Genomic DNA, 72089 nt, shown 5'->3' on the forward strand with positions numbered 1-72089 from the left:
TCTGACCTCTGATCATGCACGTCGCTCTTCTCTGGACTCTCTCAAGCTTCTCCACATTCTTTTTGAATGGTAGAGCTCAAAACTGGACGCAGTACTCCAGCTGCGGCCTCATCAAGGTCGAGTACAAGGGGAGAATGACGTCTCAGGATTTGCCTGAGAAGCATCTATGGATGCAAGCCAGTGTTTTTGTTGCTTTACTAGCCGCAGCATCACATTGCTCATGTTCATTGCTCATGTTCATCTTGTGGTCAATGATGACCCCCAAGTCTCTTTCTTCCATAGTGCTAGGCAGCGTAGCACTGCTGAGCCTATAAGGATGCTACAGGTTTTTCCTCCCAAGGTGGAAGGACTTATCTAAAACTTTGCCTCAGAACCCGCTGGGTTGCTTCTGTGGGACACTAGTGCCCACAGATTTTTCATATTGATTGTGACCTTGAAGAAGGACATTTTTTTGCCTGAAATTTTGTCTAATATCTTTTCCACTGGACATTTGGTCCAATAAAAGATGTCACCAGAAAAAAATCTTTTTGCTTCCATCAAAAACAACATCCAGCTACTAGTACTTTCATATTTTGATGGGTATAAGGATGACCATTCAAAAAGGAAAAACCTGTTTGTTTTTTTTAAAGAATGCATAAAGCATTACATAAAAATGTCATGGACTTTTCAAAGCCACATTTGCTCAAAATAGTCCCTAATTTAATCAGGATGCATGAGGGTTTCCTCTCTTTCTTCACCTTTGCTAATAAGGTCCTTTTTGTTTACTTGCTTGTGGTTTTGCTCTGTAAATATATTAGGCAAATTAAAGGGCATCAGTAAGGCATGGATGAAACATATTTTCAGTCTGCTCAGTGTTTATATTCTTTGCATGTTCGACCATTGCTGATCACATCTGAAAGAAGGGGTAATATTATTATTAAATCTGTTAATTAGGTAGTCAACTTCAAAAGGTCAGCATTTGCCCACATCAGATATAGGTTACCTCTGTTCTAGGGATATGGGGGAAATAAGATATCCCCAATACCATTGTCAGCAGATGGTGCCCTTTAATGGTGCTGCTAAAATTGGTATTTGTGACTGGGAAGATTTTCATCAGTACTCACTATATTACATGCTGCAATAGCTGTCAATAGTTGCATGTCTAGTACATCTGTTGCAATACCACAGCTCCCCCAGATTGGATATAAAGTATATACCAAAGGTATACAAAATGGTTTGTGTGTCAAAGACAGATCGAGTGAAATAATATTGCAAAAGAAGAGTATCAGATGCTGTTAAGATGTTTTTGCACTGTAGGAACTTACTTTGAATACCCCAGAATAATTGGTATTCTGGTGATCCAATGGCTATAGCACTTGAAAGATAGGCTCATTTAGCACATTTTAATATGGACTCCTTCATCTGGCATTGCAAGTACAGTGGAATTCATAATAAACATCCCATCCAGAGCAGAAGAGCAGGAGGTGGATCATGAACATTTAGTGCATACTCACATAATAGCTACTATATAGCTGTGCCATGTGATGTACATGTAGTACTTGCCCTTAAAGTCTTTCCAATTGCTTTAGATAATAAAGCCTACACAGTTAGCTGAGCAGACTAGTTGCAGGATTCAAGTATACCGTTGCCTCCAGTGAGTAGCGAGAATTAAGAAGGCATGCTACTGTTATGACGGCAACTTTAAGTTGCCTTAGCCACATTAAGTACAAAATAAGGGTAAGTGTTCTTAATGGCACCACAGTATATATGTACCAGACACTTGAATAGTTAATTTGTGGTTCTGTATAAAAAATGAAAATAAACATCTCTGCGTTGGCTATTTGCCCTTGGGGGCGCGGGGACCCTTGGGCAATTGCAAATCAAGACTGGCTTATATGTCTTATGAGGAAATAATTTGAGACTGATATATTTCCTTGTACCTAGTGTTTTAGGCTGCAACTTGCAAGTTAACCCTCTACTGATTCATACCATGCCCATACTAACTTCTGCTTTAGGAGCTAGCACACATACAGATTGGGCATTGTTTTGGCCCAACACTAGTATTTCTCAGCTCATTGCTGCCTTTAGCCATATACACATCTTAGATTTCTCATTGACCATCTTTTGAATTGCCACTTTAAATGCAGGGCCTAGGAATTCTATCCCAGGCATAGGAGACTCTTACAATCTTTCATTTGTGACCTTGGGGGGGAAAAATCACTTAAAAACTGCGGACAACCCCCCAATTTCCAAAATTCCAGACTAGATTTTTCATTCTGAACCCTACCCGTCACTATTCTGCACCAGTATGAAGTGCAGATCACTGCATTTGTCAAAGATACAGGAAAGAATCAAAGCTGAAAACTTTAATATTATATAATTGAATGAATTGCCATCAACAACCGGTTGTTTCAGGGGAACTAACATCTTTCTTATTGCTAAATGTGTTATTGATTCATGGTGATTTTTTTTTTTTGCCTTTGGAAAGTGCAGAACCCTTAAATAATTTGAGTTTTCCCTTATTCCTCAGAATTGCAGTGTATGACTGATAACTGCCTTTAGAATTCCTAATAGCTAAATTACAATTATTATGCAAAGACCTACAATAGACAGTTATATGGATTGTTAAATGACTTCGCCTTTTTTGCAAACCATAATCATTTTCCTTTATTAGCTGAAGGATTTCATAATTTAAGGAAGATGAGAACCTATAAGTCACACTTTCAAATAAGGAGCATGGATATTGCAAACATTAAATTCTCCCATAAAAATGTTAAGGCATCATTAAACTAGGATCAGATTAATACAATTCAGTCAACTCTAGATAGATATCTCCTGTAATAGGCTGAAACAATACCTAGTGATATAGGATGTATAAGATTTTACTACAACCAATTTATAAACCTATAAAACATACAGGTATCACTCAAAGCCATTATTAACTGTGCATGCCATGTATTAAATCAAGTGAGTTTGGTAAGAAAAAAAAATCCCTCCTGCTTACTGTCTCTCTCATTCTATTGTTAGCTGTCATTATCACACCTTCCTTACACTTTCACTCAGATGAGAGATTCCTTCTGGTGTAGGTCGACCTGAGAATCTGTGCCTCAATTATCCATCTGTTTAGGTGGCTCAAAGATTTAAAAATTGGTTTTCTGGACTTATGTTTCCTCTTACTCACACAAGTATAAATCTAAATTAGTTTCAGTCAGTTCAGTGAAGTCACTGTGGATTTATTCTGGTTTATCAGTGAGAAGGATTTGACTCCAGTTTACTCAAGCATTCAAAGTTTAGGTATGCATTTTCCCTTGGGTTCTTGCTCTGAAATGGAAGCCATCATCAGCAATGCCTCAATCTGAAGATGATCTGTATTACGTCTCATTGACAGGTCTTGAGATGATTTAAGAGTTCAACCCTTGAGCCACAGATCCATCCACAGAGGTTGAAAGTCTTTCTGCAGGGCACTCAGGCTGGGATTCCTCTCCTTTTCCTTCATCTGCTATCTCTTCTGTGCTTCAAGGGCAAGAGGTTTTTACCAGGGCTGTGCAAAACACACACCATTTCATTTTTACTTCTGTTTCAGTGGGACAGTGTTTCATTTCGAGTTTCATTTTGTTTCGAAGTGCTGTTCCATTTCATTTCATTGCAACTGTTTCACTGTTTCAACGCTGTTTTGACATTTTGCCCATAGGCTATAATGGAGAAGCACAAAACTGCCTATAACTTTGTCATTTCATGCTTGATTTGAATGACATTTATAGGGATGGTAGTTCCTTCTGAGGCTATGAAGCCTGCCAAGTTTCAAGGAGTTAGGTGCAGGGGTTTCTGGGAAACTGCACCTCAAGTTGCTGACAAGCAAAACTCATGTCACACGTGTGTGTTAAGGCAAAGCAGGGTAAAAACTGCAGGAATTGTGGGCCCTGCCAAGGCTACAAAGCATGCCGAGTTTCAAGGGAATAGGTGTGGGGGTTTCTGATAAACTGCACATTAGGCTGCTGACTACCAAAACTTGTGACCTGTGTGACTGTGTGTGTTTTCCTTCCCTTCCCCAGAGCACTGGGATTCGAAAGGACCTGAGGAAAGGATGACAGTCATTGGCCAAAAAAATTTTGAAACATTTCAACTGCCCTTATTTTATTTTGAGGTGTGTGAAGCACCTTTGGGCGTGCTTGCCACTCAAGGACTTTCACAGGTTCTGAGGGGAGCCTGCTTTGGCAGAGCAGCAGGGGAAACCTCCTCCAGGAACTATTTTAAGAGGGGAGGTGTGTGGCAGAGCACTGTTGGTGCCTGCCACTTTAAGAGCTGAGCCAAGCAGCCAGCAGGTGGTTGATTGCAGTGGCCATTTTAGATCTCTGACCGCCTATATAAACAGAGCAGTTCACTACTGGCAGCCTAGATAGAAACATTGTCTGGCTGCATGCAACATCCTGGAGGTAAGGGCAGGAGTTGTAGGGGAAGGCTTGGAGGCTCCTGGTCATGGGTATGACCTAAAAACTGCACCCTGCCAGGGGTGGGTGGCCTGGTGGGGCTCTCAGTGGTGTGGGGGCCTCCAGGAAATGCCAGGCCATTTACCACCCTGGTGAAAGGTGGGTTGGGGTTCCTTAATTCCTAGCCCCCACAATACTGTGGGTATAAGGGGCCAGGTACAGCTATAGCCACCTGAGCCCAGAGAGGGTATAAAACCCAGAAGGGGCCAGGCATGGCTGTGGCCCACCTCACATCCATAGAGAAGGGTGATGGTGATGACTGCATCTCTCTGGCATGTAGCCAGCATGGGTTGTGTGTTTGCTTCATCTTCCTGCTGCCCCTGAGGTCTCTGGGATTTACAGTCCACAATCACAGCAGCAGGACTCTGTGGTGTTGCTCATAACTTCCTCTTCCTGATTCCAGGTACTTCTGGAATCTATAATATACAGTCATAGCCAACAGCAAGCTTTTGGCACAGCAGAGTAGCTCTGTTTGGAGGAAGGGGTGTTTAACACCCCTTCCTGACCCTAAACTGCAGCTGGGGTTTGCCTGAAGGCCCCAACCCTTTTCTGCTGGAGCAGATAGCACAGTCAGCCATTTTGAAATTGGCTTATGCACACTGAACTTCTGCTCTGGTACAGGTTGAAACCAGTTTCTGATCACTTAAACCAGTTTATATGCAACTTCTGTTCCTAGCTCTGGAGCCCATGTATAAAGGTCCATCACTTCTACACTGAAGGCTGCAGTATTCTGTAGAGACACCCCAGCTAACAAGAGACAAGGATATTTAGGCCAAACAGAATTTGCTATTGTCATAGCAAGCATGCTTTAAGTACCTAAACTAGCTAAAATATCTCTGCATTACACAGCAATCGTCAATGCAGGCATGCCCTAGCTTTCCTGTATCTCAATTTTCCTACCTGCAAAAGTATGGACAATTGCTCTGTTATGCCTTACAGGGGTATTATAAGGGTAAATGCATTTAAAATTGTGATGGGCTCTTATACTACCTTAGCAAGTACTTTAGAAGGCCCATTTAAGTCATCTGGAGGGATAGATAAATAATATCACTTCAGCAAAACATTTGTATACATTTCCATTGTCAGAAATAACAAGTACACTTTTTTTTTCTGACTGTTGATATTAGGAAGAATATTTCATTTGTTCTCATTGATGAGCTGAATAAAATATATGCAGATTTTCCTTAACATCTGACAGGATAGGATTTTGTCTTTACATTGAAATCCATTTTTTGGTGTTTAAATGTAAGTAGAAACAAAACGCTAGAAATCTGCATTGAAGCTATAAGCAATGGACCACAAGAGGGTGCTGTTGCAAACAGTGAAGCTGACACTTCTCTCCTCATTAAGCAGCCTATTATCTTTAAAAGGCACTCAGCTAAAGGATATAAAACTTTAAGAAGATCACAGCATCTTTAAAGTATCTCATGGGAGGCAATTCACCTAAAGGTTTATCAAATGCATTTGCACAAAATTGTGAAGGACATTTTAAAATTTGACCTAATAAAAATGAACTATTAATTTGATTTAAACAGTACAGAACCCATTTTTTAAAGCTTCACTGTTTAGATATCTGCTTTAATATTATTTTTAAGAAAGACTATGAACAATATGGAATTATGTGATGCTGTTTCTTTTCTGAATAGAAACGGCATTATCTACTTGCCTCATTTATAGCGCACACTTCCCTCTATCTGATTGCAGGCTTTTACAGAAACTTCTCTCAAAGTTCAGAAACATCAAATAGATATCTGCGCTCTGAACAATCTTTAGGAAATAAATTTAGCTTTAAATGGCTCCTCAGTCATGTCAAAATATAGGGATATGTCTCAAGTCAGATATTAATTATCTAACCATAGGGACTTGATTTACTTTGTAAGGCAATTAGCAGTAGACAAAAACTTGCTGTCTCTCTTTCTAGGGAGAATAATGTCTGTTTAAAAATAACTTCTTACCCAGAATAGCTTTAGTGTGTCGCATAATATCAATCCTGGAAGAAATCCTCATGAATTTATAACACTGGCCCTTAAATTCATCTTGGAGGTAAAAAGTATAATGTCAAGTTTTGAAACCATATGAGTCCACAGTCAGATTCATAAAGACATACTTAGGCTCCTAAACAAATGGCTTGCACTTTTTAAGCTAATAGTGCAGCTTCCAAATGACAGCAGATAGATGCCCCTTTTCACTTCCTCCCATTGGAAGTTCAGTTGCAGAAGGCAAGAGAGAGAAGTCTGTCATTTCATGTTTATAATGGGGTTTACTTTTCAATCGCCAGAAGGTTTGCCAGTTATTCTAGAAAAATGGAATAGCGTTTCTGTATTGCTTGCTGAAACAGGTATGAGAAGTCTTCTTTTAAATGCACAAATAGGTCAGACTTCCTGTGCCTTTTAGCTTTGTCATGTTGTCTAGTTTGCTTGAGTTCCCAAATGCTTGTCTGTATTATGGGGCTGCTGATGCTACAGCTTTGCCAGCAGAGCTATGGTAGCAGAGCCCCCTCGTGGTGCTGCAATTAATGGCAGGGAAGATTTACTGTCAGCTGTACAAAGGCTGAATGACAGAAGTCCTTCCCACAGAAGACATCTTCTGTTGACATAGTAAGTACAGCAGCAAGGGTAGTGCAAGCACTACACCAACACCTGGCACCCAATTAAATAAAAGTAATGTTATGTAGTAGCGCCTGGAGTGGCACTTTGCATCTGACCTGGACCAGGTACCAAAGTGTTCTGAACAAAGCTGTATCCAGATGTGAGAGTAGTTTGCTAGCACAGCTGTACTGGCTTTTCACACCTCTAGCCAGCACAACAAAGCTGGCAAAAATGTATATTTTGGGCCAAGTTTTAAAGGATCAAAGAGGAACCTAACTAGTATAGAATTGGACTTGAGAATGTCAGTAGAAAGCAATATTCTAGTTGGATGATTTTTAACCTTTTGCTTAAAGATTTTTTTTTTTAATTTATTTTTTTTTTCTCCTAAGAGTTCTGCTTAGTCATCTAAATTCCATGTTTATATCTTATCTCTAATGAAAAATGATTAACAAATATTGTAATAGTGTGCCAAGTTGGTATCCATCTTGCTGAATAAATCAGTAGTTTCAGGAATGCAAATGGAAAAAAGCTGTATTTTTTTGTTTGTTTTTTTTTAAAAAAAAGAAAAAGGAGGGTATGGCTTGAGAGAGAGGAGGTGATAGAAGTTGCCCACATGTTCATCAGCTTTGGGTATGGTCACTTGGGGCCAGCCAGGAGCCTATACCTGCTGACTACCTATCTTGAAAATCCTTAAGTGCGGTGGCCATGGTACCACATAGCCTAATTCTGGCAACTCTTCTGAGCCTATTAACTCCTGGCCCTCATCTCCTAACCTGCCCCCTCTTCCCCCAGAAGCTTGCTTGGAACTTGGGCAGTCACTACAGGCTGCCAGCACAGATCAGCCAGCAGCAGCATCTGTTTCTGACTTCCCTCCCTTCTGTACACCACTTTCAAGATTTCCACTGCCTATACTTTAGAGTCAAGCACTGAAGAGGAGAGGCAGAGAAAGGGCAGGCTCTTTCCTAGAAGGAAATCTTAAAAAAGAATGGGAAGCATGATGAGCAGTGGCCTCCACATGAGATATAAACAAGCTCGTGTGCCCTTGGTTTGTTGAAAGTAAACCCTAAAAAGGAATTTATCAGCATTTCATTGTTTACCATTCATCTTCAATTAAGAAGGAAGCATCTATCACAAACTAGAAATCATATACAGTATGTAGCTGTATGCTCCATTTAGGGCCTTTCTATATTACTTAGTCTCTCCTCCTGGTAGTGGAGACTACATGGGTTTGCATGGTGCAGGTTTATTGTGGTACGCAAAAGCTGCAGAGATTTTTAATCTCTAGAGACTCTGTCTGTTTTAAAAAAAATAAAATAAAAAAATTGCAGATCATCTTCCTTGCCTAACTGTTTGGTTAAACTTGGATGCATCATTCTGGCCTTCCATTGTCTGCACTTAAATGCTGTGGTTGCCATTTCTTGGTTTATATATACCTGTTTTGTATCTTCTGTTTTTCTTCTTCATGGGTGTAGGGAAGTGATTATCACCCTCTGGCCCATGGGACAAATCCAGCTCAGACCTGTGTCATGCAGCCTGCAAGACTCCCCATGGGTCCTGAAACTTGGTAGCAGGGCCTCTATAGCAGCATTAGTTACCATGAGGCCCCATGGTCCAGATAATATGGCCTTGTATGCTAGATCAGGCCAGCACATGGAGTCACTTTGCATCCAGATCTGAGCACACAAGGATTAGGCTGGTGCACAGCGTTAAACCTACAGACCCACCCCCTTCACTCTCCACACTACTTGTCCAGCCTGCAGAGCCACAAGATTATGCACCACTAGTATAGGATACTGTACTGACTGTACTGACAATGTACTTCATTGTCTGCACCCCTGCAGTTCAAATTTCTCAAGTTTCTTTGCAATTTGGTCCTGCCTATTGACACAAAACTAGTATTTGAGGTACACCAGAGAAGAGTCATCCTGTGTATTCTCAACTCCTTCAGTTCTCAGCAGTTTGCAAATGTGGTTGTGTCTGCACTTAAAGAAGTGGAATGCTCAGGCCAGAATTGAAGCAGCTTGTGTCTAGAAGAATATGCATGATTCTTTAGCATATGTAGGAAAAACAGGTAGAGGCTCTCTTTAGCCGGACTATATAAAACACTTGCGTAAACTGCAAAGCAAACAAAAGAAGAAATTTATTAAGAAGCCACTGGGAAGGGAGCACATTCATACCATGCCTCAGTACTTCTCAGAAAAAGCAAAAAGAAAATTATCCAGAAAAATACTAAGGTAAAGTGTCTAGCTTTTGGATTATCTAGATCAAATTTGAAACTGCAGGCTGCAGGAGCAGGAAGCATCACTTTTTATCGCATCGAGTATTAAAAAATTCCTTACACTTTTTCCAAAAGTGCAAACACATGTATTGTGCAACATCCAAGGTCATCTTAATACCAGAACAGTAAATACAAATACAGTTTTAAACTCTGTAAATTCCAGAGTTAGCAAGCCATAGACACACAAATGAACAAAAAATTAGTCCACTAGTAATCTGGGAATGTCTTGAGTGCATCATTTAGTGTAATTGAATATATTTGTGCTTTTAAAATTAAGCTTCACTAATTCTAATAGCATGCCCTTAAGTACATTACCCTGGATATGTTAGGATAGAGGCTGTGTAGGTGTAAATTAGTGCAGTGCCTGCCAACATTTTGATAAATATATTCTATGGTTTGTAATGTTAGAAAGAAAACTTCATCCATATAAAATGAATTGTTTTGGTCAGAGTATACTCTTCAGTACATGAAAATGTGTGTGTAATTTTTCTTTTTTTTTTTTCTTTACATTTCCTCCTTAAAATAAGGGAATTAGTTATGCAGCTTTGCTAATTCTACCTTTTTGGATTCTCCCTAACAGTCAATGTTGGTCTGTTTTTCAGTTCCGGAGACTTCAATGAGAGCAAAGTTAAGCCATGACATAGTTTTTTGAAAACTGTACCCCACTGTCTTATGGAATCTATGTGGAAGAGAGTCAGTTACCTTCATACTACTTTTATTTTTTCCTTCTCTGTATTTGTACAATACAAAACTTTTTTCAGCTTGGCTACCTATAGCCATATTTTGATACTTGAGCACATAATAAGGTTTGTCAGTTGCTTCACTAGTTAAACCCAGTTGTTTAACATTCAACATCTGACAAGTGTTGGTAAGATATCCCTGTAATATGATCTGAGCATCTCAAAATGCTTATGAAGGCATTTTATTACTATAGTGATGGGTGGGATTTAGAACCGTCGTGTGAGATTTTTGGGGGAAAAAAACCCCCAAAAAAACACCTCTTTGTACATTAGGAGCACAAATCTCATTGAAAATATGACCTTCAATCTAAGTCAAAACCTCAGTGGTACTTGGTTTTCCTTATCCATAGAACTATGAAGATTCTATCTCTAAATAAGTGTATCCTGGCAAATTTTTATATACTTTTTTTGGAGAAGAGGGAACAGGGGAAACTTAGGAGAAAATGATAGCATGCAGAAGACCAGCATGAGGGTTGAGGTGATGCAGCAACAAGTTTCCTCCTATCACATTCTAGCAGTAATACTGGAATAAGATAAATAACTTGATCCCATTTATCTGCTTCCCTATTCCTAGTACCTTTACAGGCTGAAAAAGGCTTGAAAGTCAGGCATTGGGACACAGACAGTAAAACATGTTTAGGTGTTTCAATACTTTTGGAGGCAGGTTTCTTCCCCTAATTACAATACAGTATTGGATAATAGCAATATTTTGTATCTGTTTTATATTACAGATACCCAGCAATTCTGAAGTTCAACTACTATTCAGCAGGGCACTGGAAGTCTGAATTTATTAGGGAAAAAGTATTATTTATGTTACACCAGCACCCTGTTACCAGACTTGCCCAGCACTTTGGGGTGTGCTCATTTATTAGAAGTACACTTCTAGGGTCTCTTGTAACTTTTATCAATGTGCTGCTTGTATTTCTTATGTTTCTATACAGAGCTATATTTCTTCCTTATGCAAGTCTTCACCCCCAATGGTGCTATCTTGCAGGACTCGGTGTCAATGAGGCTGGGTTTCCCCAACCACCAAATCAGTCAAATGCATATGCAGATTAACATGACATGCCTGACACGGCCAGATTGATCAGCATGTACAAGCTAACACCTTCATATGCCAGGAATCAGTTTATCTGGGCAACAATAAAATGCAGTCAGATACAAGTGAACAGACTACCTCTGAATCAGGCTGGGTGTCCAGCTGACACCCTCATGGGCCAGCATTCAGTTCATTGGGGCATGTCTGAACCAAACTGGGTCAATCAGCTGATTCCCTTATGTGTGTCAAACTCAGCACATCCCAATCTTTTGCCCTAACTGTCCTAGTAGTGGTAGCCTCTTGATAAGTGGACCCCACAGTATTTATGGGCTTCACAGGGAACTTTGGCTTAGGTAAAAGAAGTGTTGCTGCAGAGCAAATGGGGAAGTAGAGAAAGAAAAATACATCTGGTTACCACCAGTTTGATTATAAAAGTTATTTATTGCCAAGTATATGGATAATATCCATGCAAGGAAAAACAAACAGAGACTATCACAATATTACCCTGGTTCACTTGAGTATTTAGGGAATAAATAAAATTCAAGTTCAGAAAGCTATGCGGAGAGAGAGAGATCTGGGATCTCACCACTTCAAAGCACTTGGACGTTTTGTTGACAGGCAAAGTTCCTAGCATGATCATTGAAGGTTAAGCAGGTGATGGAAAGAGACTGTCTGTTTATCCCAGCTTCTCAAGAACAACAGCGGATGGTGTCAGAGAGATTTCTCCCTCTTGAAGCACGCTGTTTGCTGCTTTTACAGCTTTCTTATACCCTTAGTCCAGTCTCTTCAAAGCATTCTTTTAATTATGTAAATCAAGAGGGTCCCAAGCCATAATGGACAGGGAAAATCCTGTTATATAAACAGTTCCAATTTAAATGAATTAACCCCTTGTCACTGAAAAAGGTATCTGGTTTGGAACATCTCATGAAACTGATTAATAACCAGGAAAAACATGAAGTTTTAAGGCATAACCGGACACCTAGGAGCCAGCTTGAAATTATTATGAATATAGAAGATATACTTGAAGGGATACCACATTGTTTCTTCTCAGGTGGCCTAGCTATGCTTGCACTGTGAAGTTAGCATCAGTGTTTTGTACTTTACTTGTTGTGAATAAGCCTCAACTTAGCATGACTTTCAGATCTTCCTGTAGTCTTTTAACAGTTAAGGGGATTACTTGAAGTGTTCATAAACTTTGTGGGGAGAACTTCCACCAGTCATCCTAGGGAAAGTATGACAGCACTTGTGGTCAGAGGTCCAACAGACTGGATACTGTGATGAACCCTAAACCATTGTTCAAATGTTGCCCATACCCCCTCTGACTCAGTCTCTTGCCTCAGCGTTCCCTAACCCAGCAACCAAGTTTTAGTCAATCACGTTTAAACAGGCCTTCTATACTAGGACCAGGAAAAATATGCCCTGAGATGCCTATTAAACTTTTCTTCTGCTTAGTTCTGGGTAGATTAGGGGTGTGGGGGTGGTGGTGGGGGGGGATAGAAAAAGTCCTTTGTAAGTTCAGCAAGCTGGGTGCCAGGGCTCCCTCAGGAATGCAGAGCTGACAGGTAATAACCCAGAAGCTCCAGCCAAAATGAAGGCACTGATGTTGATAAGCACTACATAAATATAAAGTAAGAGAAGCCCCTCCTGCCAAGAGCCCATAATTTATATAGATGAGACAAAGTATTGGAAGCAGTAGCTCAGAGGTGAAGTTACTGTACTAATGCCACAGCACATCAGTAGGAGAGCTGGAAATAAAACCCAGGCCTTGAGTCCTACAGTAGTACCCTGTTCACTGGATTACATTGCTTCTTATCTTTGGAGTCTACTATCATGTATCATCCCTTCATATAGGGACCTTTTAAATGCATTGGATGAATCAAAGCACTGTGTCTGGTCTACTGTTGCAGTGCTTCAGTGTGTTCTTGTAGCCTGGTTCTCATAAGACTGTCTCATATGGCTATCTATTACACAGACTTCCTCCTTTTCCCAAACATACTGTTGATCAGTTTGGCCATTGACTTTGACCCACTCAAGCATCTCTTCTCTTTGACTTTGAAGTTTGTGGTAATGTTTCTCAGGGCTTTTGTGAACATTGTTGTCACCTCCTGATAATGCTCTGCTGCAGACAGTTCACAGAACTGGCATTTGTTTTCCATTGCCAGCTTTTGTCCTTCGTTCCAGCCAACTTCTCTCATATGACATAGATCCTGTTTATTACCAACGAGGAACACAGGTGACTCTACCACTCTGAAATCAAGGTTAGAGAAAAGCCTTCAAAAATACTGTGTTGTGTCTGGTTTTGTCTATTATTCATGCAAATAAAACACAGATAGACCATAAAACTCTCTCTTAACTTTATGTTATTCCCCAGAATGACAATTAGATTCTCAAAGTACTTTACAATCAGTTATGGCTCCCAACATCTCTAATAGGGAAATAAATTCTCAGTATTATAGTTGCTTTTTTTAGTCAGTCTGAAAAGAAAATTTAAGTAAATAGTTCATATATTGAAAGAAAGAAAATAAACTTGCTCTAGCTCCTGAGTCTGTGTAAGAGAATACATTGTTAACTCCTGGGTTGCCTGTATATGTGATAGGCCAGGATTTTATTCTATGCCTCCTAAATTGAAACAATGGGTTTTTAATTGAAAACCACCATTTCAATTTTTCCGTTTATATTATGGTGAGGGGTCCAATCCTTTTTTTTTTTTTTGGCGGAGCCAGAGCCTGCCAGCTGCCGAGGGGGATGAGCTGCCACTGGGCTGAGTGGCCCCCCCGAGTTGTGGGATGCCCCAGTCCTTCCCTACATGGCAGCAGCACCCCCCCTAGGGCCAACTGGGTGGGTTGCTAGCAGGCTGGGTGCTGCCCCAACTCAGAGGCAGCACCTGGTCCAATCCAACTCTTCCCCAACACCGAGCTGGGGCAGCACCTGGACTGCTAGCAGCCCACCTGAATGGCCCCAGGGGATGCCAAGACTGTGGAGGGAAGGACTCGAGGTGGGGGGAGGGAGCACAGCTCAGGGGCCACTCAATCCACTGACAGCTCAAACCCTGGCCACAGGAGAGGAGAGCAGGCTTCTCCAAAAATTTAAGGGTCAGGCACCTCACTGCTTCTGCCTTCAGCAGGCTCCTGCAGCTGGCAGGACACCTGGAGTTGCCTGGGAATGGGCTGGCTTACCTCTGGGGCAGTGCAAAAAGGCAGCAGGAGGGTGGCTGGGTTTGTTGGCAGCCAGAGAAGGCAGCAGGGATGGTGCCTGGGGTGCTAGAAGCCTGGGCAGGATGCTTGCTAGCCAGATGCTGCCCCAGCTCACAGATGCCTGATTCAGTGCTTTTCCAAGTCTGTCTGGGCTTCCAGAACCCCATACACCATTCCTGCTACCTTCTCTGGCTGCCAGCACACTCAGCTTGCCCCTGGGGCAGTGCAGGGAGGTGGCAGGAGGGCAGAGCTGGGTGTGCTGGTGGCGAGGGACAGTGGCAGGGACAGTGCTGAGGGTGCAGGAAGCCCAGACAGGCTCAGGGAAGCATTGGATTAGGTAGCTCCGAGTTAAGGCAGCACCTAGCCAGCTAGCAACCCGCCTGGGCTTCCAGCGCCCCTGGACTGTCTCTGCCACTTTCTCTAGCTGCCCTCCTGCCACCTTCCTACACTGCCCCAGGGGTAAGCCAGCCCATTCCTGGGTGGCTTCAGGTGTCCTGCCAGCTGAAGGAATCTGCTAAAGGCAGAAGCAGTGAGAAGCCTGATCCTTTTTTTCTGCAGAACCTGCCCACCTCTCCAGCAGCCAGGAACAAGCTGACAACTGCATCATTGCAACTTGCAACATTGTAAACTAAACTGCATTGGGATGTAGTTTCATTTCCAATGTTGCAAACTCATTTTAAACCCCCCACATTCTTGCACATGTACAGTGTGACACCATTAAGCCACAGTGACATTTTCATCATGTGTACATAGTAATAGCATCACGTGTACAAGTGCACCTGGTTGTCAAATGTAACTAAATTAAAAAAAACAAGCCTAACATCACAATGTCCGTGTATTACTGGAAAATCCAGGAATCTCAGTTCCAAGTCTCTTGCTAAAACGATTCAATCATGAGAAATCTAGTATAAGAAACTACAGCAGGCAGTGTTGACAAGTCACATTTTATTTATACAAGATACTCCTCAGGTTGTGTTTTCCTGGGTCAATTGTACATGCATTGTATGCTAAATATTGGAAATATCACAAGAGACACCTTTCTTAATTAATTAATTAATTCCTACCACATGCTAGTAATCTAGTTAAAACCATTTGCTGTAGGAAGCAAATTGAGTTGGTGTTACTTCCATGAACATAGGCTAAGATGAATTTCTAATGCCAGATTCTCCCCAGTTGTGTTATACTAGCATTTTCTTACTAGATCAGTAGGTACTTGTTACAGCAATGACACTAGTAATAAGAGAAACTAAGTTTCAGCATCTAATCTTGGTCGATGAAGTATTTTTATTTTGTTTTGTTTTACTTTTAAATGATATCTAGTATAAAAGTATGGTTCACATGTGAAACAAGAATGAAAAACTTGAATTGCCTTGGATTTGAGTGAAGTGGAATGGATTTCGTTTGGCTGCTGAATTGATTATTGCTGGGGTGTTTCTATCATGCAGACTTTAATATTAATTGTTGCTAGGATGCCTGAAGCTTGCAGGCAGACTTATCTTTTTGTGGGTTAAAATGAGACATAACAGTCACAATCACAATGCCACTTACTTTTTAAAGGCTCCTACAGGAGACTCTCGTATCCTGTACAGCAATGCCTTTGCAAATGCAAATGAAGTTCTGTCACTGATGTCATAAACTATGACAAATCCATCAGCCCAGTGCAGTTCATTGGTGAGGGACAACTTTCCTTTTCGGGGCTGAAAGGTAAGAAAGTGCATATGGTAATGGCAAGACACAGTTATTGTTGTCAGATTCTCTCTGTGAATATACATTTAAAAATAGATCTGTAAAGTGAAAGTCTTTTACTTTAACAAACCTATGTGCTGTTACAGATTATAATGTACAAGGCTCTGGGGCTCCCAAAAGCTCACAAGAGTTTCTGCAGTACAACTAATATATGAATGTCACTGCAGATGACTTTCCTAATGAATATATTAACAGTGTTCCAGTGAACTCTGAACACTTCTGGAGGTTCAATCATTAGAAAAGTTTTATGGCTCAACTCTGCTCCACTGACTGTAGAGGAGTCACTCTAAATCTACATCAAAGTGAGTGAGAGTGATATTTTGGCCATAAGTATTTGTTTAGATTTTACAAATATGTTTTCTAGTCATCTTAATATAGTGAATTTGCCAACTGTTGTTTGATAAGCTCCTTGTTCCCACCCCATTTCCTCTATATACTTTCTTGGTAGTGTCCAAGTCCATAAGTATTCATCCAAGAGTATAAAGAGGAAAGTCTGTCAAGCTGTAGCTGGCTCTGTCAAGACTGACACAGATGCCCAAATATTAGTGAGGGGGACTTAAGCCTCTTTAGCCCTTTTCTACTGGAAAACTGCTGCTGGATCTGATTTATAGAAATCAGCTGTAAAAACACATCTGTGCTAATGTGGATGGCAAAACTGAGCTAAATAAACAATTTATTTTCAGTATTATTTAAAAAATACCCCCAAAATTCCAAAGCATTGTCTGGCACCAATCAGCCAAATCATACAACCTGAGAGGGGTTTTAGCTGAATGTCTCCTATGCCATTTTCAAGCACAAGAAGAGGTCCAGTTATTCCCAAACTCAGATCTCAGACAGTCATTTGCTATACTATAGAGCAACATTTTTCTTTCTGGAGTAAAAAATTAAAACGTAGAAAAGAAAATAGTTTAATAAATCTTTTATTTTCTTACCCTAACTTTCTCCCTTAACTTCCCTAAAGCCTTGGAAAATAGATTTGCCCTTCAGTAGATAAGAATGTACATTTGGGAGGAGGGGAGAGGCGGGCAGCAAGGGACAGTTAGTTAATTAATGCAGGGTAGTGAGTACAGTATAGTGGGAGTGAAAGCCAGGGTAGAAAGGAAAACCTAAATGGAGAAAAGGTAAAGTGAATTCAAAACAAGAAGGCATCAAAGGAAGTCAACACACCACCAATGTGATATTTAAGTAGAAAAGACTGGTGCCAATTGTGCTGAAGATAATAAAAAGAAGCTATTTGTGACATAGGTGGGAGGAAGTCCTCAGATGATTTAACAAAATAAATAAGGCCTTCTTCTGTTTGAGCAAAATAGAATGGCCTTTTCACAAGTGCTGAAAGTGCTCTACAGGAAGAGAGCAGCAACATACCCGATAGCCAGGGCATGTCTCTCATATATCAGGATGATATTTGAGAGTGCTGCCCTGAAAACACCCCCCCCTGCCATCCTCCCACTTGCCCCCCTCCCTATGTACCCAATGCTGAAAGAAAGGAAAAGTAACCACTTTTTCCCCTATGTCCCAAATAGCTCTTAGGCTTAGGTGTGCTCATGAAAGCGTCATCAGGCATGCCCAGTACATCCCTAATAGTGACCAAGTTACATTTCCTTTGGCCTGTAGTATGTGTCAGACTGGGAGAAAGTGGGCAAGGTATGTTTCCTTGGTGCTGCTCCCTATAATGACCTGTCACAGTATAGGTATAAGGTTAAAAAGGATAGTGTTGTTGCTTTCCACATTGAATAGTTTAAAGATGTCAATCTATGAAGGAACAGAGTAGATGTCATACACAGAAGATATATTTGGCTCCAGATCTTTAGGCCTTAGCCCTCTTACAACTGCATGCACCTGTAAGCTGTGCAGTCCCAATTTTGTTACTGAAGCAATTAAATGGAAATAATACAACTGTACACCCATACTCAGGGTAATATAAAACTGACCTTTTTTCCAATTGATTATAGAAATGCTGTGTTTCTCAAATCTAGTAAGACAAGCTGGTTCATTGTTCTGTGGTTCCAACAGTTCAGCAAAATCATTGTCAATGCTGAAGCTAGTGGAAGCCACAATGTACATAATTCTCTAGGTTCCTGATATATTCATCACTGTTATTTATAGAAAATTCGGTTGACCTATGTCTAACTGAAATGGTAATCAGAGAGGCTCTGACTACTGTAGATTTGCCTTTACTACAACCTTTCACCAGGGTGACTTCACCAATACAATTTTTGGGCAAGTTTCCCTTCTTTGGCAAAGTTTAATTTAGTTCTGTGTGCAGCTCAGATCTTAAAGGATCAAAAAAGTTTCTCACCAAAAGATGTCCAAGTGAATGAGTTTCTGCTAGTTCTGTTCAAGTTGGGAAGGCACCCACTTTTAGAAAAATGTTACCAAACTTGGCATATGAGGGAGCCAAGATATAAGGGACTCCACAATGCTCAGAGGAGCAGAAGTTCCCCAAACCATGATGTCCACCTGAATCATGGGCAACAGTTGCATTTCTAGATGTACGTGGACTCAGGGAGCCACAGGACACTGAGGCTATTTGTTTAGAGGTCCCATGTCTACTTGCGAGTGGCAAGTTGCTTTTCTCCAGCTCCTGAACAACAGGAAGCCAACGGAGACAAGTTACTGTGGCTTCTTCTGGTTCCCACTGACCTGAGAAAGAAGGCATGCACCTCCACAGCAGCAGCAGAAAAGGTAATGTCAAGCTTTACTAATATCTAGTTTGCACATATATTAATATTCACTTAGATTCCATATGGGATTTGAGAAGGGTAGGAGGAAATGGACCTCTCTACCCCTCTCTTTCTTCTGTGTTGTCTGACTACAGATTCTTGACTCTAGCCCACATACCCTTGATGATATCATTCTGGGTCTGTATAATAAACAGCGTATTTAGGACAGGGCAAGTCCACAGAGGCACATAATACAGCTGGGACTGAGTTGGCTCGTTTGTGAAGGTGTGTATACCACCCCATCACCATATATTATTTTTAGATATTTGTATTAACCATAAACAGAGAAAAGAATAAAGTGACTACAAATACCCAACTCAGAGGTGTTTTATTCAGTCAGAATAAAGCCCAGTAAAGGGGATGCCTGCATTACTAGTATCCTCAGATCTGATCTGCACTAATAAGGCATCAATTATCAGAAACCGCCTATTGACTATTTCAATTTGAAAAATAAACAATATATTAACCCTTCAGTAGAGACTTGGGGACACTATACAAACTCCTGTAATCCATTTTGCTCCTCTATAGTTAAAAAAAACAAAAAAAAACAAAAAAAAAAACACACAAACTACTTCATATTGAATTTTACTTTATAATTTGCCAGTTTGAGTTCCCATTCATATAATATGCCAAAATACTAACATGCTGACAAGAAAATACAATGGAGGGTGCATTCTCTTAAGCTGGATAGTGCTCTGAACAGTGTGTTCTGGGAGCTACATATCCATTATTAGAGGAATTTCTGCATCCCATTTCCATTACTAATGGTAAATTACATTTTCTCAGCCACTCCACTCCTCAAGAAATAACTGTTAAGAATCACTTGGCTCTGTTATGTTTACCTGTGAACAAGGGTCATAAATTTCCAGATGTGTTTGTCTCCCATCCAGACACAGGTGTTTAGTATAGATGCATTCTACAAAACACATGGCATAAAATGAGCATCAGCGTGATCAAGCATGGCAAAAACCAGGGTTGAAACCATTGTGGTATCAGTGGAGAACCATAAGATTTGCAATACTGGTGTAACCCGCAGGTCCAACAAACCACTGGTAGCACTTGAATTTTTATTGAGAAGTAAACCCACACCATTGTTATGCACCTAGTGAATTATCCAATCTTTAATGGTGTCCCTCAGCTAATGGCTGGCCAGGCTCCATTCCACTGTGGTACTCCAGTCAGTATTCTGATGTGCAAGAATGTTTGCACAATGTAGTACTTGTCTTTTGGAATAGGAAGCAGGAAAGAGGATGCCCGGCTAGTGTTTCTGAATTATACATATTATGGAATTTTCCAAAGTCCTTTCATAACTACTCTAAATTTTTTAGGGGATCTGACATCATAACTGCCGATTTGATGGGAGCAGGTGCTGACTGTGAGTGAAGGGAAGAGGAAAAGAACATTTGAAAAATTAAATGTTAATGTTCCCTTTATCTTTGCTGTTTCAGATTGTACATCACATATGAGAAACCATATACAAAGTTTATATATATTTTAATCCAGGTTAATTATATGTAGTATTACACATTGTGTTGATATGAGCTTCTGTCACACAAACCATATCGCTTTGTACTTATAAAGTCAAGTATTGTACCAGTCTGTGCTTCGGTGCTTATCTCACAGATACCATATTTTCTCACATATAATACACCCCAGAATAATATATTCATGTTGTTTTTTCAAAGACATAATGAAGACAGAAAGAACTTTCCTTGTAGTAACTGAGTAGCAGTAGCAAGAGAGCTAAGCCTGCTCATTGTTCTGCTCCCTGTGGACCACACACAGACTACTTTTGCTTTAACCTGGCTGAACCTTAAGCAACAGAAACTGCTATTACCGTATTTCTTCTCATATATTGTGCACTCAAGTTCCCAGCAGCTGGGTTTTCGGAGAAAAGGTGTGTTATATGCAAAAAAAATGATACTTACTATTAGGTGCAATGCTTACACCCTGAGCTTTGTATTTGTACAGTAGTTAGTACTCGATCTAGTGCTGAACCAGTGGTACCAGCAATGTTAAAAGCATGAAAAATTACAAGGCTAGAAGGAGCCTAGGTGAGACTAAGGGTACCTATTCACAAGCAGGGAGGCTGCTCTGATGCCCTAATTCCAGTGCATCAGAGCAGGCTCAATTAATCAAGTCTGCTGGACCGTGACAACTACTGTACTCCAGCAGCCTCCTGCATCTTGTATATCACATCCCCATGCTTCAAAATGGTGGCAGGGGTGCTTTATATAGAACTCGTTCAACAAGTTTTAGATGAAGTGCCCCCCGCCTCTGTTTTGAAGAGCAGGGGTGCTAATACAAGAGATGCTCCAAGTGTTTTAATTAAAGTGGCTCTTGGAGCTGCTCTAATAAAAGCATCCCCCACCACCACCAACGCACACATTCCAGAGAATGTGTGTAAATTACCTAAGTCTCCATGGCCAAATTAGTCCTCAGGAAGAGCTGCAGCCTCACATGCCATGTCTTAAGTAGTTTACATTTCACCACTTCAAGACCCTTGGCTTAGTATTTAGGTTGGCAAACTACAAAAATCAAACCTGTACCGCTATCAAAACTTTAATTAATTAAAAAACGTAATAGGAACACAAAAGTTTCAAAACTTATCCTCTTTTTGATTCCAATAAAATATTGTGGGCCGTTTTGTTGATTTAGTATTGTGATCCCATTAGTTGCCCTAAAAGGGGGCCAACAATTATTTTCAAGCAGTATTTGCACAGGGCAAGCTTCTGCTTACAAATACACAAGGCTTTTAAAATGTAAATGTCCCCTGAAGAACATTCTATAGTTCCTTTGCAAAAAAAAAATATGATCTGGTTTTAGAAGACTGTACGCTCTGCAATCTGTGCTTGCACAGTGTGCAAGTCCTCGTCCATCACCGGAGTGCTACTGTAATAGCAAAAAGTCAGTGGAACTGGGTAAGTATTCGTTCATTGTGTCTCTCAAAATCTCCCTCCTAATGCATGCTGTTTTCTCAAAGTCTTCAATAAGAACTTTGGAGAAGACAAGTCACTTAAGGCCACTTATTCATTTTCCTTTAGAGTGCTCTTTGGAACAAGAGGTCTGCTAATAGGGTCTACAAAAAAAATGGCAGTGGATAGGAAGACTTTGTCTCATCCAATGAAAAGTTAAGATCAAAAACAGAGAAATTCAATCCATGTCAGGATGACACAGACATTTCAAAGCTCTTTCAGGAAAAGCAGAGGCAGACCTCACAAAAGCCCAGTAATTAGGAGTACTTCTTAAGATGGAATTGACCCAGCTTCAACTCCTTGTATTGTCCATTAGTGCTGTACAAAACAGCACTGTTCCATTTTGCCTTGAGTTTCAAGGTTTCAAAGGAACAGTGTTTTGTATTGAATTTCATTTCGATTTGAAACAGCTGTTCTGTTTTGTTTCATCAAAACAGTGAGGCTATTTCAACTCTTTCAGTGTTTTGCTATATCCTGGCTGGACTAGCTCCCTATCCCCAGTGCTGGATCAGATGGGGGCAGGGAGTCAGCCCAGCTGGATCAGGCTTACTTCCATCCCCAGCACTACGGTCAAAAAGTTTCGACTTTCGAAATGTTTTGACTAGCCTCGTTTTGTTTCAAGGCTGTTTTGAAGCCCTTTGTTTTGTTTTGATTTTGCTGTTTGGACCTCGAAATGAGTCGAAACTGCATTGAAATGAAATGGCCAGTGAAATTTTGCACAGCCCTACTGTCTATTTCCTTACATTATAGAAGAGCATCCTGATGATCACGCTATTCTGTACTCTAGCATGGGTGTTTCTCTGGTTTAACCAGGAACTATGTCCTAATGAAAGTACCATCAACATTAGCGAGCTTCAAAAACATTGGGTTCAATTAATCAATGTTTTCTGATGAAAGATTATATTGAAAGCTCCAGACGGAAGCCATAGAGAACGCAGAACCAAATGACTTGAAGAAAGTAAATTGTCTTTCTGTGACTGAAGCGTACAGCAACCTATCCAGCACTTTTGATCAAGTTAACTTTATTTATCTCTGTCTTTTTTTAACTCTTTATTTCATTGCTACATTAGTTGGCCTACCTGTTCTATACATGTTTTACAAAACTGTAAATATTGTCTTCTACTCTTTGCTCTTGTGTTTCTATCTAAAACCAACAAAAAAAGACTTGACAAATTTAAACCATTATTTTTAAAAGTGTTGAACCTCATTTTCCATTTTCAAGACACTTTTTGGTCTGGTAAAGAGGCTTTTACTAATACTTCAAGAAAGTATTTCCTCATCCTCTGTTGCTCTGTTCAACACACTTAGAATTACGGAAAATTAGAGTTAGAAGGGACCTCAGGAGGTCTCTAGTCCAACCCCGTGCTCAAAGCAGGACCATCCCCAACTAGATCATCCCAACCAAGGGTTTATCTAGTCAGGTCTTAAAAGTCTCCAAGAATGGAGATTCCACCACATCTCTGGGTAACCTGTTACAGTGTTTTACTACCCTCCTCCTGAGAGAGTTCTTCTTAATATCCAACCTAAACTTCCCATGCTGCACCTTGAGACCATTGCTACTTGTCCTGTCATCTGCCACCACCTTAATTTGTAGAACAGAACCATTCCATTAGTAGGAAACACTCTTCTAGCAAACTCCTGGCCTATTTCTTCACAAGTCACAGCAAATTCAAAGTCATTCTGTGGGCTTCTGTGCCTTGGTCAAGGGTTGGAGGGGAGACTAGTGCCAGAGCATGGAAAGAAACCAGAGGCAAGGGTTGAAGGTGAGCTTACCAGAATTGGAAGCGTATTCCCCAATGAAGCGCCGGGTGAGGAACCTCACGGTCAGAGCTGTAATATAACAGACCCCAGCTTTAAATTGGAGCACACATCTAGGTGCCTGACCTCCACCCTCCTTGGAATCACAGGGAAGTAGGGCTGGGAGGAACCTCCCCAGGTCTTTCAGCCCAGCCCCCTGCTTCAGGCAGGAGCATCCCTGACTAAAACAGCCCAACTAAGTGCCTGACTTCTTGATTATTGGTTTGTAGCCATGTTGGTCTAAGGACATACGTTCTTTGGGTAAACACAATTTCTTTTATTAGACCAACTAAATAGTTGGAAAAACTGTTCTTTGCAAGCTTTGGGGCACAAACACCCTTCTTCAGGCATTGGAGAGAGTCTGCTGTTGGTTTGGGTGCTCTCCTGCCTGCGGAAAGCTTGTAAAGAAGTTTTCCAACTACTGGAGTCGGTCTAATAAACAATGATCAAATTTACCCAAGAACCTTATCTGCCCATGTCCTTAGACCAATGTGACTACAACCTACACTCCTGCCTGCCGGCCATCTGAGACCCCCAGGTAGCCCGTCTCCAGTTTACTGGCTGGATTATTTCACCAGGTCAGCATCTCTGTGTCCCCTCCTCCCCCACTGTCTACCACCTCAACAACCCGTGGCTGAGTACTTAGGCTGGCAAACTAGAAAAATCAACCCTTCGCCCCTATCAAAATGTATGGGGTATTTTATTTATAAAAATTTAATAGGAACAGACAAGGTTTGAAAAGCATCTTCTGTTTGACTCAGTAAAAAGTCGTGGGCACTCTTGTTGATTTAGTATCGTAAATCCCATTAGCCGCCCAACCAGCGGGACAACAGTTGTTTGCATTTGTGTTTTCACAGACCTGCATTTTTGCTTGTGGGCTTCTAGGAGCGCAGCCAGCCCCACAGCAACTCTCTCCAAAGCCTGAGGAAGGCTGCTTGCGCCTGAACTCCGGCAAAGACCAACCCCTCCCCCGGTTATTTAGGTAACAAAACATACCATATTTCCCCGAAGAGCCTGCTCTGACTCCCTGGTCTCACTTGGAGAGAGGGCTGGAAGCCCAAGCGGGCGCGGAGCCTCTGCCAGGACCCCGGCGGCCCCGCCGCGCCCGCGCCCCCTTACCCGACTTCCCGGCTCCCTCGCTGCCCAGCACCGCCAGCTTCACCTCGCTCATCCCCGCCAGCCCGCCCGAGCCTCTCGCTCCCCGCGCCGCGCCGCCGCTTTGTAGGCGGGAGGAGGCAGCCGGCTCCGCTCCCGCTCCCGCTCCCGCCCCCGCCCCGCCACAGCCTCGGGGCGGAGCCGCGGCCCCGGCGGGCCCCCTTCTCGCTCTTTCCTCCTTTAAACAGAAGCAGCCGATTTCCGGAAGTCTCTTTCAGAAGTACTCCGATCTTTTTTTAAAGACATCTGACATCGTCACTGCGGATCTGATGGGAGAAGGTGGCAGCCGCGTCGGTCTGGAGGCGCAAGGAATCACCGCCCTCTTTTATCCGACCGATTAGATAGTTGCAAATCTTTTTAAAATCTTCTTAAAAATCTTTTATTAAAGCAACTAGACCACCTTCTTTTTTATTAGACCAGTTCGATAGTTGCAAACAAAAAAAAAATTTTTTTTATGTTATTAAACCTAGACTGACTTTTTAATAGCCTAACTTGATATTCGCAAAGAAGTTTTTTAACCTTGTTAAAATCTTTCATTAGACCTAAACCAACTTTTTTTAATCTTTTATTAGACCAACTAGACCAACCTTTAAAAAAAATTTGATTAGCCCAACTAGGTACTTGCAGACAAGTTTTTAAACCTTTTCAATCTTTTATTAGACCCAAACCAACATTTTTTATCTTTTATTAGACCAACTAGATATTTGCAAACAAATTATTTTAATTTTGTTATCTCTTATTTAAACCAGCTAGACCAGCTTTTTATCCTTTATTAGACCAACTAGATATTCGCAAACAGATTATTTTAATTTTTAAAAATGTTTTAGACCAAATAGACCAACTTTTTAGTATCTTTTATTAGCCCAGCCAGATATTGGCAAACACATTTTTTAGCCTTTTAAAACTTTTATTAGATCAACTAGACCAACTTTTAAAATCTTTTAGTAGACAAACTAGATATTTGCAAACAAGTTTTTTAACCTTTTTAAATCTTTTAGTGGACCAACACTTTTGATCTTTTATTAGACCACCTAGATGTTGTAAGCACATTGTTTTAATTATTTGCATTATTTTAATTTGTTTGCAAATATCTAGTTGGTCTAATAAAAGATACCACCTCTTCCATGAGTTTTGATTCCTATGAGTTTAGGGAAGAGGAAAAGTACATTTGGAAAATTAAATGCTGAGACTCCCTTTATCTTTGCTGTTTCAGATTGGACAACATATATGAGTAACCATGGACAAAGGGTATTTATGTTTTTAATCTAAGTTAAGTATACATATATTATTACATTGCGTGTTGATATGAGCTGCTGTCATCCAAGCCGTATTGCTTTGTCCTTATAAAGTCAAGTATTGTACCAGTCTGTGCTTGAGTGCTTATCTCCCCGTGACAAGGCACACCAACCCACCTCTCCCCCACCCCAACTTCAAAACACATGTCAGCTGCTAACTCTGCCTGCAGCTTGGGATCAGAGGAGAGCAAGGCTGCACAGGACCTCAGCAGGTCCTCTAGCAGGAGCATCCCTGACTAAAGCAGCTGACTTCTTGATCTTACTTTGAGAGAGGTAGGTGGGGAGGCGGCAGTCTGTAAACATGTATTAGGAGCTGAGACAGACAACATGGCCTTGTTTGCATTTCCTGGAAGCCTCCCCAACCCCCCCTAAAACTCCACAAAATGGAACAGATAGTGTGAGCCTTTTAAAGCCAAATGAAAACTTCAGTCATCCTGAAACTTTTTTCCTTTCCATGATTTATACGGCAGTTGTTTCTCAGGTAGACCAAGACTTCAGATTTAGGTGAGGACTTTTTTCACATGTGCTTAAATTGGGAATAGGATGAACTAAGTACCTTTGACTCAGAAGTATTTTGAAAGTGGTTTATGTGTACTGAGTTCCAATTGTGTTACAGATTTAAACCAGTTTCTGGTGACTTATACTGGTTTATTTATAATTTCTGTCCCTAGCCTCTGTGAGTGTGTGTGTATAATATATATGTATGTGTGTATATTTGTGTATCCATTTGTGTATATGTATTAGTGGGGGGAGCAACCACAAATTACCCCTGCACCCTTCCCAAGTGCCACTCCAATCAATTTCCCTTGCCTCATTTGCTGTTCTGCTTTGTGTTCTCTGTCCTTTCCCCAGTCTACTGCAGGCCACACACAAAGGCTGCTCATGTCACTTGTGGCACGTGTGCCACGGGTTGGCCATCCCTATATTATATATATGATATATCGAGATCATAACTCCAGTGTCTTTCATCCAAAGTCTTCAAAGCATGTTACAGTTACTACGTTACCAATCTCGCAAACAGCACCTGCCCTTTATGGATGTAAATGGTGTTGTTGGATACTGTGGGGCTACTCAATTGCATTAAGTGATTTGGCTGCCTAAGTCATAAAGCTAGATCCTCAAAAGCTCTCTTCAGTTCCTTCCTCAGCAGCAGATACTTACAGGTGGTAAATTTTCCAAGCCCCTAACTGTGCTGCTGGGCATATCAGAACTGCCTCAGTCTTGATGCCACTAGCAGTCAGGTTTCTACCCTGTTCCTAATCCTGGTTGGGATTTATACCTAGGGAGTTCCTCCCCTCCATGCCCCATCTTTTCTAGGAATGTAGCTACCAGATATGGCTGCAAACAGATGATAGGTCCCTCCATCCCTTGACTCAATGCCCTAGTATTTTACCACGGTGGGATGTGAGCACGTGCTTTTTAAGTCCTTGTGCATGAGAGAATTTAAACCAATATTTCCTAATTCTCTAGAGTGTGCTTCAGCATTAAGCTATAGAGTTTTCTGGAATGAGGCTCTGAATTTCTTCTGTTCCACATTGTTTTAAAATGCTCAAATATTCTTTTTTTTTTCTCTGCTACCACCTTGTCTCTTCTAGCAATAACCTGCTCCTTTTCCCCCTTTACCTGTCCTTTGTATTCTAATTCCTGCTTTTCTTTAGGAGCATCTGATGAAGTAACTTGCTGCTCATGAAAGCTTATCCATCTCTAAGTTAGTTGGTTTATACGGTGTATATCTGCTCTGCCTTCTGACTAACATCAGACTAACACTGTTAACTACCTTTCTATAGTCCAATACCGCACATTTGACAGTGCAAGTGAAAAAGATGAAGATGAAATTGGCACATCAACAGTCATGGCCTAACTTAAGTAATTAAGCAGCAAAAATAGCAAAAGGTAAATTAGGCTCCAAACCTGTAATGTAAAGTGAATTTGCAGTGTCTAGATTGTAATATCTGCAGAGCCAGGTTTCTATTTTAATAATATATTCAGTGGCTAGCATAGTTTATGAGGCTTCCAAGTGATACTGCAGTTCAAGTATTAAGAAAATCATAGACATGTAACTCACACTACAGGATACAGGACTTAAAATACTTTCTACTTGAGTATTTAAACTTTTAATTATATCAAGGAGAAGGACTTTTAAATGTTAATCTTTCCTCATAAGTGTCTTATAAGGATATACATCCACTACTGTTTTTGCAGATGTGTGAATCATATGGAAGATAATTTCATTGAAAAATAATTATGATTTAAGTCTTCCCTGAGAAGTAAACATTCAAATTAATAGTAAAAATTTAGCAAAGTATAGAACTAGGTCAATATATTGGTGGTACTTACATGAAAACACAATCTGAACAGTTTACAACTTGTCTGTTTTAGTAGCTTGTGGAATGTTAATTCTGACTTATTTTTAGTTCAAGTATTTATAGCACAGACATAAAATATATCTTTAACTACAATCACTGGGAAGCTAACTTATGTTCCTCCTTTAAAATGTTAAGTCATATGCATAAAGGAAGTAATATGCTTTCCTTTGCTGTCCTTTGCTCTGGTTGGTCATTGTTGGGGTTATCCATCAGGATGCAGATGTTCTAGGTTGCAGACTTCATTGGAGACAGTGTTTCATTCGGTGAAATGAGACAGAATGTTAGGGCACCTTTTCTATCCCCCTTCCCTGAACAGGGTGAGCAGAGTTTATCCTAAATAAGCCTCCTCCATCATCATCATTGTAGATGTCAAATTGCACACTAAATTCCAAGTGTATTTTCATCCACAAGATAAACCCAGGGACTGTACATAGGAATTAATAGCATTGAAAACATTCTGACCTGTTGTGGTATTTCTGAGTTCTTTGTGACAAAAGATAGCTGTATTATTTTTTGTAGTCAAAAACTGAGTGAAAACTTAGAGCTAACATTTTCCAAGGTGTGCCTCAAGTCTAAAAAGGTTGAGATCCACTGCCATAGGACTTGCTATTGAAGGAAGATGCTTGTTTATATTTTCTTGTAACATGAGAATGCTGATACACATCAGTAACCACATGCTACTTTGTGGGAAGGAAACCTTATTCCGATGGCAAAGAAAGCCAAGCCAACAGGATGTTTCTATTCTGCTGCAGCCTTCATTATGAAGTATTCCTTCTCCATCTGGCTGCTCCATCACTGAGAACTTTTATTTTGGTTTTTGGATATCTGTTAGTCTGGAAACCTTGCCCTTGACCTTTCCACCATGGATGTATTCTACCAGGAATACAAAATGCCAGAGTTGGCATTGCTCTTGACATCATTAGTAGCGCACAAGCTGTTCCACTACATCAGGGTTGCGATCCTTGGGAGGGAGAACTGATATAAGGTAAACTTTGAATGTGATTCAGGATTGAAAGACAAGAAAGTATAATTCAAAACTTAACCCAAGATAGGGGTTGAGTATTATTTTTGGAAACTAAGGACAAGAAAAACACAGTGAAAACAAGGCAGACAAGGTTTTTTGGGTAGATGTGGTATCTTTTATTAGACCAACTAAACAGTTGAAAAAATATTCTTTGCAAGCTTTCAGGCACAACCACCCTTCTTCAGGCATAGGGAGAGTCTGTTGGTGTTTTTGTGCTCTCCTGGGTAGAACAGAAGCCAATATGATAAAAGCAGATCTGAGAAAATGCAAATGTGTGGTAGTGAAATTCAGAGGGAATAGGAGACAATAGGTATCAGGCAGGTAGGTTAAGGGGGAGGGGGAACATTGAGCTAGTGATAGAATATAGCTGGAACAATGCAGACAGGTTACCTGGGGTTATTGGGTGACAGGCAGTTTATAATGTGCCATAAATCCAATGTCTATATTTAGTTCATAATTCTTTGTATCCAGTAGGATTTTGAAGTGAATTTTGCAGGCTTGTCTACAAAAGGTGTGTTGTAAATTCCCTTTGAAGATTAGAACTGAGAGATTGGTGAGAGAGTGGATGTCTTTTGAGAAGCGCGCACCCACAGGTAATTGAGCATTTTTGTCTTTGATAGATTTTTGGTGTCCATTCATTGTGGTATGCAGTTGTTGTTTGGTTTCTCCCACATATTTTCCATCAGGGCATTTAGTGCATTGGATGAGATATATTACATTTCTGGAGGTGCAGGTGTAAGATCCAGGAATGGTGATGGTTCTGTTGTGGGGTGTAGTAATTGTAGGAGTAATGGAGAGGTGTTGGCAGGTTTTACATTTCTTGTCATGGCATGGTCTGGATCCATTAGATGTGTTTTGGGTCATAGGAAGTTTGCTTCTGGTGATGTGGTTAGTAAGATTCGATACTTGTTTAAAGGCCAGGATGGGTGGTTCTGGGAAGATCTCTTTTAAGAATTGGGTCGTCTTCTTGTATGGATTGCATTTGTTTGTGGATTTTCCATATAGGTTCCAGGGAAGGATGGTATGTCATAACTAATGGTGTACAGCTTCAGTACAAAAAGAAAATTCCCATGAATTACACATGAAATACCATCCTTTCCAGGATGGTACTTAGTAGGGTGTGTGAAGCGGGCCCTATTCGATTGGGATTGGGATTCGGATTCTGCCTGAATCAGGGACAGTGATTTAATTTGTTGATTTGGATCACTGCCCCGATTCTATTTGGCTGAATCTGAATCTGAATCTGAAGATTCAATGCTGAATCAGAGAATCAGTGATTTGGATACAGACACAGCTTTAAAAGTTTTTTCTACGTACCTTGGGGTAGCAGGCATGGCTTGTGATTGCTGCAATGCTGTGCTGCATGCAGCATCCTACAGCAGTGGGGGAGGGGAGGGGAGGGCTCCTCCATATGGTCGGCAGCGAACCAGGGAGCAAACCGGAAGTAGTTCCTGTCCAGGTCAAGTGCCCACCACATGGAGAAAGTGAACTGAGAAAGGTCACCTGTCACATAGCAATATCAAGCTGGGCCTGAGGTCCGAGCTATCAAACAGGCTGGGTTCCCACTAAACCACGTTATTGAACTGGGGCCACTGAACTGAACTAGAAGACTGACTGGAGCCAAGAGCCCAACTGGACATTAACTGGCAACACCTGTGAGGCATATGCATAGTTAGAAAGGAGGCTGGAGACCATGAAATGGACCCGTAAGGTCCAGTGTTGCTAGTATACTAATCAATGGCAGACCAGCAGGTGCTTAATGAGTCTTGGGTAGTTTTCCAAGTGAACCAATTCCAGCAAGGCATGGCAGGAAAGGGAATGGAGGGGAGACCAGGGATCTCAAGCAGGGCAGGAGTTGCACAGGTACCACGTGGGGCCCATTACAGCTCCTGGGCATAGACTTGTCACAGTAATGCTAACTGCGGATATTCACACAAAGGACGTGTATGTAATAAATGAGACTCCTGCCCTTTAAACCTCGTCAACTGAGAGAGCTGAAGTAGATTCTTAACTACTAAGAATTCCAACTCCAACAAAGATATGCTTGAGAAAGATGGCTTATTTTATCTCTCTCCACCTTTCCTTTATTTCCCTGAAATATTTCTGCAAATACTTGTCAGTGCTCTCGCTGTGTATATTGAACTTTGTAATCTGTCACTCTAAAGGGACACTGTTATCATTAATACCATATTGAAGTTGCTACTTACTACTAATTTATGGATAGTCACGAAAAATTACATCACGCAAGTATTTTACTCGTGTGAATAAAGTTATTTTTGCTCTTAAGATTATACACAATCTATTCCAAGAAAACCATTATTTAAATAACTTCCAAAACTATGTTTTCTTTTCTTTCTAAAATAGTGTTTACAACTCTCCCAAACATAGAGTGGTCCAAAAAAAATCTCACCAAAGAGAAACCTTACTTCTTGCATATGCCCATGACCATCATGGGTACAATAACACTCCAGTCCTACTCTGTTTGCTTTTCACCATTTATACCCCTCTTTAATTACTGTGCATTTCACACCATTTAGACTATAGTATAGTCAGTTTCGTGCTTAGCTCTCATTCAGCAACAGACTACAATAATCCATGTGTTTCCAGTACTACAGAAGAATGCTTTTAAAAAAATATTGAACTGCATTAATTATCTTCTTAAATACACACCAATTTTGGTTAAAATAGTAACATTTATTAAAAAAGTTCTAATTTTAAAAATGCTACTTCTATACGTTGATCTTTTTAAAGGGGTCGAACACCCTACTTTCTACACTCCACAGATCAGACTATGAAAGGGAAAGTTGAAATTAAGTTAAAATCAGAGTGTAAGGAGAGATGCAGTCATCATTCTAAGATGCCACAGCCCCTGGCAGATGCTTCTGAAATCAGCACTGCTGGTTTAATTTCATTCTAAATCATCTCTATGTGTACTTAAGCCCATGCTCTGGGGTTGGGGGGCCAGGGGAGGTAGGGCAGGGATCCTTTAATTAGAGTGGCTCTGAGAGCCACTCCAATTACAGTGCTCAGAGCATCATGTGTATCAGCATCCCCACACTGAAAAATGGTGGTGGGGGTACTTCAGCTAAAGCTCGTTGAATGAGCTTTAGTTAAAGCACCCCTGCTGCCATTTTTCAGCACAGGAATGCTGATACATGTGACCCTGGAGTCTGCTAGAGTGTGGTAATTAATTAATTCATTAATTAAGTCTGCTCTGATGCATTGTAATTGCAGCAGTTCGGAGCTGCCTTACACATGTATAGCCGCCCTATGTCTATGCACACACAAACAAAAATAACTAAATTGGTTAACATTTTTATTTTTTATTTCTGAGTGTCTTATTTTCATTGTAATCAAGTCAATTTGTTACCAATTTAACCTCAGTCAAGGTAGGATATTTATAGTCTGAAATAAATTTTCACTTACAACCTGCATGCATATATTCAAATGCTCTAGGAGAATTCTCCCAGGTTTGTTTTCCTAGTAGAAAAACTTACCCAAAAATCCCTGTAAAGACATTTGAGATGAGGAACAGGGAACTTCTGCTGCTGACATTGGCCTACCAGGAGGCCCTAGAGCACAAAGTATTGCAGTTCAGGTAAGGGGCATGTGGTCTGAAGGGTCAGTGAAGGGGGTGCAGAAGGATCTGCAAGAACAGTGATGGAGGGACAGAGTTTTCTGGGTCACTGAAGTGGGGAGGGGCATCTTCCTGATCTGACGGGGGTGGGAGGATTTGCCAGATCAGGGATGGGGACAAAGGCAGTCTGCTGGGTCAGTAACGGACAGCGGGGAGGTTGCTGGGTCAGCAACAAGGAGAGCATGTGATTCTGGGCCTGCCCCATGCCCAGTCTTCCAGCCCTGAATTCCCTATGCCATGTCCAGCCCAGCTACAGATGGGCAGGGAACTGTGCTTCCCAACACTAAGTTCTGAAGTCCTATCAGGGCATGCTGGTGTCAAATGAGTCCAATTATAAGGAACTGGTTGGCCAGTTCCACGCTGGCTTGAGTGGACTCCAGGCTGATTGGGTCCAAAACATGGTGAGGTTCTGCTGGAGGCAGAACATGCCCCCTACATGCTTTGGTGCTGTGCTTTTCAAGCCAGAAACACTCAAGGGGCATGTTCTGCTTCATGCTTGTTTGGGCTGACACTGTCTCTCTTGATCTGTGGGGAAAGAAGGGGACAGGGAGCTAAGCAAATTGAGATTCAAAATGACAGTCATTCAGCTTTCTAAAAGAGATTTTTCCCAGGCACCATTTCACCTGTGTTGTTCCTGAGGTTTTTTTCTTCCAGAACAGCCATTTTTTACCTGGGAGAAAAGTCGTGAACCTGGAGTTTCTCTTGGGAGAGCAGGAACTCTCCCAGGAGAAACTAAACATCTGTTTATAGGCATAAACTGAAATTTCTAAAGATAAACATTGAAACACGTTTAGTTATTTTAGTTCCTATTCTAAGATAAACCCTCAGATTCTTAACTGATGTTTTCTAAATCTTTAATCCTATTAATAATAATGTTGTTTGTATACACTTTGAATTTATCTAAGCTTGGGCAATGGAAATCAATTACAGTTTTGTTTTAATGTGGTCAGCATTACTTTCAGGTTCCCACTGGGTTTCTTTTTTTTTCCTCTTGTTTTTGTTGTCATTGGCATTGTAGAGATTGCAAGCACTTAAGTGCTGTAGTTATTGACTTGGAAGTAATTGTTTCCACTGAAATTAAACCAGAAGTCATGGAAATATTTTTCTTGGTTTGAGATTGTGTTAGAGCTGGTCTGAGTTATATTTGAGTTAGTGTTTTAAGAGTGCCTGCTATTTAGTTCTACAAAGGAGACATTTTCATTTAAATTTACTATTCCACACTGAACTGAAAAATGTGTTTGTTTTGTTTTATTTTATTTTTTGTAGCACAGGAGATCTTGAATCTTTCTAAAGCAGACATGAAAAGTGAAGAACGCAGCATGTTCCCAGAGAGCTTTTACATCTTTAGGGCAGTGTGTAGATGTATTACCAAGACATATTTTGGAAGCCTTATTTTATTTGGAAAGGTTCTCACAGAATCTCAAGAGGAATTTAAAAATGACTTCATTCTCATACATGTAGTGAGGATGAAAAAGGTTAATCAAAAGTAAGTCTAGAATCATGGGTCTCCGGGATAGAAATTAGCCCCAGGTGTAGACTGAGCAGAGTGTAGAGACAGTAATGGAGCTTATCACTACGGGGGGGGGGGCGGAGAATGCTGTAGGATTTAACATCTGAGTCTTGCAATTGTTAGAGATGCTCCATGTGCTCACAGCTGTTGCCCCTGCTGCTGAAAGAAACTGGAAAGGAAGAATAATAGAACATGTGCAACAGCAGGCGTTGGTACATAGTAAATATTCAGTTGTAGCCAATTATTTGTATCATTACATAATTGTTAATGAGTTCAGGTTGTATATGATGCTTAAATTAGCATATAGGAAAATGTAAAGTTACAGGAGTAACTATCTGAAAGTGAACAGGGCCATTAGATAAAACAAGGAGACCCCAGCCTTTGGGCAGGGAGAAACCTCCTGCTTTCTATCTCAGCTCAATCACGTGATAAATCAAAGGAGCCAAACAGAAGACTAGATACAGCCACTGAGCTGGGTTTTCTTTCATGGGTAAATGAAAAGGGCAAAGAAGTATCAGTCAGTCTAAACATGTTGCATTGAGAGCAATTTTCTTTGGCAGGATATTATAGGCTATGTGCTGTGTCTCCTGTTCTGAAACTGCACAGGTATTAATGACTTCTTAAAAAAATCTGTGGTTTTCTGTTTTTTTATTCGGGGCTAATTTGTCTTTAAGAACCATGAATTTGTTTATTGCCTCATGATGAAATGTCTTTAACAAACAAAACTGTGTTCCTGGATAGTTTGACATGTTCATGACACTTCCCTGCATTTGTCCTGCCTTTAACTTACCCACATCTGACTTCTCCCCTACTCACAGTTCTTAGCTTTACATGTAAAAATCACCCAGCTGTCTGGAAAGTTTGCTTCACTGAGCCACTTTGCTAATAGAATTAAAGATACGTTTGTGGGGGGGGGTCCTATCCTACCCCTAATGAAACAAACTACCAATAGATGACCAAGGTTGCTTTGGCTTTTACATTAATACACTTTGTTTTGTTTTTAGATAATGGGTAAAAAGGCTGAAGCGATCTAGGTCCCATTTGCTAAAGTGACATTGGTGCCTGGGTCCCATTGACTTCCAGTGACACCAAGCTGCTTTTGAGAATGTTTCCCAGTAGTCGTTTCACTAAGGATACTACCCAGAATGAGGTCTAGTTTTATTTTCTTTGACTTGATTTATACAACAAATTCCACACGCAATCCACTACATTCACTGTCCCCTGAACAGAAAACAAACATACGATCTGAGGTGGAAAGGGGGCATGTGCAAATACTGTGGGGTAGGTTTACTTTACAGTAAATTGCTTTAAAGTAAACCCACCCCAGCCAGGCATCTACACATATAGGGATGTGGAAACAGATTTGCTGTCCTGCCTCCTCTGGCCCTGCACTGGCCCCCTGTAGCAGTGAGGGGGAGCACTAGTCCAAGGGCTGGCAGGGAGCACAGGGCCAGGAGACAGTTGTCCGCTGGCAGAAGCTGGGAGGTTGCTCCCTGCCAGGGGAGTGCTGCCTGCACCAGGATGGGCTGTGCCACCAGAGCCCGGGCAGGGACAATGTCCTGCTGCCCCAGCAGCAGGGAACTCCTGGCCCCAGCTCCCAGACTGGGGGTAGAAGACTTGGAAATTGCTACAGGGGAGGAGCAGGTCCCCCCCATCCCAATCTGCCAGTGGGGCAGCTAGCAGCTTGTGGTGGATTGCAGAAGGGAAGGTGGGCCTGCCCCACCCCTGCAGCTCTTTCCACGACCTGCCCCTCAATTGTATGACCAGGGCGTGGGGCTGGGATCCGCCCATGTCCATGATCACTAGGAGCACTGTGCTGCTGTGTGCTTCTAGCCCAAAAGACAGGACTTTTTTATTCTGAATACTTTGTATGCCATAAAGCCACTATATGTTACATAAGTGCTAGCTGAAGCCTCATCTTGTTCCTGGTGAAGTCAATGAGAATTTTATTATTACCTTTCAACAGCAGCAGGATTGATGGCCAAAAGTGAACCACTGTTGAAATGTTAGTTTTATGTAGAGTTGTGGTCAGAAAAGAAAAGTGACCCTGTCAAGCTGACACGCTGGGAATACAACATTTTTTTTTTCTCAGCACTTTCCAGATTAGTTCTGTTCAGTTTATAAGTCAGACATTCTTTATTGACTTCCAGAACTGCAAAGTCAGCTTTAAGTCTGAAAAATCAAAACTATTCTTTCTGCTTCTTACATAATCACCAGTAGTAAAGATTCTATTTTTAGAACCTAGTTGACATATTGATAATGCATGATGGAATCCAGCTTGTCCTTCCATGATTGTCTTGGCTCTGCATTACTAAATGGTACTATCATTAAAAAAATCTTTGTCAGCAAGGTAAACAGAAGTGACTTGATGCAAGGGGATACATTGAGAAAGGAGACTATGTTTACATTTCATTTTTAGCTGTACCTTCATTTGAACGCTTAGGACATGTGAAGAGACAGGGAAAGAAAAAAATAAAATGTCTTTCATATTTATTTAAATGTAATTTTGGACTACATATAAAAATATGTTCCTTTTACAATAACATTTTCAAAAGCACCTGAGTGATTAGAATTCCAAGTCCTACTTTCAAAAGTCACATAGACATTTAGAAGCTTTAGTCTTAAGAAGCCATGGCTGCCTATACACATGCTCATTTGTGTTTTAATTAGAATACTTCAGTGTCAACTCACAGCCACATGTGGTAAGCCCCTGCACATTTTATAAGGGCTGAAGGGGCACTTTATCTCAACCTCATTTGAGATCAAATGAGGTTGAGATCAAATCAATCAAATGAGGTTGAGATAAAACATCCTGCAGCCATTTCTAAATGCATAGAAGCTTAATACACATGACAGTGAGGTATTTTAATTAGAGTTGCTGTCTGGGAGCCACTCTAAGTGAAACGCCTCCCACCCCCACCCCCGAGCATGTGTATAGGCAGCCAGTATGATTTAGGCTTCTAAGTGCTTAAATTACTTTTGAAAATGAGACTTAGCCTCCTAAGTCAGTTAGTGCCATACTGGGTTGTAGGTGGACTTGTCTGGGAGTCATTCAGGGTTTGAGGGGCTGACCAGGGTTGAGAGGAGTGAGTGGTTTCTAAGGACAACTCAAATTAGGAGCCAGGAGGTCAGTCTGAGAACTGGGTCTCGGGGCAAGTCAAGCCACAAGAGCAAGGAGTTCAGATGCAGCACTGAGTCAGAGCTGAGTTGAGAAGCCAGATCAAACAGAGATCAGATAGAGAACAGCAAGGTAATCTAGGTTCAGATTGACCCTCATCACCCAGACATTTTCTGTTTTGAGCCAGCGGTTTTGTTACCAGATTTACCCATCCCTTTAGAGTGTACTCATTTATTAGAGTTACATTTCTGGGGTCTCTGGAATTCTATCAATGTGCTGCTTGTGTCACTTACGTTTCTATACAGAGCTCTATCTCTCCCTCCTGCAAGTCCTCACCCTCCTTGCTACCTCACAGGGCTTAGTTCCCATGTGGCTGCGTTCTTCCAGCTACCAAATGAGTCGAACACATACACACACACAGAGACTAACAGAGCATGTCTGAGCAGGCAGGGTTACTCAGCACTTGCAGGCTGATACCCTTATGTGTCCCCAGACTCAGCACAGGAACACAGCACATCTGAGCCAGCTGGGTCAATCAGGATTTACAGGCTGACACCCTCATATGCCACAACTCAGTGCTTACCAACCTCTTGTCCCAGTTGTCCTGATGGCAACTACCTTGATAAGAAGACCCCACAAGATTTTGGGGCTTTACAGGGATCTTTGGCTTAGGTAAAAGATACATTGCTGCAGAGCAAATGGGGGGAGGGGGAATCAAGGAGAAGAAAAAGTAAACGAGGTTTGGATAGAGAGTATGGCAACCAGTGACCATAAAAGTTATTTTATTACCAGGTATGTGAAACTTATGATGATACTAGCAGTAATAGCCAAACAAGGAAAAACAAACAAAACAGTTACTGCATTACGTAAGTTCAATTGGGTATTTTGAGAAATCTAGCTCAAGTCTGATCAACAAAAGTCAGGTTTATAAGTAATGCCTGGAGTAAGAGAGGAGAGAGAGATGAAATCAAGTCTGAGGCTTAGAAAGTGGGCTTAAACAGAGAGAGAGGGAGGGAGATGGAGTCTCACCACTCTGTAAAGCCTGAACCAGGCAGAAAAGGAGCAGGTGAAGTCCCAGTGGAACTGGTGCAGATTTTGAATCCAAGCACCAGAACAGAAACTTGAGTTCAGGTATGGGTTTTTTTTGTAGGGAAACAACAATGATTCCATGATGGGGGATCACTAGGTTTATTTATGGGTAAGTGATGGCTGAAGGGAGTATACCAGAGTTGTTTTGTTATTCTGGACAATAAGAGCTGATCATTCCTGGCTATGGGTGGCTAAGAGAGCTCACAATGCAAACAGGCAGATTCAGTGTTTTGGGTACCAATAAAGCAATCATCACTAAAAATGGTCTGATAAATGCTGAGTTGGGTGTGTACAGACATGGGTTGATTAGCATTTGGGGAAGAGATCCCCCTTCATGCAGTGCTCCCCTGCTTCTCTGGTCCCAGAATTCAGTGCAGTCCTTGCTTTGGAATCTTTTTTCTCCACTCTGAATGCTAATGCAACTTGTTCCAGGTGCTTTAATCTTCTTTCATACCTATGCCAATAGTGGATTGTGGCTTCATTCTCCTACTCTTGAATGTGATCCTTTCCAATATCCACTTGCTTTGGACTGCATAGCTCTTTTATGATCTTGCAGTGATCTGGGGTGGTGGTGGGGCTCCTGGGCTTCCAACTGTTGCTCTTTAAAGAGAACTCCAGGCATAGCTACTTCTAGAACATACCTGACCAATGCTCATCCAACATCTTGAAAACCTGCAATAATGGAGATTTATGCAACTTCCCTAGGCCAGGGTTTCTCAACCAATGGGACCTCTAGGTGGGACTCTGACGATCAGGATTGAGAGACTGAAGACAGTGTTTTTTTAGTGAGAAATGTGTCCCCACAGGTAGTTGGGTATTCTTGTCTGTAATAGATTCTAGTCTGCAGTTTGTGGGAGTACTGGAGATATGTTGGCAGGTTTTGCATTTCCTGTCATGGCATGGTATACATCCATTTGGTGTGTTTGGGGCTGTAGAAAGTTCTCTTCTGGTGGTGAGGTTAGAGAGGTTTGGTGCTTGTTTGAATTTACAAGCCACTTTTCACAGATGGGCCTCTGAACTTCACTTTATCAACCTACTAGATACAAAAAATCATGGACTAAATATAGACATTGGATTTATGACTCACTACATCTCACTCCCCAGGTAGCAGGTACCTCTCCACTTTTACTTACTACATCCCCCTTTCACCCCCCCCACCCCGATGTATCAATTTCCATTTTCACTGACTGACTTTCTTGCCTGCATTGCATTGCATTGCCTCTGGCTTCTTTACTGTTCCTTCCATCCAGGAAGAGCACACACAACAACTAGATGCTTCCTCATCCTGACAAAAGGTTTGTAAACCCAAAAGCTTGCAAAGAAGAATTTCTCCAATTATTCAGCTGGTCTAATAAAAGATATCAGATTGACTCTAAGAACTTTGGGCTATGTCCTTAGACCAACGCGGCTACAACCTACACCCCTTAACACACACAAGTGACACGAGTATTGCTTGCAGCAATTTGAGGTGCAGATTCCCAGAAACTCCTACGCCTATCTCATTGAAACTTGGTAGGCTTCATGCCCTCAGAAGGGGCTACCATTCCTGTTGTCCTCATCTAAATCTGCCAAAAAATGTCAAAGTTACAGCTATTTCAGTGATTTCCCATTATAGTCTATGGCCGAATCACTGAATCTCTCTGAATCACCACCGAATCTTCCAAAGTTGATTTGGCCAAATCAATTAGGGACAGCGATCCAAATTTCCAAATCAAATCATTGTTTTCCAAATCCAAATCAAATGCTTCCCTATTCTCATAGGCCTAATGCTGGAACTGCATTGTTCTCCTCTAGGAGTTTTACAATAGATTTTTTTGAGGACCTTCTCTATGATCTTTCCAGGCATTGAGGTCAGGCTGACTGGTCTACAATTCCTTAGATCCTCCTCCTTTCCTTTATTAAAGAAGGGCACTGTATTTGCCCTTCTCCAATCTTCCATTTTCAAAGGACTTCACACAGACTCCACGACTTCTCAAAGAATGGCTTTGAAATTTCCTCATCCAGTTCCTTCAGTACCCTAGGGTCTATGCCATCAAATTTCTAGCTTATCTAAGTGTCGCGGGGCGCCCCGCTCCTAAGGAGACGCCACCCCGGGAAGGGGAGAGGTGTAGCAGGGCACCAGGGTGCGTGTTAGTAACAGGAGGAATAGGGCTGCTGAAGCACCCTGGAGCAACACAGATGGGGGTTGCTAGGGCAACCAGGCAGGTCATGTGGCCAGGAGGGGGCAGGGCCAGGCCCTTATAAACAGCTAGGTCAAAGCCTAGCTAGCAGTACCTTTCTGGATGCTGCAGGAGCTCTGTGGCAGAGCTGAGCAGCCTGAGTTGGTTGCGGCCTTGCTGTGCTGACTGGCTGCGATGATGCTGGGAACAAGAACACCCTAAAGGGAGGTAGGGTTGAAAGCCCTGGTTGGGGCTTGGTGTTTACATTGGGAGCAAGGAGGTTCTGTGTTTATGTTGTAGCCAGGTGGCTTGAGTCGGTTATAGTTACACTGGAGAACCGGGTGAGGCTGTAGGGGTGTGAGGAGGCCTCACGGGAGCTCCCCAGCAGCTTGGGGGTTCCTGGTGCCCAGCAGGGGCACAGTGCCAGTGGGGCACAACTGTTTGCGCTGGAGTGGCACGGTGTATGGGGTTTGGACCCCAGCCCATGAGGGCGGCAGTTTGCCCAGTGGGGCAAATGACCCAAGAAAGGGTCAAGGGGCCAGGCACGGCTACAGCCACCTGAGCCCAAGCGTGGGAAACGCGAGGTGCGAGGGGTGCGGTACAGGCCCCGGAGAGGCGCGAGGGGCGCGGTCAGAGACCCCGAGAGGGGCCACAAGCGTGGAGAGCGTGGCAGAGACCCCAGGAGGGGCGAGAGGAGCTAGGGCGGTGGCTACATGCCAGGCCCAGGGGTGCCGGTAATAGGCCGGTGGGTAGGAGCCTGGTCCAGGGGCGCCAGGCGGGTGACGAGCCCAGGGTGCCAGAAGGAGAGCACCCGAGGGGCAGGGGACTGTACAACATCCCACGTAACAGCTGCGAGGCTTGGGGCATGCTAAAGGGGAGGTTTGGAGGCACACATTTGCCCATAAGGCTGGGGTGAGAGTACCCCCACTTTGGAACGGAGGTGATACCAGCAAGGTGTCGTTAGGGGTAAATAGGCAGCCTCCCATTCTGAACCTCAACAGCAAAGACATGGCGGGCGAGTAGAGGGTGCCAGATCACCCTAATTGGCATGGCAAAGGGGCGCTAGCGAGCTCACGGCTGCTCGCGGGCCCCGTCCCGTGACACTAAGTAATCCCTAACCTGCTCTTCCAGTCTTCTAGGCTATCTGTCTCCTTACCTATCTTTGCTCCCTGTTGGGCTCATCATCCAATAACAGACCCTGAACACTGAAGTAAAAAAACATTAACTACTTCAGTCATTCTCTACATCTTCCATAACTTGATTGCCTTCTGCATTCCACAAGGGACCTATGGTTTCTTTTGTTTTTCTCTTAGCTTTGACACTTGTAGAATCCCTTTTTATTGCCTTTTATGTCCCTTGCCATCTACATCTCAAATCATGCCTTGGTCTTCCTAACTTTCTCTCTGCATGCCTCTTACACTCTTCCCTAGTACTTTGATCAAGTTTCCACTTCTAGTAGAATTCCTTTTTGAGTTTTAGATCATTGACTAGATTTCTGTCTCACTTGGCCAGTCTTCTACTGCACTTCCCATTCCATTCTTCTGTTGCATTAGGATAGCTTGCTCCTGCACCCTTAGTACATTCTCTTGCAAGTGCAGCCAGCTCCTCTGCACCTCCTTTTCCCCTTAGACTTGCTCACCAGAGGATCCTGCCTACCCGTTTCCAGATTAAGCCTGTTAATCTTATTTAATTAAATATAATTTGAATTGTGCTTAACTGTTTTATTGGAGTTAGGGTGGGAAAGAGAATCACAGTTCAAAAGTTACACTAATCTTTAGATATCCAAAGCAAAGTCTCCAATTAAAAATGAGTAATTCCAATATATAATAAAGGGCTTAATACAGGGGTGGGCAAAATGTGGCCTAGGGCCAGATGAGGCCTACCAGGCTATTCAATTCAGCCAGCGGGGCCCCTAAAAAATTTAGAAAATTAATATTAATGTGCCCTAGGCTGCTTGTCATGTGGCCCTTGATGGCTTGCCGAAACTCAGTAAGCAGCCCTCTGCCCAAAATAATTGCCCTCCCCTGGCTTAATTTGCCTGTCTGCCCGTAACGCTTTTGCTCAAGTGCACATGTGCCTCCAAGATAAGATTACCATAGATCTGGGTTTCCCTGGATGTGTCCCCACTATTTTTAAGCCCTCTGATAGCCATTGGGGCAGGTTGTCTAAGATGTCCCTTTGCTCTGGGGGTAGGAGCCAGGGGGAGGGCAATTGCAGGCAGCAGAGAGCACAGACAGACCTGCCTGCAGCTGCACAGGTGCAGACTCATGTGGTCCTCCCTGCTAGCTCTGATTGTCTCTCCATTTCCCACTCCCAGAGCACAGCAAAATCCTGGACATTTGGTCAGGGCAGGGGGAGTGAGGGCTGCAGCTGTGACAGGGTAGGGGAAGGTTGCCTGACCCTCCAGTGTGGGAAAGGGGTGGGCAACAACTCGGGCACTGGTGCCTGTGCTCAGAGGGGCTGAGCAGCCAGGAGCCACTGCCCAGGAAGGCAGGGGAGGGAAGGGGGAAGGGGATGGAGTCATGTCAGGCTGTCCACAGGGCACTGCAGCCCTATCCCAGGACAAGAGTGCCACAAGCCTCCCCTCCTCTTCCCTCAGCCCATGTTGAGGCTGGACATGCTCTGCCACTGCCTACATGAATCGGAGCTACCACAATCTAGCCCAGACAGGATGGGCACAGCTGGGGCCCTGCAGCAGGGCTGCAGGTCAAGAGTGAGGGCCATCAGGGTGGGGGCAGGGGACTGTGGGTTGGGAGTGTGGGGAGCACTGGCAGCACCAGGGGGCTGTGGGGTGCAATTCAGGAGTGAGGGGCATTGGGATGGGGGACTGTTCATGGCAGGCAGGCTGTTTGTCTCTGTGTGTCCATGTGTACAGTAAGTGAGTAGAGTGTGCGCCTATTTGTGTGCCTGTGTGTGCATGCATGTGCATGCCTGCATCTGTGTTCATGGTAGAAGGGAGAGTTTGTGTCTGTGTGTTCATGTGCAGAGAATGAGTGGACTAGTGTGTGTGTGTGCCCATCTGCATGTGTACATGCATGTGTCTGTGTATGTGTGTGCCTCCTCTGGGTTTGAAATCCTGTAGCAACAAGTATGGCCCTCAGTGTGGCTTGGGTCCCCCTCCCCACTGCTTACAGCTGTTGCTCAGCTGATGGGCTTGGGTTTGTTGCTTAGCTTTGGGTAGTTGTGCCTGATGTGGCCCAACTCCCCACAGATATAGCAACCCCTCTTTTCTGAACTTGGTGGTTTGTCCAAATCCGGGGCCGCCTTGTGCTCTGCATGAGGCAGACCCCTTTCCCATTTTGGGCTTGGCCTTCCCTTCCCCCCCACCTTTTTGGATCCCTTTTTGTTTCTTCTCAGAGTAGGGAGGCATTTGGTTCAGCCCCTGTCAATTTTAGCAACAGCTGGTTTGCAATTTCTGTAGCTTCCAAGATTGTTTTAGGGCCCCTGTCTTTGATAAGGGTTTTAATTTCCCTTGGGTGTTTGACATAGAATTGGTCCAGCACTATAAGCATGTCTACCTCCTCCACAGTGGAAGCTTTGGCTCCCTTCTTCCATTTACTGGGTGAGTCCCATAGCTGGGCCCCAAATTCATTCATGGTCTTTCCTGGCTGGGGATTAGCACTACGGAATCTTTCCTCAGACCTAGCTTAAATGGTACATGCACTGCCTCTCTAAAGGTACCGTAGTTATCCGTCGACTCTGAGGCCATGCTGTTCAGAACAATGGACATGTTGCCCTCAACCATAGCACCCATATGTTTCATGAGCTCTTTCTTCTTCAACTGCTATTGGCATACTTGGTTTTCAAAGTTGCTTAGGAACACTTCTGGATCATTCCCATCTTTGAAGCAAGAGAAGACTGGGGCATTTAATATGGGGGGTGTAGCTGGTGCCGGCTGAGTGCCTGCAGCTCCAGTATTTGGCTGCGTTTGGAGAACTGCAAGATAATGTTTGCATTTGATCCTGGCCTCTTCGGCTTCATGCTCATGCTGGCTCTGGTCCTCTCTAACCTCATGGTTGTGCTGTGCCTTCTTTTTCACCAGCTCCATCCTATGCAACTCTAGCTCAAGCTTGTGCGCCTCGTGCCTGCACTGGGCCTCCTGAGCTTCCAGCTCCAGCCTGTATCTCTGAAGGTCTGACCCATGGGTTGCAAAGGGAGTCATTCCTCAGGCATTTCTAACTCAGTGGTGGTCACTCCTAGTGGTTCGTCAAAAAGAGCAGTTCCATCATCTCCACTCCCACCTGGAACCAGGGTGGGCAATTCTCTGGCTCACTCATAGTCCAGCAGGAATTCAATCAGGTCCTGACTTTTTTGCCCCCTTTTTCTTTGGATTCCTATCTCCTTCAGCTTGATCCATGGTCAAGTGGTCATACTTGTCAGCCATCCTAGCTATCTACACTGTCCAGGTGACCTAATGCCAGATTAGAGTTTGTTTGCTCAAGGGTTTTCAGTGACTTTATTCCTGTCCCCAAATTATGCCTTTAAGACAGCTGGTTGTCAGATCCCACCCTTATGACCATGTGTGGTGGGCCAGTAGGGGATGTTTCTGTGCTGAGCCACCCACCTCACTGTACCCAACCACCTACCAAGCTTGGAGTGCCTCCCTTGGGCCTCATGTCTGGCCAGTCCCCTTCCTGGAGCACACCTGCAAGCCTGGGGGTAATGCTGCCACCACTCACAAGTCTTGGTCTGTTGGTGGGTCTGTGCTTTGTGAGGTACACAGACTTTATAGACCTAGAGGGTACTTGACCCATTGCAAGAACTTGGGGTGCTTCCATTAGCCAGAAGCACAAATAGTCAGCTGGACCAAGGGGACCCTAAGGCATAATCTAGACCCTCTCCCAATAAGTCTCCCACTCTAGGCACAGAGGAGAACTTTATTGATTACAAAGAGTAGGTTTGGAATAGGGTATAGGGTAGAGCAATATCAAAGAATAACTCTTAGAGCAAACAGTGGCATGGTAGCCTTTGATCCTGCATCTGAGTTACTGCAAGCTATATATCAAGTAACTTACTCACAAGTATCATTCAGAAGCTGATAGAGCTTTCCTCTGGAGGCAGGCAGTTCATAGTGTATCCATGTGTTGAGAGAGAGCTGAGCTGCTCTCTGTGTCTTCAACATGGCTGCTGCCCCTCCTCCTGGGCAGTCTTTAACTTTTTATAGAATTTATGACCGCATTTACCTGATCCAATGAAGGCCAGCAGTTGTTGGCTGCCAGCCAACCAATTTGAAATGCATCACTAGTTGCTAGGTAGACTGGCAGGGTCTCAAGCTCCACTCCCAGTCTTGATGTCATTGCTTAAAACAATAGGGATTTCAGGCCCCTACCCAGGTGTGTGGGGCCAGTCACATAGGCAAAGGGAGCAGGTCCCCCTTCTCCCTCTGGAATGTATCCAGTTCAGGTTACAACTCTGGATTTTACCTGAAAGTGATGGGGGCAGGGGTGTCTGCCCTCTGCAGTGACCTTGGTACCCAAATTGTCAGATAAGTAATAAGCCTGATAGCGGATTTTGGGGAAAGACTGAGTTGTCATTTTGCCACAGGGTCCCCCCAGCTTCCCCTGCCAGCACCACGAGGGTTCAACCCCTCCCCTGCAGCCCAGCTTCCGTGGGGGGAGGAGGCCTCCAATTTTGTGTTTGCCCAGGGCCCCAGTACACAATCCATCTCTGGGCATGGGGCTGGACATGAAGTGGTTGGGGGGGAGGGGACGCAGACTTGGACACAGAGCGGTGGGGTGGGGGGGTTGGTGCGGGGCCAGACGCAGAGAAGGGGGGGGTTGGGGGGGTAAGCAGGGCCAGATGTGAAGTGGGGGGCAGCTTATGCACAGTCAGATGCAGAGTGGCGGCAGCACCAGACAGTGGGTGGTGAAGGTGGCTGCTGCGTGCAAGCTTCTCCCCCCTCCACCACTGCCCCCCCCATGTCCCTGGGGAGCAGTGGTGGCATGGGGCACTGGGTGGTGGTGCTCTGTTCTCTGTCCCCCTCATCATTCTTGACAGGCAATTGGCTAGTTTTTATAATAAGAATGTAGAGAGAGGTTCAGTTAAGGCCACCAAGGCAATCTTAATGTTGTTTCTGTGTTGCTTCTACACCAGAATAATGAGAAATAGACTGTTCTGCCAAGATTTCAAAATTACTCTGTGTGTGACCCTGACAACTGAGAACTGATCACTATAGTACCTCTTACATCCAAGCTTAAGAAGCTTGATTTTGCCACCTCCCTTCAGAGAAAGGTAGCAGATGGTAATGTGCAGGACTTTTATAAGTAACACTATTTGCACTTTTACAAAAGTGAATAAACCATAGCAATATATCCTTCAAAAACAGACTTGTTTTCCTTTATTTAAGCTGCCTTGCAAAGAAAGCCTTATGTTTTTAGTACATTTTTTGGTGCTTTTTTAGTGATATAACTAAGACAAACACTTCATCTTGTAACATACCACAATTAATCAAGTTCATCTGACAGCAAGTTATTTTTATGATTAAGTGCAATGATGCCAATGTGGTCTCAAGCTACCTGCCAAAAAATCTGTTTGTGACCACATCGCTACACAAGCAAGATGTGGTTCACCATGAGAGTTCTCATAGTGATGGTGAGATACAAGACTTCTTTAGAAAGATAGTTAAAGGCTGAAAAGGCTGTGTTGCTTTTACCATGAATGGTATCCACCTTCCTCCCCTGTTTCTCCCCCCCCTTATATACACACACACACACACACACACACACACACACACACACACACACACACACACACACACACTTAGCAGTTGGCCGCTCTCCAAAGAAACACAAAAGCCAAAACCCTGTACATAATTTATCATTAAAAACAACTTATATTACTTGCTTGCTAATGTATCATATTCACTCTATGGAGCTTGGAGGACGAAAGAGAATTCCTGAGCAACAGTTTCATTCTATTACCTTGTCCCCAATTTTCAAACTAGGGTACCAAAAGTTAGGTTCTTATATCCTGAATTAAGGATATGTACAAGTAACCTGATTTTCAAAGATTCTGAGAACTTCCATTTCCTATTGACTTTTATGGAAACTGTGAGTGCTTGGCTGCATTGGAAGTGAAGATATTTTGCCTAAATAAGGATGTGGGAGCCTAACAAGACAACCTCAGGGAGAGGGTTCTGTGTCCTCAACCCTGCATAACTTCATAATGTATTACCTGCTTAAGACTGTATTGAATATCCAGGAATTGGCCCTCATTATGTAATTTAATATGTTATGGTTAACGTACTGAAATGTGTACCTGTACAGAATGTGCACTGTTGAGTTTAACACTGCTCTGGCAAACTTGACGGTTTGTTTTCTTGCGGTTTTAGAACTGTTATGTAATGTATATTAACTAAGTTTTTCCATTTAACAAATGTAATTAGAATGTGTTTGGATATACTAGCTTGCTTAATTCTCAAGTGGCTGTAATACCAATTTTTAGATCATTTACAAAGGTTTTGATGATTGGTACTTTATATAGTAAGTGCACGTAATCTTACAGAAAATAACTGTTTCTTCATGGTAAAAAAAAATAGTTTCAAGTTGGAAAAAATGTGAAATAAGAAAAGTTGTGATTCAACTCACACAAGCAAAAACCTGGCTCCTTTGGGGTCAATGGTCCCAGGCTTTGTCCCTTAATATAATTGGGTCATGTGTTGAGCATGCTCAGCTTCTATTGCAGTCAGTTAGGGTTGATGATGATCAGCATTTTATTACATCAGTTTCTTTTTTTTTTTTCTTTTTTTTTTTTTTTTTTTTAATTTCAAAGAGTTTAAAGTCATGAAGTCTGCTGTCTACACCACAGGCCCATACATTTCATGTCTAGTTAGAACAGTAATGATCCTAGTAAGTTCTCTTTGGCTGTCTGCCTTAAAGGTTTCCTTAAGTGCATCACAATTTGAAGAACATGCTATGTTGTCTTAATAGTTTGCTTCAGTGTTTAACACCCTCAGTGTTTCAAAAAAAGTTCAGTAAAAATTCTTTAGTATGAGGTATTTTCTCCCTGTGAAAGTACTTATTCAAGGTACCTCTCCATCTTCTTTTTGATAACCTAAATAGATTGAGCTTCTTGAGTCTTCCACTGCATGCTGTTTCCTCCTGCCTTTGAATAACTTTCTCTATCATCTTCATTTTCTTCAACATCTTTTTTTAAATGTAGATCCTCAAACTCTACAGTACATTTTATTGTTGTGTCTCAGTGCTGTAAAATGATCTCCCTACTTGATACTACCTCATAGTAGGTAGTGGACCTATCTATATATGCAACTAGTGCACATGAATAAAACTCCGTAGCTGATTGCTTTGGAGTTCTTTGCTCCTGGGCATGCCATTTGAATCGGCTCTGGAGTTATTCATGCGCAGCACGTGGACTCTAGTCAGAGCAGCCCCAGCCAAAAAGGGACACTGGGGATCAGCCTACCAACCCAGAGCTGCTCTAACTGGGCTCAATGTGCTCTGGAGGGACTGGCTGGGCCATGGGGGTGCTTAAGCATGGAGCTGCAGCATAGCTGGCAGGCAGCCCCAGCACTGAAGCACCCTCATGCCCCAGCCACCTGGGTCAGTGTCCATACAGGTGCTACTACACACACACACAAAAACCTATGCAGCAGGGTAGTACTTATAGTACAAGTATTTGAAAGTACTCCCCTGATGCAAAGTTTATTAGTTTCCTGTGCCATGATACGGATGCATGTGTAGATACAGAGACATTTACTGAGGAGCTAATTAGTCAGCTTTGCTGTAAACATCTTGTGTTGACATACCTAGTAAGTAGCAGGTAGGTTCAAAAATCTCACTAGCCATTTTGGCTACAGCATTGAGTTAACTGAATTGTTTCTCCTCTACGACACCTAAACACTTCTTAGGTTTGCTGCTTTTCAGGATAGCACTCTCCCCTCCAACACCCTCCCCCCACCCACACCATCTCAGACCTAAATTTCTTATTTCCAGATGAATGACTTCACATTAACTTTACTAAAAGACATTGTGTTTGAATGGGTGCAGTTTATGAAATAATCCAGTCTGCTCTGCTGAGGACCCTGTCCTGATCACTGGTGACTATTCTTGCAATCTGTCATCTGCAAATTTTATAAACTGACTGTAGAATTTCTTCCATAGATTTCATAGACATTAGGGCTGGAAGGGACCCCGGAAGATCATCAAGTCCAGCCCCCCACCCAAAGGGCAGGAAGTCAGCTGGGGTCATAGGATCCCAGCAAGATAAGCATCCAATTTGCTTTTGAAGGTGTTCAATGTAGGTGCTTGAACCACCTCCGCTGGCAGACTGTTCCAGACCTTGGGGGCTCGGACAGTAAAGAAATTCTTCCTTATGTCTAGCCTGAAATGGTCTCACAGTAGTTTATGACCATTCAACCTTGTCATCCCTTGGGGCGCTCTGGTGAACAGACGTTCCCCCAGATCCTGGTGGTCACCCCTGATAAACTTATAGGTGGCCATCAGATCACCCCTGAGCCTGCGCTTTTCCAGGCTAAATAGCCCCATGGCTCTCAGCCTGTCATTGTAAGGTCTGTTTTCCTGACCTCTGATCATGCATGTGGCTCTTTTCTGGACTCTCTCAAGCTTTTCCACATCATTTTTGAATTGTGGAGCCCAAAACTGGACGCAGTACTCCAGCTGCGGCCTCACCAAGGCTGAGTACAAGGAGAGAATGACATCCTGGGATTTGCTCGAGAAGCATCTATGGATGCAAGCCAGCATTTTGGTCACTTTAGTAGCTGCAGCATCTCACTGAAATCTCATGCTCATCTTGTGGTCAATGATGACCCCCAAGTCTCTTTCTTCTATAGTGCTAGCCAGTGTAGCACTGCCAAGCCTATAAGGATGCTGCAGGTTTTTCTTTCCAAGGTGGAGAACCTTGCATTTTTCGGTGTTAAACACTCTCAGGTTCTCGTCCACCCATTTGCTGAGCCTGTCCAGGTCAGCCTGGATCACCCGCCTGTCTTCTGGCGTGGATGCTTTTCCCCAAAGTTTGGCGTCATCAGTGAACTTGGCCAGTCCGATTCTGACTCCAATGTCCACATCATTGATGAAGATGTTGAACAATATGGGTCCAAGAACAGAGCCTTGAGGGACCCCAGTGGTCCCAGGACACCATGATGAGTGACTGCCATCAATTACTACCCTCTGGGTCTGACCACAGAGCCAATTTCCCAGCAAACGGATCATGGTGGACCCAAGGCCACAATTGGCCAGTTTTACCCAGAGTTGATCAGGGGATACCAGATCAAAGGCTTTTTTGAAGTCAAGATTTATGACATCAATCTCTTCTCCCTTGTCCAGGTGATAGGTCACCTGGTCATAGAAGGAAATGAGATTGGTCAAGCAAGACCTACCCACAACAAATCTGTGCTGGCTATCCCTTAGGATGTTCGCCTTGGCCAGTCCATTAAGGATGGCCTCTTTAATAAACTTTTCTAAGATCTTCCCTGGGATAGAAGTCAGGCTGATGGGCCTATAGTTAGCTGAATCCACTCTCCTCCCTTTCTTGAAGATAGGCACCACATTGGCCTTCTTCCAGTCTTTGGGTACTACACCAGAGCACCAGGAGTTTTCAAAGATCCATGCCAGGGGCTGGGCTATAATGTTTGCCAGCTCCTTGAGTACCCTGGGGTGTAGATTGTCAGGGCCGGCTGACTTTGAAGGTATCCAGCTTCTCAAGATGTTCCTTCACGAGATCAGCATTTATGGAGGGCAGGGGATCTCCCTCACCCGGACCTCCCTGTCCCATGGGACTGATGAAAGACCGACACAAAGTACCCATTTAATAGGTTGGCTTTTTCCTGGGTGTCAGTTGCCCTGTCTGGTTCAGCAGGGGTCCAATGTTGCCCTTGCTTTTCCTCCGGCTCCCCACATATCTGAAAAAGGACTTTTTATTCTCCTTGATGCTCAAAGCTAGTTGGAGTTCAGTTGCAGCCTTGGCTTTCCTGGATTGCTCCCTGCAGGACCGGACCAGTGCAGAATAATCCTCCTTGGAGGTGAATCCTGTCCTCCATCCTTTGTAGGCTTTTCTTTTTAGCCTTAGGAGGTCTGCTATGTCCCTGGAGAGCCGGGGGGGCTTCTGTGCCCTCTTGCTGCCTTTCCTCGGAGATGGAGTGGACTTAACTTGTGCATTGAGGATCGCTCCCTTGAGGAGCAACCAGTCTTCTTGAACTCCCATCTCCCTGAGGTCATGGTCTCTTAGGATCTGACTGACAAGCCTCCTGAGCTTGTCAAAGTTGGCTTTCCTGAAGTCAAGGACTTCTGTGTTGCTGACTGACTTGCCAGCTTTACAGCGGATGGTGAAGGTGATCAGCTCGTGGTCGCTGTCATCCAACTTCCCATCGATCACTAGGTCGCCAATTAGATCATCCCCTGTAGCCAGTACCAGGTCGAGCAGAGCTTTGCCTCTCATTGGCCCATAGACTTCTTGAGTCAGGTAGAGGTCATCCATGCATGAGAGGAAGCTTTGTGACTGCTTGGATTTTGCTGAGTGGTCCTCCCACAGGATGTCTGAGTAATTGAGGTCATCCTTGACTACCATGGTCCTGGAGCATGTGGCCTCAGCCAGTTCCCAGGCAAACTCCTGGTTAAGCTCAGGCTTGTGGGTGGGAGGTCTATAGTAGACTCCCACTGTTGTGTCCCCTGTGCCATGTTCCCCACTGATTTTTTTTTTTTTTTTTTTAACCCAGAGGGTCTCTAGTCATCCACCCTGGTTGCCAATATCAGCTTGCAGGGACATGTAGCTTTCCTGAACATAGAGAGCTACACCCCCACCCCTTTTATCTACATGATCCCTCCTGTTCAGGGTATAGCCATCTATACCTGAGGTCCAGCTTGTTGATGAAAAACTTGAAAAGCCTTAAGCATTGTACCAATTCTCATTAACCCCCCTTTCCCCTACTAAATTTCCCAGTTGACAACTCCTTTCTGATGCTCATCAGCTAGACAGTTTGTAATCCTTTTAATGTCCACTATATTGCTATTTTACAAAGGCAATTTTAAAATCAGAATATCATGCAGTACCCACTCAAAATATAACACATTAATCCCTAAAACAAATCTGATCATTTTCTTAAAGAATGAAATCAGATTTATTTGACAAAATTTGCTTTCAATAAAACTATGTTGACAGCCATGAAATATATTCTTTTGCTTTTACCTCTTTATTCATTTAATCTTGTATCAGTTTTTCCATTATTTCCCCAGGACTTTTGTCAAGCTAAGTGATGTGGGGGTTTGGCTAAAGTTATGTGGATCAGTTAACTCATCCTTTTTTAACATTGGCTCATCATTGCCATTCTTTCAGTCTTCTGGAATTTAATCAGTATTACAATATTTATCAAAAGTGGATGTAAGCAGCCACTCCTATTAGGACTATGAAGTTCTGCAGGCCTAGTGAGTTCAAAATGTTTATCCCTATCAGAAGTTGTGCAATATCTTCCTTGGTTACTAATGGACCAGAAAGTACTTTGTCATGCATTTGATGCTAGCACATCATCATGCATCAATCCTAATACAGAATAGAAATATTTATTTGCCTTTTCTGCATCATTAAAAAATTTACCATTTTCTTCCAGAAATAAGGCAGAGGACCGCTTACCAAGTATTGGCAAGCCATCAAGGGCCACATGACGGAAAGCCCAGGGCAGATTAATAATAATTTTCTAAAATTTTTAGGGACCCTACAAGCTGGATAGAATGGCCTGGCAGGCTGGACCCTGGGCTGCATTTTTCCCACCCCTGCTCTATGGTGAGCTGGCCACTGGCGAACATCAACTTGGATGGCCCAAACTCCATTTTGTTCATGTCTGCAAGAAAAACTTTTGTGAGCTGTGCATCAATGGCCAACACTGAATATCGATTGTTTTAGACTGCTGCAAGTGGGAAGCCACTGGGAAGCAAGGCCTATGTTAATTTGAGATAGAGAGGGTCAATGATAAGCTGAAGAAGAGGCATCAGAGGCAGGCAAGACAAAATGGTACTCGGCATGCCAGTGCAAGTTCAACCGAGTTTGTATGTACAGCTTGCTCTAGGCTCTGCTTGTTGCGCATCAGCCTCTTCAGCCACTCAAGAAGCTGTGGTGGTACCTGGTAACCCACCAAAGGTGCAGTCTCCATAGTCTCCCAAGACTAATGTCCAATGTTTTAAGCCTGCTCCATTGCCACAACAACTTTTGTTTTCTTAACATACTTAAGGAAAAAAAAGTCTTCTTATCTGGAGCTTTGCCAGATATGTGAATAAAATATTGGACAGAGATTTGGGAAATCTGAGTTAATATTATGGCTCTGCTACAGGCAGCCTGTGTGACTTTTGGTAGGTCACCTAGGGCAAAGTTCTCAAAAGCACCAACATGATTTAGGATCAGAACTTTTACATTATTTAAGCCCCTAAACGTGCAGAGAAGTACCTAATGAATTTTTCAAAAAGTTCTAAGCATCCAGCTCTCATAGGAGCTATAGTATTCTTTTTCACTTTTAAGGATCCCATTAGACACCAACATCAGTTTAAAAATACTTCTTTTGTGTTTTTTAGAAATGGTACTCTGTGCCTCAGTCCCTCATCTATGAAATGTGGATAGAAATCACTCCTTTTTTCCCCACACTTTGTCTGTTTTCCTGGTAAGTTCTTATGGACACAGATGGGATATATGGGTATGCTCAGTTTCTTAAATGATACTGTTGCAATTTATTTGGGCCTATGGACAGTACTGTAGTTCAAATGATGATAACAGATGCATGAAACCTGATATGATGAACTGCAAATATTTCAATCTCTAAATTATATGTATGCCATATAAAAATGTGTGAAGCTTTTAAATCTTCCTGAAGGTGTTCCTGTAATCACATTTATCATTAGGCCAAGAGACTGAAATCATCCAACTAATCCGCTAAAATATTTGTACATGTAGCCCAGGTAACTCAGGTATATACTTCCCTTCTCCTGTTGAAGGGGGTTGTTAGCTCGCAGATGTGCTGTGGGGGAACTGCAGACCACTCAGTTTCCCTCCTTCCCAATAGAACCAGGCCAGGACAGTCAGGGGACTTAACTGTATACACATTTATTTACATTAACACTTTTCACAAGGAAAAGAAAAATGGATATAAACATATGTTCTCTCTCTCATATATATATGAGTTTAGTTATCATATATATTTGTTTAGATATCTAAACAAATAACATAAACAATACCCTCTGGGTAAATGCCATAAAATTTTATACCAGTACTCCAGATACAGGTAAGTACTGATCTGAAACAGATAAACCCCAAAATAAATATAGCTAACTAACAGATAAACTATAGATAAGTATGGGTGAACAATAAATAAGCCACAAATAAATACAAATAAACAACAAGTGAAATAATACCAACAGGGGGTCCCACCAGACCCCTAGGACTCTACTCATCTACTAATTTACAAACATGAAAGTTCACAAAATATAAGGCATGACATTGCACCACTTATGGTACAAGAACCCCAAAGATGAACTTAATCCCAAGGGGAACCCCAATGCCCTTGGGCTTTGTCCAAGCCCTACAAGGAAGCCGGTAACTTTAGGGGGGCTCTCCCAGTGGGTTCTCCACTTTCAGGAGCTCTTAACTAATCAATGGGGCTCCCCCTTCCCTATGGGAATCCTCTTTTCCCTACAACACACTGCTCCCAGGCCTGGACGGTGGCCCTTGTCCTTTGTGCCAAGCTGCTCTCTCGCCTGCAGTGGGCTTCAAGGGGAGTTGCTGTTCCCTGGAACAGGGCTCATCTCTGCAGGCCTTCTGGGGTCTCTGGCTTAGCCCTGTCTGCTGGCTCAGTAACCCAAGCACTGTCTGGCTCCCTGGACCCATTTTTGTTATGAGTTGGAGGTCTGGGCTTCCTCGTGCAGCACCAGGCTTGGTCCGCTCCTGGACCCTCAATGCAGCACCTCCTGCACTGTGCTCCCAGCCTCATTCTGAGGGCTGAGGACCTAAGCCACCCAACTGCTCCAAAGTTCCTATTCTGTGCACTGGCCTGTGCCCCTCCCTGCATGCCAGAGGTTGCAGACCCGGGCTGCCTCACACAGCTCCCAGGGTCTGGATCCTGTGCACCATGCTGCACACCAAAAACCTATCTGCTGGAGCCTTCCGCCATTCCCCACTGAGGGAAGTGTTCAGGGGTGCTTCTGGGCTACTGCTTCACCCTGCTTTGTAGCTCTCCTCAGCTCTTCTAAGCCCTGCCCTTCTGTCTTCTCTGTCCTGGATGTGTTCACCTCATGCTGGGTATGCAGCTCCTCTTATACTCTCCAGGGCTCCGCCCTTGAAGTCTGGACCTGAGTGTTGCAGTCTTAAATCAGGTCTGGGGGAGGAACTCCTCTCCCCTACCCCTCAGAAAAGGGGTATAACTATAACTCCTCTTGCTGACTCCTGATTGGTGGATGGGCTCCACCAATCAAAACATCCAGATTTCAAGCCTGGGACTCAACCCAAGCTCTGAAAGACAAGCCTGCTGCATACAATATTAGAGATGTGCAGAGCTTTGGTCCCTGATTTGAATCAGTGGAGATTCAGCCTGATTTGGTGGCCAAATCTCCAAATCTGAATTGAATCAGTAGACCCTTTAATCTGTTTGAATCAAATCAGAACCCTGCAAATCAATTTGGAGAGATTTGGAAAGATTCAGCGATTTGGACATAGAGCTTTATTTTTTTTTTCTACATACCTTAAAATACCAGGTGGCTCATCAATGCTGGGGCAGATGGAACATCCCACAGAAGTGTGGGGGATCCCCAGTGTGCTCGGCAGCAGACCCAGAAGTGGACCAGAAGCACTACAGGGCCACTTCCGGGTCTGCCAGGGAGCGCATGAGAGGGGGCCTCCTGGCTCAGTTGCTGGTGCCTCCTGGGTCTGGGGAGGCATCTAGAGTCCCCCAGCAGCCACTTGTCAATCTGGAGAGGCGCAGGGGGGCCACCCCCATGCACTCTCTGGCATACTTGGAAGTAGACCAAAACTACTTCTAGCAAGAAAGGATGAAAGGGGCCTCAAGAGGTCATCTAGTGCCATCCTGCTGTCTTAAGGCAGGATCAATTATACCTAAAGAATACCTAAAATATTCTTGCTTGATATTTGCCTGACTTGCCCTCAAAAATCTCCTTGTTTGGGACACTAATACATTTTTTAAAAAGCCACCAAACAGAGGCAGATCGAGGTGGGGTGCAATGGTACAATTTCATTAACCTTTGATTCCTGGTCCACAATAGATTTGAAATTAATAGCCTTGCAGCAGGAGCAGAGGGAGTCAATTGACTTTATGGTTCATTATAATCTCCCTGATTTCTTCTAAAGTATTAAATCTATAGCTGTTAATGACCTCCTCTCTCCTTTTTAATGACCTTGATGTTCCTTTAATCAAGCTATCCTTTCTTCTATACTCTGTTGTCTATTAGCTGTTCCTGGTAATGTAACTCCTGTTTCACAGCCCTTCAAACTGTTGGATTTTTTTAATCTCAAGTGTATAATAACTTTCAGAGAAGTATTAGATGAGCTGTCAAGATGCTCAAGAAGGCTACATTTTGTTTTATGATTTGAAAGAGGTGTACCTTTATGGACAACAGCACTAATGGACAACAGCACTAATGAAACAACTTTAGTGATCATTTTGCCTGGTTTGTTGTTTGTTATACATGACATATGAGAGAGCAGATTAACACAGAAACCAATAAAAATATAAAAGTATACTTTTTTAAATTCAATCTTAAACTGAATACAATAGCTCTAGGCCCCTAGCATATTGCTAAAGCCTTTTGTATATTTTTAACTGGAGAAAAACACGTGTTATGTTATATGTGATGATGCAACACACCATCTGCATTTGCCTTTTCAAAATCTTAAATCAGTCCATGCCACCAATGATCTAATGAAAAATAACAACTTCTGATCTCTAATGATTTGTAATATATTTATACTGATGGTCCACAAAGCAGGGCTGTCCACCTTTTAAGTCGCTGGGGGCTGAATGCCCTGTAGATCACACCAGCAGGTGCCCACATATACATGACCACACTTAGGTGAGCCATGGCCCCCACAAACCACATACCACACTTCCTGCTGTCCCCTGCTACACCATGCAGGAGTCCCCCTAACTTCTGCATTGCCACCCTGTGCCCCTGCCCCCAAACACTGCACCATACACCCATGCAAGCACCCTACCACATCACTGCACCACACACCTACATCCCCAACCCATCACTGCAGTGAATACCCACATGGCCCGAGGCTCACCTTCAGCTCCTTGCACTGTGCTGCTCCACCCTGCCCTGGCTTGTGGGTTGGGGGCAGGGAGCAGAAGCTGAAAGAATGTGAGGGAGCCCAGAGATTCTGGCTGCTGTTGCAGCTGGAATGATGGGAGGAGCAGGGGCCAGGCTTGTGGGGTGGGGAGGGGGCTGTAACATAACCCTTTGCGAACTGTGTATGGCTATCAGGCTGCCACCTGAACAACTGTACTTAAAGATGTTTCATAGTCGGTAGGGTCAGAAGGGACCTGAGCAGATGATCAAACCTGACCACCTGCCATGGCAGCAAAGAGTACTGGGGTCAAACAACCCCAGCAAGGTGTTTGTCCAGCCTCCTTTTAAAGACCCCCAGGGTAGGAGCCAGCACCACTTCTCTTGGAAGTTGGTTCCAGATCCTAACCACCCTGACAGTGAAGTAGCGCCTCCTGATATCTAGCCTAAATCTACCCTCTGCCAGCTTGTGACCTTTATTTCTTGTCACTCCTGGTAGTGCTTGGAAGAACAGGGACTCCCCCAATGCCTGCTGGTCCCCTCTGACTAGTTTATAACAGGCCACAAGATACCCCTCAGCCTTCTCTTGTGGAGGCTGAACAGGTTCAGGTCCCTTAACCTCTCCTCATAGGGCCTGCCCTGCTAATCCCTGATCATGTTGGTGGCCCTCCTCTGGACCCTCTCCATATTGTCCACATCCTTCCTGAAGTGTGGCACCCAGAACTGGACACAGAAGTCCAACTGCAGCCTGACCAGTGTCGCGTAGAGGGGGAGGATCACCTACCTCCTTGGACCTGCTTGAGATGCATCTGTGGATGCATGACAAAGTATGGTTTGCCTTCCTGACCACTTCCCCAAAGTGTTGGCCCATATTCATTTTGGCAGCACTAATGACTCCAAGAACCTTTTCTGCCTCTGCACTGCCAAGAAGGGAGTTCCCCAGTCTGTAGGTATGGTGCTGGTTCTTTCTCCCCAGGTGCATCACCTTGTACTTGTCGGTGTTGAACCCCATCTTGTCCCACCCCTGTAACCTGTCTAGGTCCGATTGCAACCTATTCCTCCCTTCTGGCATGCCCACTTCTCCCCACATCTTAGTGTCATCTGCAAATTTGAACAGGGTGCTTTTTACACCCTTGTCCAAGTTGCTGATGAAGATGTTGAACAGTGCAGGCCCAAGGACTGAGCCCTGGGGGACCCCACTGCCCACATCCCTCCAGGTCGAAAATGACCCATCCACTACCACTCCCTGGGTGTGACCCTTCAGCCAACTAGCGACCCATTTGACTGTGTAGGTGTCGACACCACAGTCCCATAGTTTTTTAATTAGAATTGGGTGAGAGACAGTGTCGAAGGCCTTCCTAAAGTTCAGAAAGACTATGTCCACTGCTACCCCTGCATCTAAGGATTTTGTGACCTGGTCATAGAAGGCCACCAGGTTGGACTGATAGGACCTGCCTCTAATGAACCCGTGTTGGTTGCCCCTAAGTATAATCTCCCCTGCTGGCCCCTTGTGGACATTCACTAGGATAACTCTCTCAAAAAGCTTACCCAGGACCAAGGTAATACTGACTGGTCTACAGTTTCCTGGCCTAGAATTTCCATTGCAAACAATGCCCCACTGACATCCTGTCCTCCCCAGTATCCCGGGCCAAGAATATTTATAATGTTAGCAGATACTTTGAGAAAGGGAAATCATGTCTATGAGGCTTGGGTTTAAAGAAATGCTGCAAACTGTGTGCCCCCTTTATTTATATCTGGCAATTTTTCTGCAATTAACAAAATTATAAATGTCTCCTTTTTAAAAATAACTTGGCTACTTCATCTGTATTGTTGTTTCATGAAGAGTTTTCTTAACTTCATTGACATTCAGTAGTGTTGAGGTATGTTGCTAATTATTCCCAGCATGAATGCCTACTTGTAATTGCGATTTATCATGAATGCTTATGATTTGGTAATGATTTTTAAAAACATTTTTTCTTTTTTGTTTCCTCAAGTCTTGAGAGTTTTATTGTTTCTAAAGCTGTTGAATAACCTGCTGGTTTGAAAGTAGTAGCTAATGCATACCACCTACTGGTAGTAATTACATATAAGCATTTTACCCCTTCTAGCACGTTAATGCTATGAAACTTTACTAATTTTTTACAGTTGAAGTACTCTGTTTTCCTTCAGTGGGTTTTTAGTCAGTACTTTTTGGCCTATTTTGCTCAAAGTCAAGAGGATTTTAGCAAGAAAGGGCTGATTCCCTATTTACAGGGTAATATATACACATGTTGTATCTCTGCTTTGAGATGAATTCATTCTGTCATACTTCTTACCACTACCCAGACAATTAATGGGGAGCCCTAGAGCCTCTTTACCAACTTTTATGAAGGTGGAACTGAATTCCCTGTGGACCAGACCAACAGGTGCCAACCTGCCCAAGGCCACACCAAAGTGAGTTACAGGCCTTTGAAGGCCACATGCCATATAAGCACCCCCCACCCTGCAGTATACCATGCAGAAGTCCCGAGCCCACCACTGAACAGAATACCCATCTAGGATTTTAGACATTTAATCATGTGGCAGTTATTGCAGAGACCGTTTTTAATTCTGGTAAGCTTCCTTTTTGTGTTTTAGCTCACTTAAGAGTTCCCTGCTAAGCCAATCCTGTCTTCTGACGTATTGTTAGTCTTCCTGCACATCAAGATGGTTCATTCCTGCACCCACAGTAAGATTTCTTTACATTATTCCTTTACATATCCCTTGCTGGTATGTATCTCTAGTGTGTCTCAGTTGACTTGTCTTGGGCTTACATCAGAGATACATGTGGCATTATGACAACTCCAGAAAGAATGAGTTATTTTTCTCATCTGAAAGCAGAGTGCTAACACATGGAGAACAAAGCCTGAACTCTCAGACAGGTGTTAAAGAAGCCTCTTTCAAGGTCGTGGTCCGGTTTTAAAATTACAGTATGTAAATGTGGATAATATGTAATTTTCATTTTCATAATTATTTTCTAGTGTGCCTGCTCATTTTGAGTGCATGTCATCATTTCCTTTTTTTATATGCCTTTCCTCTTTGTACATTTCAGTGAATCTTGCCATACAACATAAAGTGCAGACAACCATAATGGGAATCGAAGCTCTTTCAAAGCCTGTATCTTGAATTCAATTAACAATATCAAAAATCTCATAGGCAGAAAAGTCATACACATACATAACAGAATTACTTAAGAATTTAATGACCAACAAAATCCCACCCAAATGCCTTCTATTTTGTTTCATTTCTCTTCAGAAGTGATGATCACAGAGTCATTGTTTTTATATTCTTTTTTCCAGTTATTATTTTTTTGGTTGTTATTTCTAGCACAACAAACATATAATAAAACAGATACATCCATAAATTAGTACTTAGCCAAAATACATTATACATTTTCTCTTGAAGCTATCTTTCCTTCACCATAATCTCTCTCACAAAAGCAATGTGTCAGGTAGAACCAAATTCTATACATCAACTACTATACAACATGGTTCCATCTAAGCTACAGGGAGTCTGGACTAATAACCACCATGCACCTAGACTTACACACAGAAAACTTTTCATCGTCTTGGTTTTAGAGGGTCCATTTGACCTGTTGTAATTGCTTATGTTATTCCTGGCCTGGGTACAAGCAGGGCTACCTTAAGGCTTAGGCCTAATAAATCCACATTCCAGGTGTGTAGTTTGAAAGGGTCCAAAGATCTGTCAGCCAATGATAAAATGAGGCATAGGTAACATGTTCTCTTCTTAAAAAGGCTTTATCTATTCATAGCTGCAACATGGAGAGGGAACCATAACAGGAGCATGCACACACACACCAAAATTCAAAATACGTAATTACACAAATTACATAATTACTAAATATGCCCCGACTGGCACTTAAGGACTGTCTCTGCAATAACTGCCACATGATTAAATGTCTAAAATCCTACATGGGTATTCTGTTCAGTGGTGGGCTCGGGACTTCTGCATGGTATACTGCAGTGTGAGGGGTGCTTATATGGCATGTGGCCACTTTGGTGTGGCCCTGGGCAGGTTGGCACCTGTTGGTCTGGTCCACAGGGAATTCAGTTCCACCTTCATAAAAGTTGGTAAAGAGGCTCTAGGGCTCCCCATTAATTGTCTGGGTAGTGGTAAGAAGTCAGCTATGACAGAATGAATTCATCTCAAAGCAGAGATACAACATGTGCATATATTACCCTGTAAATAGGGAGTCAGCCCTTTCTTGCTAAAATCCTCTTGACTTTGAGCAAAATAGGCCAAAAAGTACTGACTAAAAACCCACTGAAGGAAAACAGAGTGCTTCAACTGTAAAAAATTAGTAAAACTATTAGCAAGGATTGTAAGAGTATTGCTGGGACATGCAGGGATGAAACTAGGAAGTCCAAAGTCCAATTGAAGTTGCAGCTAGCAAGACATGTGAGGAGTAACAAAAGGGTATATTAGCAACAAGAGGAAGATCAGGGAAAGTGTGGGTCCTTTATTGAATAGGGGAGGCAACCTAGTGATAGATGATGTGAAAAAAGACTGAAATGCTCAATGCATTTTTTTACCTCAGTCTTCACAAGGCAAGGCTAGCTACTAGACTTACCTCACCTGGCAGCACAGTTTGGAGAGCAGGTCAGCAGCCAACAGTGGCAAAAGAACACACTAGGAACTATTTAGAAAAGGTGGATATGTACAAGTCCATGAGGCTGGACATAATGCACCTGAGGGTGCTGATTGCAGAACTGCTGGCCATTATCTTTGAAAACTTGTGGTGATTAAGAGAGGTCCTGGACAGTTGGAAAAGGGCAACTATAGTGCCCATCATTAAGAAAGAGATGAAGGAGGATCTGGGGAACTACAGACTGGTCAGCTTCACCTCAGTCCCTGCAAAAAAATCATGGAGCAGGTGTCAGCCGATCACTGCATAAGGATATGACCTGCAACTTCTTGATGACATACACTTGTGTGTGGGTCTGTAACCTCCCATGCCATTTCCCTGTGCATCAAGTATGTAGGGTCCTCTCTGACTTCGCCATTGCCTTAGGAAAGGAACAGGTCTATTAGTAGGAGACCGTCTCTCAGGGGGTCTCACTTGCCACATCTCTGATGGAGAAATAATTTTAATTGGGAGGAAGATGGTCTGTCCCATCCCTCCTGGTACCTTCCTTTAGTCATCCCAGTTGTTCCTGCTGCTTGGGGCTCCACCTCCCCTACACCCTGCCTAATGCCAAAGATGTCATTGCCTGAATTGTCACAATTGGTAGATCATGCATCTTGGTGCTTTGGCCCTTAACATTTATGGCAATCGGATTGGGACATTGATCTGGCCAAGTGCTCCCTACCACCCCTTTGCCTCATCTATGTGTCTTTGTGATCTAGTGCCATCCTGTCCCATGGCATCTCACTCCCTACTTGGGCTTTGTATTTGCCGTGTGTCAGTCGTTTATTGATTCTCATCCTACATGGCCCTACTGTGGTCTAGTCACCACTGTGGATGTCCAATATACTCGAAGACTCTGTAGGTAAATCTTTGGGCTCTCTCTGGCCCTGAATCCTTGCAAAAGCCCCTTCCTGGGGCAGCCACCAGGTCCCTACACTGGAACCAGTTTCTAAATCTGGCTCCTCTGGGCCAGTTGTGGACCTCACTTCTGGTCCTCCCAGCTGGTCTCCCACCAGGTCTTTTATTCTGGCGCTTGGGGCCCAGTGGACCAATCGGCCCGAGCACACTGCCACAAAGTGTGCCCATGCCGATGCGGGAGCTGGTCCCAGCTCCTTCAAATTCAGACATTTTTTTTCTCTTTTCTTTTTACTGCGGCATCTCTGCCCAACACGGTTTCACTTTCACTGCACTCTGTTTCCAGTGCGGCATCCCACTGCCTTCACTCCTCACTCGGCAAAGGTAAGTCTTTTCCACAGGGTCTCAGGAATGCCTTGAACTCAGCTGGTCAGACTCTGATTTTCACCCAATTCTTTCCTCCCACAACTTCATGGATTGTTCTTCTGGGAGCTGATGTTAACTTTGTGAGTCTTGTCAGGGTGTCAGGCACACTCCAAGTGGGGCTCCAACCTCCCCTTTCACCCCAGCTGTACACCAACCAGATGTTACCATGCTAACAGGTACAATTCTGAACAAATATATGCGGTCAACTTGCCCGTTCTCTTTCTGACTAAGGCTACTTGTAATTTCCCTTTAGGTTAATAACCCGTCATGTAGAAACCCAGATTTAAACTGTCCACAAACTTCAGCCTTTATGCTTGTTTTCATGATCTGGACCTCCTTCTTCTCTAAGTTCTCACTCTCTTCCTGGGCTTAAGACCCCGAATCCAGCCATCTGAAGGGGACTCCTCCACTTATCTTTTTAAAAGAAAAAAGCCCACCAAAATCAAACTAAAGGTTTCTACTAACAACATCTCACAGGTGTGATCCCTTTAAGCCACAGCTTCCCTTCTCCCAGCTAGGCTTCCAGAAGGGACTGCACTAATTGCCTTAATTAATGCAAGGCAATGCCCCCCTGGAGCTAAACAGTCTTGAAATCCACACTACAAACAACACACAAAAAAGAAAGGGGAAAAAAAAACTTCTCTGATCATTCAGAATTTACTTCACAATCCATCTCCTCCACGCTTTTAATTCTCACTGCCACTTTGTCTGACTGACAGCAGCCTTCAAGAGCTCCTCTGAGCCCTCAGACTGTCCTGGTCTCCAACCCCCATTCCCAGAGAACAACGTCTTTCTCTCTTAACTAGAGTTTCCACCCTGCTGATGACCTCTATCCTCCCCATGCTTCTTTCTCAGGGAAAACTCCTGGCCAGAAGTAGCCCTAGGACTCAGGGAGGATCCAATCTGGCACACCTGGAATTGTGGTAAATTAGGTCTCATGCATGCCAGGAGCTTTCTCCTCGGTGTCATCACTGCATTCCCAGATAAGCCTCGGCACAGACCACACTTCTCCTCTGAAGAGGCACTGCCAGCCTCTTTATAGTAGGTCCCCAAGGAATCTATTTCTAAGCACTTTGAAGAGAAGGAGGTGATTAGGAACAGTCAGCATGGATTCACCAAGGGCAAGTCATGCCTGACCAACCTGATTACCTTCTGTGATGGAATGACTGGCTCTGTGGACATGGGGAGAGCAGTGGGTGTGATATAACTTGACTTTAGCAAGGCATTTGATGTGGTTTCCCACAACATTCTTGCAAGCAAGCTAAGGAGGTATAAGTTGGATGAATGGATTGTAAAGTGGATAGAAAACTGGCTGGGCCACTGGGCTCAAAGGGTAGTAGTCAATGACTTGTTGTTTACTTGGCAGCTGGTATTACCTGGAGTGCCCTAAGGGTCAGGCCTGGGGCTGGATTTGTTCAATAACTTCTTCAACAATCTGGAAGATGGGATGACGCTCACCCTCAGCAGGTTTGTAGATTATGCCAAGATGAGGGTGAGTAGTAGATATGCTGAGGGGTAGAGCTAATATTCAGACAGACCTCAACAAATTGGACGATTAGACCAAAAGTCGTCTCATGAAGTGCAAAATCCTGCAGGACAATCTCATGCACTAGTAGAGTCTGGGGACTGACTGACTAAACAGAAGCTCTGCAGGAAAGGACCTGAGGGTTGCAGTGGACAATAAGCTGAATATGAGCCAACAGTATGTCCTTGTTGCAAAGAAGGCTAACAACGTACTAGGATGCATTAGTAAGAGTGCTGCCAGCAGATAAGGGAAGTGATTATTCCCCTCTATTTCACACTGGTGAGGCCATATCTGAACTACTGTGTCCAGTTCTGTCCCCCTCCTCCCCACCACAGAAAAGATGTGAACAAATTGGAGAGACTACAGTGTAGGGCAATGAAAACATTTAGGGGGCCTGGGGCACATGACATATGAGGATAGTCTGAGGGAAGTAGATTTATTTATTCTGGAGAAGAAAAGACTGAGAGGGGATTTAATAACAGTCTTCAGCTACCTAAACAGTGGTTCCAAAGAGGATGGAGCTAGACTGTTCTCAGTGGTAGCAGATGACAGAACAAGGAGCAATGGTTTCAAGTTGCAGCAAGGGAGGGTTAGGTTGGAAATTAGGAGGGTAATGAAGCACTGGAACCTGCTACTGAGAAAGTATTTCATGAATTATGAAAAGTAACCTAAGTCAATATGGATGTTTAATTTAGGAATGAAATTAATAAGCCAATTTATAAGGATCGATATGGACAGCTCCTGCTAATTGCAGGTGTCCACATTTAACTAACTGCATAACTTCAGACCTCCACGGTCCAAAATGTTGGCTTAAAAACTATCTCTGAAAAAATTGCTTTCCTTGCTTTTTCTTATATAAAAAGAATGAACAATGTTCCTAAAGATACCTTCTCAATGCCCAGGCAAACATTTACCATACCTAAGATCACTGACAAGCTTTCAGTTAAAAGCATGATGGGCTCTGGTCAATAATCCCAAGAATCAGGTTTCCTGCCATGCCACTCATCCCAGCCCCTGCTCCTGCCTGTGCTCTGGTCCCTCCCTTACCACTGAGACCTTGATCTCCACCCCCCATGGGGATGAGGGAGGGAGTGGGGCTGGGGCTGGTGCAGGGGCAGGCCTTGCACATCCAGGGCAGGGAGTGGGATAGAGCTGAGAACAGCTTGTCTTGGATGTGTCCAGCACACGGAAAGGGTGGTGGCTCCCAGGAGAGCATGGGGGCCATGTGACCAACTTCTGCATGTGAGGTGAAGTCAGGCTGTGGACTGGAGCCAGGCTCTTCTTGGCAGGAGGGTTAGGCCATGCTGCACTCAGGGCAGGCAGCAGCACCGCTGGGAGGGAAGTTGGGGAGCTATGGTGAAATTCGGGGTGGCTGCAATACCCCCATTACTCCACCTCCCAGTGCCACCATCATCCACAGCCCCATCCCCTGGAGAAGCCTGGCACAGCCCTGGCTCCAGCTCACAACATCAGCCCACCCTGCCCTGTGCGCAGATTTGGGGGCACACACCCCCTGTCTCCCAGGGTGCGTGTAATAGCAGGAGCCACACCCCCAGATATGCCACTCATGGCTCAGTCCTATGCCCCACTCCCTGTTTCACTGCTGAGCATGTGCCCCTCCCCGCCCCTGCTGCAGCCATTGGAAGCCTGCAGCTGGGCTGCCTTGTGGCTCTACCACTGCCCCACATTTGGGGGGGCTAAGCTCTCCAGCTGTACCTGGGACCCATTCTAGCCCAGGTGCAGTTCATCTGGCCACACATTCATTTTAAGGCTATTCGAAATCAGCCAGAAAATTATTACATATTTCTTTGTACAATAATATGGTGGGTGTTTTCATTTTTTGCACTATTAATTTATTGAATGTGTGGCCCGGTTACATATTAAGATACACTTTAAAGTTAATCCTATCTGAAATGTAACATCTGGCAGGGGTATAAATTCATCCAAAGAGCATTAATTTTCCTAGTCACACAGATAACATTCTGTGCTGTTACTGCAGTTACCAGAATTGGCTATAGGTACAGAATTCACATCCAGATCTAGACATCCCCAAAATATGAAGTTTGTGTGACTGAACAAAAGTTCAGATCTTTTTTTTTTTTCTTCTTTCAGTCTAAATTGAATGGAAATGAGTGCTATGGAAATGCCTATATGTACATCACAGAAATCAGTAATGTCTGGTGCTGTTACACACTATCTCTAAATTCTTTTTCAGGAAATGAGCACATTTTAATTCCTAAGGCTATGCTGGTAGCTTTTAGGTGTTGCAAGATTTTTGGAGAGAGGAAGTTTTGTGAGCATTAACATTTTTGAGTTATTGTGCAGTATTCTGATTAAATTCTTGATTTAATGGTCTAGAGTTTTGCTTCCTAGAATTCTAGGAAGTAGAAGCTGATGTTGGGCTGATTCATAGTAGAGAAATTGAACTGTATGCTGTTTGAGCATTCCAGGACTAGCCTATGAATGGTGGATCAATAATAGGAGTTACACTGAGAATACAATTTGCACTATATCACTTATTTCTCTTCTATTGAGAAAAAAATCTATGAGACCCCACAGATACCTGTGGTTGCTCTGCCAAAGGGTAACATTGGTATCAGAAAACAATCCTCATCAGTCTAATTCATATTTTAGATCTGGGTACATCTCATTCTCTTTCAGCAATCCTCCCACTACATAGACGAAGTTCTAATTTCAGCGGAGACTCATTGTCATGCAATTTGTTAACATCAAAATTAGCATAAGTATCTTTTCACATTGTCTAACCTTTTACCCTCCCTCCAGAAATTATATTCCACTAGTTCTGCAAAATACTTTGAAGAGCCTAAATTTGGTCAACTACTATCTTAATTAAGAAAAAGGTACATTTTATTTTGTTTTAGCCTACATTTGCTTGTCTAACACAAAGCAATTTTTCTGTGAAGACAAGGCACCTTCACTTTTTCACCCATGTTAGTAGGTTGTTGTAATGCTTTGCATGGCTTATGGTCCTCGGTTAGACCTTCTAACCCATGTTAAAATTTCAAACCGCCTTGTCTTCACTAGGAGTTTACTTTTGGGTAAGAATATACCCAGTGCCAATGCATAGAGTATGTCCGCTCAATGTAGAATAACATAAAGTCTCCACACTCACTCTGTTTTCAGCTCCAGGCAGCAGGCTTGGTTGGAAGCATAGAAGAAAGTGAGTCAGAGGAGTGCCTTGCACCACAACTCCTTTCTTCTGAAGAGTTTGTTTGTACTATACATAGGCCTTGGAATGGGGTGGGCTCCCCAGGACATGGCCCAAACAACTTTTAGCATGTTAATTTAGCTAGCTATGGAGTTAAAAAAATAGCTATACAGTTTTAACCGGAATGACAATTGTGCATTTGTCAGTTATATAAATGAATGTGCTAAAAGTTGGTTGGGCCATAGCCTGGGTGGCCCACCCCTTTCCATGGCCTATGGTACTATGTCAAAGGCAGGGTTCAGGAAGGATGGAGCTAAGCATAGCCCACCCACATCCTACCCACCTGAATATGCTGAAGTGCTTCAGAGTAGAATATTCACTGATGGGGCAGTTTTAGACTTGCCCTAAGCACCGGCTCTTCCAGTTCATTGTAGACTATGAGCCTGGGAAGGAGTCAGGAGCAGCCTCACTGGCTCTACAGAATATCAGGTTTTGGTGTGGGTTGTGGTCATCCTCATGCTCCTTGGCTATAATAGCATCATGGATGCTATTATAGACAAATCTATATGGTGTTATAAAAAGCCAAACAAATACAAGGCTGCCACTAAATGGTCCTAAAAAGTCCCACAATGGCCCTGCCCCTTTCCTCTCTCCTTCCATTCCAACTCCAAGCTGAGTGAGGGAAATAGGGCACAGATCTGAAGCAATGTATTTAGCTCCATGTGTTGCCAAAAAAGTGTTTATGTTGCTTTATTTTTATCTTTCAAAATATTCTTCACTAAAATGCACTATTTTTAGAAATGTCTGCTTGCTATTTTTGTAGTATTCACATTTGTTTAATGTAAAAGAGAGCCTGAATTTTACCAGGAAACTAGTCTTCATGACAACAGAGAACACTTATTCCCCTTAAAAAATCCAGTGAAGGCAAACATGGCTAGACTGTTCTCAGTGGTGGCTGATGACATAACAAGGAGCAATGGTCACAAGCTGCAGCAAGAGAAGTTTCGGTTAGATATTAGGAAAAACTTTCTCACCAGGGGGTGGTAAAACACTGGAACACGCTAGCCAGAGTGCTTGTGGAGTCTCCATCCTTGGAGGTTTTTAAGACTGGGCTAGACAAAGCTTTGGATGAGATGATATAGTTTGGGATTGTCGTGCTTTCACAGGGGTTGGACACGTAACTTCCTGAGGTCCCTTCCAACCTTAATTTTCTACGATCCTAACACAATAGCTTTGCTGAATCCTTTTAATAAAAAATATGGTGCCAGCTTGGTTCATAGGATCATAGAAAGTTAGGGTTGGAAAGGACCTAAGGAGGTCATCTAATCCAACCTCCGACTCAAAACAGGACCATCCCCAACTAGATCATTTCTAGCCAAGTCTTGAAAACCTCCAAAGATGGAGATTCCACCACCCCTCTGGGTAACCTGTTCCAGTGTTTTACTACTCTTCTAGTCAGAAAAGTTTTCCTAATATTTAACTTAAACCTCTCTTTGCTGCACCTTGAGATGGTTGCTCCTTGTTCTGTCATCTGCCACCACTGAAAACAGTCTAGATCCATTCTCTTTTGAACCCCACTTCAGGTAGTTGAAGGCTGCTATTAAGTCCCTTTCCTCCCCACCCCCAGTCTCCTCTTCTCTAGACTAAATAATCCCAGTTCCCTCAGTCTTCCCTAATAAATCATGTACCCCAGCCCCCTCACCATTTTTGTAGCCCTCCACTGGACCCTCTCCAATTTGTCCACACAGTTAGTAGTTAAGAGAAAGGAAACTTTCTTTGACTTCACACAAGCGACTTTTGTGGTTTTGTGCAGAAATTATTAGTGCGATACATCTGTAGCTCTCAATTTCATGTTTCCATGAAAGACTAAAATATCATAGCCAACACCAATTATTGTGCAGTCATTTAGTACTTATTTATAAGAGCACTAAATGACTGTGCAGTAACAACTGCTCAGTCAGCATCTCATGTAGATGAGGTCACTGTCCATTAAAGCTGTGCGAAGCTTCAGTCCCTGATTCGAGTCAGCAGAGATTCAGTCTGATTCGGTGACCAAATCTCTGAATCCAAATCAAATCAGGGGACACTTTAATCTCTCTGAATCAAATTGGAACCCTCCAGATCAATACGGAGAGATTTAGGAAGATTCAGAGATTCGGACATAGACACAGCTTTAAATGTTTTTTCTACATAACTCTAGGTACCGGTGGCTCGTGAATGCTGTGATGCTGGGGCTCATGGAGTATCCCACAGAAGCACAGGGGTTCCCCATCATGCTCAGCAGTAGACCCAGAAGTGGACCAGAAGCAGGACTGGTGCCTCCTGGGTCTGGGGTGGTAGGCAACACACATATGGGGTCACCCTTCAGCCAATCGCCAAGACGGGGAGGCAAGGGGGAGGGGAGTCAGTGTACTCCCCAGTAGACCAGAAGTACTTCCAGTCCACTTCTGGGGTTGCCACCAAGCCACCACCTTACTCCTGTAGGATGCTCCATGCTCTACAACACTGCAGCAATCATGAGCTGCACCTGCTACCTCAAGGTATGTAGAAAAAACCTTTAAAGCTGTGTTTATGTCCGAATCACTGATTCTTCAAATCAGCATTGAATCTTCAGATTCAGCTGAATCACATCAGGGAGTGATCCAAATCAATTAATCAAATCACTATCCCTGATTTGGGCCGAATCTGAATCGAATAGAGCCTGCTTTGCACACCCCTACTGTCCATTAAACTTTAAAACCACTGAGGAAAAGTTTTAGATGTTCAAATACATAGTGTTTCTCTTGACAAAAAGGAGTGCCTTAAATTTTGTTGCAGATGGAGTGGCCCTGACCAGAGCAACAGAGAGACAGAATCCACCTCTGCCTAAATGATCTTTATGTGCACTGTGCTCAAATCCACCAACTGTCAGAGTATGGGCCATGATTTTTTCTTCATTTAAAGTAATAATTACTGAAGCCTGGAAGGTGACTTGACTCATAGTTCTAGGTATGGGGTAGGGTATGGCTCTATCACCCCAGGAGGAACTATAGTAAAGGCATTGTGGGTCAGATGCACCTCCAAACCACAATACCCCCTGAGTTCATGTGTTTCACAAGGTGGAGGAGAGATGTATAATACTCTGGTTCATTGCCAGAGGTAGTATACACTTTCCCTTCTACCCAGTTGCTTCACTGACTGGCATGGAGGGTAGAAAGAGGCAGAATGGTAGTCCCCAACCACTGGCTGGGGAAGCAGTAGCCTAATCGACCCTGCTTTTCTCCTCCACACTCAGATCCTTTATTGAGGCAAAGCCCTCCA

The 72089-nt window shown here is 43.2% G+C and overlaps 1 protein-coding gene across 1 annotated transcript; it reads right to left on the bottom strand.

Annotated features, from left to right (window-relative positions):
* Positions 1-11508: 11508 nt before the first annotated feature.
* On the bottom strand, positions 11509-24821 carry RERGL (RERG like). Its single transcript, XM_090043556.1, has 5 exons — positions 24666-24821; positions 23523-23579; positions 19617-19690; positions 15854-16002; positions 11509-13358 (listed from the first exon to the last, which is right to left on the bottom strand). The coding sequence occupies exons 1-5, from the start codon at positions 24715-24717 to the stop codon at positions 13076-13078; spliced, it is 615 nt and encodes a 204-aa protein (XP_089899682.1). The 5' UTR covers positions 24718-24821; the 3' UTR covers positions 11509-13075.
* Positions 24822-72089: the final 47268 nt, after the last annotated feature.

The sequence above is a fragment of the Crocodylus siamensis genome, chromosome 4 (assembly GCF_052110815.1).
Source record: "Crocodylus siamensis isolate JL-2025a chromosome 4, ASM5211081v1, whole genome shotgun sequence".
Taxonomy (NCBI): Eukaryota; Metazoa; Chordata; order Crocodylia; family Crocodylidae; genus Crocodylus; species Crocodylus siamensis.

Bases quoted from the DNA above. Each gene is read 5' to 3' on its own strand.
- RERGL (XM_090043556.1), bottom strand. From the start codon at position 24,717: ATGAGCGAGGTGAAGCTGGCGGTGCTGGGCAGCGAGGGAGCCGGGAAG. The intron at 16,003-19,616 runs GTAAACATAACA...CTTACCTTTCAG, and splicing joins TTTATGACCCTTGTTCACAG to CCCCGAAAAGGAAAGTTGTC. The intron at 13,359-15,853 runs GTAAGTGGCATT...CCTTGATTTCAG, and splicing joins CCTGTAGGAGCCTTTAAAAA to AGTGGTAGAGTCACCTGTGT.